Genomic DNA, 72,089 nt, shown 5'->3' on the forward strand with positions numbered 1-72,089 from the left:
CCTTTTGTACGTTATTTATGCAGATTATGACAATGGTAGAACGATTTTCTCAGAAAAAGAGAAATGAGAACTGTACTAAGAGGAAACTACTCATCATGGAGAGAAGTGACTAGTGGAGTACCACAGGGTTCAGTGCTGGCACCATTCATGTTTTTAGTGTATATAAATGATATAAACAGTAACACTGGAAATGAGAGCTATCTGAATATGTTTGCGGAGTACCACAGGGTTCAGTGCTGGCACCATTCATGTTTTTAGTGTATATAAATGATATAAACAGTAACACTGGAAATGAGAGCTATCTGAATATGTTTGCAGATGATGCAAAAATACAAAGGAGAATTACTAACACAGACTCTTGTAAAGAGCTACAAGAAGAATTAAATAAACTTCATGAATGGAGTAATACATGGCAAATGGAATTCAGTGTGGACAAGTGTCATGTAATCAAGTTTGGTAAAAGTGGAAAAAGACCTGATTGGGATTATAAGTTAGGAAATAAAACCCTATACACATCAGAAAGAGAGAAGGACCTAGGTGTGATTATCAATAACAGACTGTCTCCGGCTGACCACATCAGCGAGAAGGTACGGAACATGTATACACTGCTTGCAAATATGAGAATAGCATTCACATACATAAATGAAGACATGCTAAGAAGGATAATAACATCATTCATTAGACCAACCCTGGAATATGCATCAGTAGTCTGGAGTCCTCATCTCAAAAAACATATAGACAAGATTGACAAAGTTCAAAGGGCCGCTACAAGATGGATACCAAGCTTAAGGGACCTAAGCTACGAAGAAAGACTAAATAAACTGAATCTACCAACACTACAGGAGAGAAGGAAAAGAGGTGACATGATAATGCTATATAAGTGCATATCAGGGAAGGAGAAAATAGACAAATGATTACTTAACATCTGGAGAAGCATCAGCAAGAGGACACTGCAAAAAACTGCATAAGAAGAGAGGTGATAAAGACGTAAGGATATTCAGTTTCCCAAACAGAGCAATTGATCAATGGAATGCACTACCGAATGAAATAGTGTGTCCCAAAACAATTCACAAATTTAAGGATATGTACGATAAATATGGTTTAAGACACGGGACAGTACGAGCTTGACTCATTCCTGTAAAGATACAATTAGGTAAGAACACACACACACACACACACACACACACACAAAAGCAGCCGACCGACCAAGATCCCGAACCCATTTCAGCCTGCGTGATAGCCAAGTGCATGCAGATTAGAGGGTTGATTTGACTAGTAACCAAGGAGACTCATTCCTAACTCATAAATAAGGCTTCTCGAAATTCATGCAGCCACGACTCAAGCCCGATTTCACGTCGGGTAAGGACGCTTCCTATCACCTCTTCCTTAGCGATTTATTTTCAATATTGTTGGTTAATTTCCTGCTGTACGTTATTTATGCAGATTATGACAATGGTAGAACGATTTACATAACAGAATAGGAGAGTAAGGTGTAATAATAAGAAGAAATCGCTTAGGAAAAAGTGTTCGGGAGCTTCCTTACCCTACGAGAATACTAGCCTTATTATTCAGGTTGTAAAAGTGACCCAGTACTGTCGGATGAAAGCAAACTGGGTATAATAGACTAGCAGTACAGATGGAGGGAGGGAAAAGTGTTGGCGGCAAGCATAACAATAGAGACTCGTAAAATTTACAGAGCAAACACACAATAGGTCAGAGTGGAGCATTTGGTTGGGGAGGCCTTTGACGTGCAGTGGATTGATACTGTCCGATGATGATGATGCATGATGCTTAACTCCTTCACTTCGAGGACATTTATGAAGAAATTGGTCAAGCCATTGCATGAAAATAACAACAACAAGAAAAACATCAGTCCGCTTGGTTCATGTTGAGATGAGCCTGAGGTTGCAGTTACAGTACCACTGTTACGACCACAATCACCACCACCATTACTGCTAACAACTCAGTTTATCAAATACTGCAGCTGTTTTTGCTTGTCTGTTAAACAAACTTCTGTTTTGACTAGAATTTCGATAACTTAGTATTTCACATATCCTCAGAATCATTATTACAGCATTGCAGTGTTTTTCCGTCCTGTACATTACGTGAGCCACAATATCATTGACTTCACACCATTTAATCCAGTTATCTTGGCTTCACAGAGGAGTTCATTTATCAGTGTATCTATCTTTAGCCAGACACCTTAATCAGGGAAGGAGTGACCACAGACAAATCTCCTTAGCCATCGTTCTGTCCCCTCTCCAAATCCAGGACCCTCTCCCTCATATACCTCCTTCATCCCATCCCTCCATCTCATCCCTGGTGTCCCCTTCCTTCCCCCCTTTCCTCTCACGTATCTTTTATTAAATCTTTCATTTGTCATTTTTTCCTCATTTTATATCAGATTTATTTCTCGGTTCACATATTTATTACGTAATACCAATATCAGTGACACGTAGTTCCCTTCCAGCAATTTCTTCTCTGTGGGTGGCCATTTATTTAGAAACTGTAGGCTGCTGTCTTCATGCATCTCATTCAGTCTTCTTCCTTGCTTTGCTATCCTTATCTTCATCTCATAGAATTAGAGATAGTAGCGAGTCATTTCGGTAACAAACAGCCCCGAAAGGACTGTTAGGTCTGCTGTTGTTTGCTGTCCTTTGTAGTCATTTGTACTCCTTCCCTAATTTACTCAACTCTTTTCTCCCAGTCCCATGAAGTTAGAGACTTTGCTTATATTTCATTAGTTTTAAACAATCGCTGAACAGAACTTGGTGGGTAGCTGATTCCTTGACCATATCCATAAATTAACTGCAAACTTCAGTAGATATACAGTTGAGCATATGAATACTATAAATTGAATTGTTCATAATATTGGTTTTATTAGGTACCAAGTATGTGAATTGGCAGCTAATTTCTGTTTTGTCCCCAGGATGGCCAGCCCAGCAGGGATGGTATTGCTAGTGGCTGCTGTTGCTGCTGCTGCCACACCTCCCTCAGCTGCTCCTTCCACCAGACTAACACCTGCTTCCACCCTCCCTCCTACCTCTGCCACAATCCTTAAAGCCTTGGCAGCAGCACGGACCACCATCATCACATCACCTGTCCTACTAGCAGATGCTCGGACTGGCCACAGCAACAGTAGTGGGTGGACATGCCCCTACATCAGTGGCATTGCTGAGATCTCATGTACTTGCGATGTCCCTCACACAGTCAGGTGTCGGGGCCAGGCAAGCAAACCAGAGGACCTTACAGTGCTTACACAAACTCTTCAGGCCCAGGGCAGTGTATCATTACTTGACCTAGCAATACATGGCCTTGGACAGCTTACTAGTGGAGGGTTTGCTGGCATGCAGTTGCTGGGTTTGGTGATCACCAAAGGAGACCTGCAAACTCTGCCTGCTGATGCCTTCTCTGGGGTGGAGTCAACATTGACAGCCCTTGGTCTTCCCAACAACCAAATTACTTCAGTTCCTGTTGATTCACTTAGACCATTGTTGCAGCTGCAGCGTCTTGATCTGAGTGACAACAGACTTAAGGAGTTACCTCCACGAGCCTTTCCAGCACTCCTGCAGCTGCAGAACCTTGACCTTGCGGGAAATAACCTACGCCTGCTTCAGCCCGAAGTGTTTGTGCGATTGCCTCACCTTTTGTCTCTCAATTTAGCTCGCAACCAGTTGGATGCTGGCCAAATGAATGAGAGAACACTTCGTGGTCTGCATGCTCTCCAGCGACTTTCTCTGCAGTCTAACCTGTTGAAGGGTTCTGTGACATCCACCCTTGTAACAGGGGCAAAAGGCCTGATCTCACTGGATTTGTCAGACAATTCTTTAACCATGCTGACAAGACACTCACTTGCATCCTGCCCCAACTTGCAAGAGCTTGATTTATCTCACAACAAAATTGATGTGATTGAAGATCATGCATTTGCAAATCTTACTCAGTTACGTCGACTGAAGCTGTCTCACAACCGAGTCGTAGCAGTGTCTGGGTGGTCACTTGCCCACCTGCCTCGTCTGACACATCTAGCCATGGCAGACAACGCCCTTCGTGCCATCACTGCTGACCTCCTACATCAGTTGCCGGCATTACAGTCCCTTGATCTGGCAGCTAATGATATCAGCCTCATCCAGCCACATGTCTTCAACAGTACCCCAGCACTTCAGCACCTCACTCTTACAGGTAGGCAGCTTATTCTGCTAACCCCTCACCCTGAATCTATCTTGTTTGAGCTTATTCTTGCTACCTCCAGACAGTTATAGCCAACATAGACAAAACCTTTCATGATAAAGGGGTTAATGAAGGCTGTATCTATTTCTTCCACTTAGAAAAGTCTACCAAGTTGAGCAAAGTGTCAAGAGATAGCATGAATAAAGTACAAAAAGATGTGTGAAGGGTTGTGGTAGTTACAACTGAACGTTTATGATTAATGTTAGACTAAAATAGCATTATTTGAAAGATAGCATTTACTTTATTTTGTAGTTGTTTATTCATAATATAATATACAATAGACTGAGGATAAGTAGAGAGATATATGAAGAAGGGTGGTGTGAGTTATAAGAAGGACAACCTAGTAGTTGATGATAGGACAACTTGGAGGCAGTTTGCACATGGCCGCCACCTTTGAATTACAGTCTGGCTGGAGGCTGATAGATAGACAGATAGTGTCACTGCACATATGTTGAGACCCCAAGCCCCATCACTCATGTTACAGGCAGCCTCTTACCTCATATGAAGCAGGAAGGCTAAGATTTTACCTGGGGTTTGCTCTCTCCTCAGATTCATGTATCCAAGAGATATGAGAAATTTGCTGTACAATTCCCAACCCAGTGTGAATGCTTGATTTTGGGTTTGGTTAATTATGATGACAACAGTATAATGTTACTTCAACTGTTATTTCAATGTGGTTCTTATATATGATAAACATCTCTTGCATCATTATGTTAACCCATTTACTCTAATGATGTATACCTGGTATTTAATTTTAATTGGACTATCACCAGATGATTTTATTCATTTTCAGACAGGCATCTGGCATTGTAGGTTTTACTGGAGAGTGTAATGTATTTAACTGTTCCAGTTTGAAGCCCTCTGCTTACAAAAATTGTCTGGGAATAACAAGAACACTGGAATATGAAATGCATTATCGTGGGGAAGAGATTAAGATCAGTAGCTGTTTTCAAGAGAGGTTATTTATGGTACACAGTAATCATATGGCTTCTCTTGTATAGTACAAATGGTTTATTTCCACAGACAATCCTTTACACTGTGACTGCAAGCTGGAGTGGCTGGCTGAGTGGCTGACTCAACATCCGAGTCTGAGCACTGAAGAACGAGGCAGTGTTGTTTGTGCCACACCACCCCCTCTTGAGAATGCCCCTGTGGTGAGTCATAGTTTAAGTACAGAGCTGACATTAACTTAGCTACTGGATGATACTTGAAGTTGAGTATTTGACTCACTAGGCTGAGATTTGTCCCTCTTTACAAGTTTATGTTTGATTATCAGATTGTTGGTCCTTATATTCCTGGTGGGACATAAAGCAGTAAGTGATGGATAGATGCTGAAATATATACACTTACTGGCAGAATGTTCAGGGCTTTCAAAATATTCTACAAATATTCAAATAAGTAGACTATTTGTTCAACAGTATTGTTTAATATGATTCAGTCTTGAGGTGAATACTGCATTGGAAACTTTTACAGGTTCTTCATATAAATGCTCAGTACAAACCCACATGCTTACAGTTGTGTGCAAACTGCATTGGAAACTTTTACAGGTTCTTCATATAAATGCTCAGTACAAACCCACATGCTTACAGTTGTGTGCAAACTCCCTTGTCTGTAGGTATCATGTCAAGATGTAGCATGGTAGTATATGATTCCCATACATACTTAAAAATAATGCCATGTTCCCTCTGAAAGAATACATATACAGTACTGTATTGGGGTTGGCTTGGTGCAGCTGATGTTTTCTGTCAACTGGAAGCTAAAACACCTGCCCAAACAAACAGGTTGCTTCCATTTAGAGGAAAGAAAATCTGAGATATGTACAATATTTGTAACAGTGTGAGAGTCCCAGCTTGAACTTTTGACTTTATGTACATGTGACTGAATCTTTCCTGCTTCTGAGAGATGAGTGTGTGGCTGGTTACCAAGCTTGTAGCTACATTTCAATCCATTGTTAGTACCTCCCATCATTAATGGTAGCCACCCATCTAATGCTTTCCTCGAATAACTAAATGTTAAATTCCATAACAACCCTTTTCCACATACAGTTGACAATATGATATGTTTACTTATATCTCCCTACTTTGAATTTCAAGAAAACAGGACATTATTACGTTGTGAAATGTCTGCTTGTACTGGAGAGGGATATCTACACATGGTGGCAACCAGTAAAACCAGCTGGCTGTGCAGCCTGGTAATACAAATGTCCCTTGATACCCTTTGTGTCCTTGAATGGGCAATGGTAGACTGCAGGAGGGGGGCAGCTTCGGCCTGCAGTCCACCAAGTTTGCACCCAGATGAAATGTCAGCTGTTCTGCCAGCATGTGACTGAAATGTTGAACAGATTAGGAATTATTCTGGATCAAGGATAGTATTTAAATAGGTAAGCCAGTCATATAAAAACAAAGCATTCTGGTATTGCATAATTTAAGAACAGTAGTCTTTATTGCATCACGTCACTCTAGTTTTTAGATATTGTACAAAAACATGTCTCTGTGTTTGGGCTGTTTATAGTATTTAAAGTACTTTCTCTGTGTTCGGGTAACTTGCGGTTTTATGTCGTTGTTTTCTGAGTAAAGGGAGTTTTCTGGTGTACAGGAAACCATTTACTACGCCAGGTGGTAACCATATAACCAGATTTTGGCGCTTGGTGGTTTAGTGGGTAATTACGGCACTCCAATCGCACTGAGCCGGTGAAGGTTTATATCCAAGGGGTGGTTGGGGTTTATTGCTCATGTAATACCACTCAGGGATGAGTGAGGCTGGTCACTCTAATCTTAAATGTCAGGACCAACTTGAGTAGCCCCAGGCTCCTACGCTCCTCAAGGGACAATGTAGGATTGGATGATGGATGGATGGATGCTATTCTTGACATAAATTCTTGAGGTCCAGAAAACTCCCATTACTCAGAAAACAATGACATAAAACTGCAAGTTACCCGAACACAGAGAAATTACTTTACATGCTATAAACAGCCCAAACACAGAGACATGGTCAAATTTTTCTAGATCATAAGCTGTCAGCTGGGAGGTATTTAGTTGTATTTACATAGAGTAGCTTTCGATAGAAGTTGACATTTTTACTCTGTTTTGCTACAGTATTTAGTAACAGTAAATGACAGAAAATTACCTGGTAACATTCTTTTGCTACCAGTTACCTGCATACATTCCCAAGTTTGTAGAACCATTTGCATTGAAAAAGTGGTAATACTTTGGAACAAATACAGTATTATACAATGGGGACTGCCTCTACCATATTTCTTTTACCTTAACTTGGCCCAGATTTTTGTCATTTTACAGCTTATTTCACATAGCTCAGGGGCAGAATAGAAAAATGGTATAGCTCTACATCCTTTCCATAGCACTTCTTTGTGACCAGCATCATATTCTACTGTTAATCTGTGGTTACAATGGAGCATTCAGGATGGAAAGATGATTGTTGTGGACTCAGTTAAAGAGAATAGAGTTTGAATCTTAATATGTAGTGAATAAGGGAGAGACCATTATCAGCATGAAACTAAATTATAAATTTACCTCTTTTCAGGTTGAACTCAGCAAGTCTCAGTTAGTCTGCTCAGAGGAGACTTCATATCATGACTACTACCATGATTATTATCATGACTACTACCATGATGATGCATCCTCTGAGGATGGTCCAGAAATGAGACTGTCTGATGCCAAGATCACTTTACTGGTAGCTCATTGGATACTCAAGGATGAGTCAGAACAGAGAAGTAAAGGATCACTAGAGAAAGAATCCTACCTGGGTGTAGAACTCGTTTGGCGAGTGGATGAAAGAGCAATTCCATATTCCTGTGATGCTGTTTTTGTTTATGAAGTGGTAAAGGTAGGAAGTGACTCCCATGAAGTACTGGCAGAAAAGGTGTCTGTCAACTGTTCTTCAGCATTGTTGCGTGACCCACATCAGGTGGTGGTGACAGTGCCAGGGGAGGCCCTCATGCCGGGATCTACTTATCGCTACTGCCTCATGCTGCTTGAGCGAGGAACCAGTGACCAAGAGGCTTTCCTTCCCGGCTGCTCTGAACCACTGCTTTTGACAGCTGCTCCTCGTGGTTCTCCAACTCACCGAGGAGATGGAGGTTCACTTCATGTCACCAGTCTAACTGCCGGTGGAGTTGGAGAAGCATTGGTGGTACATACACGTGTAGATGGTGAAGGCCCCTGTACATACACATTGGCAGTAGTGGCAGGACACAGGATTGCAGCTACGCGTCAGCTCAACTGCTCCGAACCAAGACATGAGTTTCCTTCACTAAATGCAGGGCAGTATGTAGCTTGTGTTAATCCAGATGTTCCTGGGATTAATTTAGATTTAACACATCTAGAACGCCACCTAAAGAATGCAGAGAACGTCACAGTAGCACTGCACCATGATTTCTCTGCCTGTACCCCAGTCATTAATTTCACACCTTATAAATACCAAGATATTGGCATGGGACCACTGCTGGTACTCCTGTTTACACTCCCAGGTCTTGCATTGGTCATAACACTTTACGTAATTGCTAGGAGGGTGTGGCGTGGAGGTGGTGTTCCTTGGCGGTGGGACCCCAGAACACAGAAATCTGGGAAGTATTTTCTGTACACTGGAGAAATTGCCACACCATCCCTTAGCCTGGACCCTCTACCTGCAGACAGTCCAGAAAGCACCACCCCTGTATAGTTGTAGCCTCAGCCCCTCACTATACAGAAATATACCAATGTGGGTCGACAGACCTACACAATTCATTTCTAGTCCAGTAATAGTCAGGCATGTACTGCAGAGTACCGGGTTGCATGCTGACCAAAAATCAATAATCGTTTTTATTGAAGGTCCTTAAACTGCAGTGCCACTAAAGGGGGTTCATACAAAACACTGCACAGGTAAAGAAAGAGTGCAGTGTTTCTCATTCAAACCTAATAAGTGAGTTTGTGTGTAAATGTACAGTAATTTCTCATTGTAAGTTTTTTTTTTTTTTTTTTTTTTTTTTTTTTTACACTGGTCTTAAAATTCACGATAGGCTTATACCACTGAATAATTGCCTGTCAATCACATCACTTCAATAATGTCTTTCTGTTATTGCTACAGCCAGATGATTTTGTTTAGCTTTGGAGAGCCTTTTCAAGCTGTAGGAATTAGATATATCCTTCATCAAACTCTTAGCCTCTAAAGGTTTGTCACAAGTTGAATAAAATCATCTGGAGACAGCAAGAACACTATAAGATGGTGCATCACCAGACTGAAGTTGTTAACCAGATTTTTTTTTCCCCCTAGGAGTGCTGAACAAAAAAACTGGAATAAAACTCAGTATACCAATTCCACAAAGAGAGGGTTCTTGAGATATTTTTTGAAGCTTTTGAGTACTACAATTTTTCTTGGTTGAATACACTCCATTGGTTATCCTGAGTGAAGTACCCAGGGTTACTATCCACAGCAAAAGGGTTAAAATCCCATTGGTACCCATTAAGCAGATTTACCCATTTCCCTTAATATACAGTACAGTCCCAGTTGTATGGAAAAAACTGTACTATTGTGGAATACATCCTTGACTTACAGTGAGGAGTGACTGTAGCATATATATGTGTGTGTAAATGCGGTCATGAATGTTTTGTGATATGAAGTGTTGGTGCCATAAAGTTGTAGTCATGTGTGGAACTAGTGATGTATTATAATTCATTGAGCACAGTCCTCAACAAAGTGCAGACATACAGGCCCATATTCTTGTTAGCTGAGGAGGCTCCTGACATTCCTTCCTTATGTTTATTTTTGTATTTGGCAAATTAGTATTCCCTTGTATGCTATTTATACATTCTGTGTTAGTATTAAATACATAAAAATTGCTTAAAGAAGACTACAGAAATGCAGTATTCAAGATAAATTGCTGAGGAGGAGGTGTTCTGGAGTTTCCTTTGCTGATGAGAGTTACAGACATCATTACGACATTTCATTAATACATATCTATACTTTTTGAGACTGTAATTTTTGGATACATGAGTGAATGTTAGTACCATGCAGAAGCTTTAAACTGTTGCACAATTTATATCGGTAACTCACCATCATCATTTAATAATGTTTGCTTTAATATTAACCATCATCATTTAAAGTACTATAGAATGATACTGCTGTCACCAGTGATGAAACAGTCCTGATTATGCACATGTATGTTAATTTCCTGGTAACAGCACAGGTATTGCAATGTTGGAATACTGGTGCATGTTGTAAATAACACTTACAAGTAATTATTTTCATCACCTAGTATATTTTTATGAAATTTGCATTGGTGTGAATCACTGGTTTTTAAAATTAATGTTACCAGTAGGTTCTTTAATATAACCACTGATAGCACAAAATGCATAAAGCAGTGTTGAACATAAAAGTGGTTCAGTGAGATCTTGGAACTCGCTAAATACAGTAATGATCTTGCCTAATTAACCATTGATAATCGCAAGAGGTAGAGCCACTTTCACGAGTTTAGATCTAACATATGGAGGAGCTGTTGACTTCAGTTACTTATATTAGTTCCACAAACCTCAAATTATAGGTACTGTACTTGTATCATGGTTTGTACCAGTATTTCTCAGTGCTGCATGCGTTTATTAGTAAACTTCTAGACTGTATGTAATGTAGTTCAGTCCTGGTGAAGTGAATGATCATCTACCCTACGTACACTGGATTATGGTAGCCTAGTCATGGGCCGCTACACCTCGAGGGGAGATTGGCTGTTACCATATTTTTCATACCAATTCACATCATTAAGTTTCCAGACAAATAATATACTGCTTTCTCTTGTGTGACAAATTCTCATCACTGATGAAATATGCAGTAATCAAAACCCTATTTTCTCATCTACAATAAGCTTTAATATTTTGTTTTCCTTGATTATTTAAGTATGTAATAGTGTTCCTCATATTTGCATTTTTATGTAGTAATCTTAAGCTGTAGACTAGTGACAATAGCTTTATTTTTATCTCAAGTATGTAGACATTTGTTAATTGTAGTGTTGCGTTTATATGTACTGTCCTGTCCTGCTTCATTGTCATTGTCATCATCATCTGAACTGAAGAATAACTCACTGAACATACTGGTATAATGTACAGAAACTACCAGTATACAGTTTATTAACACTCAGGCTAATAATATCTCACTCAGATGAGTAAAATTGTCTGATGTCAGCTGGAATATTGGAGTTGTCCAAACCTTGAGAAGGTTAATGGTGCTAGTATTAACACTCAGGCTCCTACAACTCACTCAGCCGAATAAAATTGTCTAGCATTAGCTAAGACAGAATGTTAGAGTTGTCCCAACCATATGATAGTTAATAGCACCAGTATTAACACCCTCAAGCATTTGTGACTCAGTCTCAACTGGATAAAATCATATGGCATTAGCAAGTAGTTGGAACAGAAATACTAAAGTTGTCCCAACCCTGGGTGGAATCATGATACAATTACTAACACTTTCAGCCCCCTATACCCACCAGCATTGGAATAAAAGTATCTGGCACAGGCTGGAATAGAATACTAACATTCTCTCAGCCATGAAAGGTTTACCCTACTGAGCCCTGAGATGCCATTTGTTACTTTCATAACACCTCCTTAGGATACTTTTCATACTGGAGAGGTTAGATATAGCCTTAATTTACCCCTTCAGTATGAGAGGCCATTCTTAAGTTGAATAAAATTGTCTCATATGTCACCTAGATTTCAGGGGTTAACCATCAGACTGTACTTTTTTGCCATCAAAATCACATAATGAGCTTATTCAAAATCTCTGTATACTGTACTTAAAAATCAGTGTTGGGTGTACAGTCTCTCAAATCCTCATACATAACCATGATGAAAAGAACTTCATATGCCCATCTGCAGGTGGTCGTCAGTAAGATATACTGGGGGAAAGGATATGTAGGCTAGTGCTAGCATGGGTCTGAGCTTGCATTGGTCAAAAAAATATTCAGCTCAGGTATTGCATTGCTTTCAGTTACTGCAGGTTGAAATGTAATGTTCATTGGTTCCTTATTGCTTTTATATGTTACTACCAGTACTAAAGTAAAATCCTGGAGGTCACAGGGACATGCCTGTAATATCATAGAATTAAGTGTAGTTACTGTGGCTGTACTTAATGTGTCATTTGGCAAGTAAGGAAAAACAAAAGTTCTGAAGAGGTCACAAGTTTATGGACAATGCATCAGTCTTAAAATTACCTGGGAAGTCAAGGAAGTGTGAAAATATGTTTTTCATTCCTGGATTATACAGGCATCTAAGAAGGTGGGGCATAGCTTGCCATGCATTCATTGTGCACTGGATTATGGCAATGTCAATGCAGCCTGACGTTGAGGAAGGTGCTGTAACCTCAGTGTGCTTGTAAATGTACAGTATGTGCAAGACCCTTTTTAAGGCTATGTAGTTTTTATATTTGTAAAGGTTTTGCTGCTCTAGCACCAAACCCTCCCATTTGTTAAACATTTGCTCCAGCTACCCTTCATCCTCTGGCCTAGTACTATAGCGTCTGATATACTGTAAGCAAGTTGCTTTTATGTTTTTCCTCACCACCTCAACTCTGTGCCAGTGTATGTCAGATCATAATTATTACAGTACTTAGCTTTTCCCTTTCCTTTGTCTGCCCAGGCAAGCAACTTTCCAGGTCCTCATTATTTTATACTAGGTATTATTTTAGGACTGTATGCTTTGTTATCACTTGTCCTTTATGGTAGTTTGATTTGCTTGATTGGGGTTAGTCATGCAGTTGTGCATTTTGTGATCTTCCTTCCATAGAACGCAGTTTTACATCCCTCATTTTTCTATAGCAATTAATTGTCTTTTAGTTTGCACTCGATACAAAGCCTCCAGTGCTGGCCCTGGGACCTCAAAAGACTGACCAGGCCCTTTTTGGGTGTTTTGGTGTTTTTGTCAAGCATTCAACCTCTTGTTAGCCCCATTCTGCACATTTTTAGCCAGTCCATGAAAAAGGTGCACCCCCAACATAAGGTTACCATATGAGTGTTGGTGCTTCTTGCATAACCACAGTAGGCAGTTCCACCGTCATCAGTGGTCCCCCTTCTCCTACCCAGTCATCTGTATGATACTATATTAATTCACTTTTTTTTTGTGGAAGGGGGGGGGTATAATATAAACATTTCTTGCATGGAACACCTCCTGATGAAGCCACAGCAGGTGTTTTGCCCATGCCAGTCTGGGGTCCACACCTCTTCCCTCCAAATCCTAGGGAGGGGGTGTCATCAGGTACCTTACTTAATGGGGCCATACCAAGCGAGAAGTGGAGCAACATACTTGGCTCTCTGAGCCAACAGTTCCTTATATCCCTCTCTCAAATACACACACTTCCAGATACCCTCCCCCCTCTCTGGGCAGTGCATGACATTGCCATGCACTAGGTCATCACCACTCCACCTGTTAGACTGGCACCCATGTCTGCACCCACTGCTTACTCCCAATTTAACATTGCAACTAGGTCATCACCACCACCATCATCCGTCTGTAAATGCATGATGGTTGTGGTCTTCATTCTTATCACTGTACATGTTACTGACTAGGAGATGGCAAGAGTTCACCAGTGGGCTGCCAGAGTGGTATTGCCCACATCCCCCAGAAGTTGACAGTAGGTCCTGGATATTTACTGGGAGAACGGATCAGTTATGAACAACCCAGAAGAAGGTGTCTGTACTCAGGCTTTGCAGTAACTTAGGTGATCACAAACTTGCAATTGTGCTACACATGACATGGGACATGCTTTGAAACTGACTGCATGTTCTTTACTTGTGAAAATAGATGAGTCTAAAGCCCATAGACTTTCAAAGTTCTGAAACTCCAGAAAGACACACACACAAAAATTAGTCTTAAACTCTGACTTCAGAGCAAGACAGTCGAAGATAAACAGATAAGGATGGAAAAAAAATTTATCATCTCATGGATAGCCTCTCACTTCATGACAAGGTACAAGTGTGGAACCAAAATCAAATCCATAGGCAACATAGTTTCCACTGTACTACAAAGTGCTAGGCCATTAATAGAAAAGTGGACCAAGGAAAACGTGGGACAAGATGGTGTGTGCCGGCCTTAGATCTAGAGGTATTACTAGTGAGCTGGCACAGAACATAGCAAGGTGGAGAAGTGCTGTTAGGTGAACCATTTTGACCCATATTACATGGGAAAACAGACATAAAACCAAAAATGATGATGATGATTACAGCTGATTATGGGAAGGACTTTGTTGGCTTTGATAAACAAGACCAGGCATGGAATGCAAATATTTTGGGCCTGTCCCTTTAGCTGGATAAGTTGGTTCAGCGGAATGTATACAGGGTCTGGCAAAGTCGGGTAGAGAGTGCTGTGCTTCAGAGTATAATAGTGCATCCGAAGACAGTGATGCAGAACTCAAGCACCTCAGACTATGCCGTAACTACTGTAGTGTTCTGTAGAAAGCAAGATCCTCTTTTTCATCTTCGGAGCCCTTATAAAATTGAATCAGAGACTGATCGGAGAATCAATCAACCAGACCCCCTTTTCCTACAAATGTAAAGGAAGATGAGTGGGATAAGGTCCCACTACAGTATTTTTGCAGTGAAAAATCAAAGTTAACTCAGTCTTATGAAATGTGCTGTGTTCAGCACATGTAAAAGATGCATCCAAATGATGGATTGCAGAAGGAAACCTCCACTCCCCCTTCATGCTCCCCCAGCACCCACTGCTATCTGTACATATGTCTTGGACAACGACAGATGATACCACTTGTTTAGCCTGACAAATAAATTAGAGCAGCAAGGAACAGAGTGGGCACATTAACAAGAAGAAATAGACTTTAAAAATCAAGGACATCTTGGCAGTGGCCTGTGTGAATTGCAAAGGTTATTGGAATGCTTACACCTTCCAGAGTAAGGTCATCGGATATTTTTACCTTGCAGACAACAGACAAATTGTACTGCCAACTTCACACATCTGTGGATAAACAACCACTAGATTGGAGCACAGTGATGTAATAAGGAGATAAACAAACGGCTCTGGCCACCTTTCACTTCTACATCATGAAGAAACTACAGCGTAGCACTGATTGGATCCCTGTTGACAAGACCAGGGTCCTGAGGGATACCATGGTGCTGGAGCAGAAGAGCTGGGGGTTCACTAATTGTTCCTTCGCTGGCTCTTTTATACATAAGTGAGCAACACAGAATTCACATTCAAGGGAAAGACCCTGCTGCTTAACACCAAAATGGAGAGCCAAGACTTGGTGCTCACACATTCTGCTTAAGTTCTTGCATCCAAAGCTGTCTATGCATACACAATAGAACAAATCTACGCCCAGATTTCACTGAATCTTTGGATGTACTTGCTTGGCATTTCTAAGAGTGACCAGTCATGACATCCCAGGCAAACTTTAGAGCAGACATGTATATGAATGAGCATGTTCAGTGCCAGCTCACCAACATTCGCTCTACAACTGTGACAGATTACTGAAGGTTTCTAAAACAGGTGCATGAACAAAATGGAGTTCTAGCACCTCCTTCCTCAACTTCAGACCATATTGTGGCAAATCCTTCACATTCCCCACACTTTGATGAGAGTGCAAATGGCTGCCCAGCCTTAAAGGTCCCACCATGGCTTAACAGGAAAAAAGGAATTTGAGGTTTAACCTGTTCATTTAGACAGATGCATTGTGGTTTCTTTACACAAAGAAATATAAAGAAAGGAAAAATAGAATATTGAATGTGAAAATTACAATATTGTACACAACCCAGTTATGTACAGCCATCCATCATCAAAAGCTAATGCCTGGGGACTGCTGTTGTTTGGGACCCTCCAGTAGAGTGAATGTATATTACTGTGAAAGCCGTCAAAGCAAGTTGACAGTCTGTATTTTTACATTTTTCTACGCCAAATGGCATTTCAGTTTTCTACGCCAAATGGCATTTCAGCTGTACTTGAAGGGAAGCAGTGTATAACCATGTAAAAGTTATGCATAGCTGCCATAAGCATTTCCTTTTTTAAGATTGGTCCATGTTTTTATATAGGTAATTTATTTTGTCTTTTGTGTTATGCAGCTATATGCTTTTAAAAAATTTAAATGTACAGTAAACCCTCTGTATAAGGAAATAATTGGGGGGAACATTGGGTTGTTTCATATGATATTCAGTAGTCATCTTAACATATGAACCCAGTTTCAGTACCGTATATAACTACCCTGGTGTGTTAGATACTGTACATTATGGTACTGTAAGTGTTAGGTACGGTATTGTTTTAATTATCTGGGCTCAAATCAGTACTGTACAGCATAAGCCAAGCTGTTACATAGTCTAGTTATTTGGCCAAATCCATTGTATATAATAAACCAGTTTTTTGATATTTGAGATTGTTCAATTGGCTTTGAGAAAAAGTTTGTTAAAGTCTAAATTTTTTAAATCAGGGGTCATTATAAAGAGGGTTTACTGTACTCTGAAATGTGAAAGATCACTACTGAGAGGTTAGCCTTTGTCCATACATCTCAGAGTATTCTAAAATCTTCCATAATGTAATTTTTAGCATTGCATTAGTCATGTTTGTGCCATAAAGTGTATATATTTATATATATGTGAAATCTCAAATGTATATAGTGTGTAAAGTTTTTTAACAAGAGTAAAGCCTATTATGCACTGCTTTTTGTATTCCTCTTTTTCAGCAGGCCTTAATGCTTCTCTACGATGATGTATTTTACACTATTCTTGCTACCTTCAGATGATTTTATTCACCTTAGGAGACTTTTGGAACTGGTGAGGTTTAGTTTAGCCTTCAGAAACCCCTTCAGTATAAGAAGTTTGCCTAAGCCATGCAAAACATCTAAGATAGCATGAATTAAGCACAAAAGTCATCGGATTGAAAGAGTTGGCTATGATCGACCCAGAGGGACATACCATCATGAGTGTAATGTGGCTATAAGTTTTTCTAGCCAAACAATCGTCATTCAGCAGCAGGAAAGAATCAAAAGTAAATACAGTCGGCAACTCCAAGCCATGTTTCTCACACAATTTGACATCTTCATCCTTACCTTTTTCCCAAAAGCAAATACATGTGGTAGGTGGTGGCAACCATCATTCACTCACTTGATGTACTGCAGCCTACTTCTACCTTCGTCTTATCACTCTTTTTCTGTGTCTGCCCTCCTCTCTTTCTATTTCTCCCATCTTTCCTGTCACTTTTTAGTAGCCTTCTTTCCTTTATAGGTGGCTTTACATTGAGTGACAAGCCTAATGATTTCCTGAAAGCCAGGAAACCATTTACAACGCTGGGTGGTAACCTTATAACCAACCAATATGTGTCTCCTTCATGTCAACAAGTGGGTTGGTGGAGGGTTAGTGTCCCTCCCTGTAAAACAACCAGAGACAAACGGCCACCCTTTAAAGAATCATGGCATCTGGCTGTAGATATAGAGATAGAAACACAGGAAGGCATATGATAAGGACACCTATAGCATGTCCAGTGAATTCAGCCACACATGGTCATTCATTCACCATTCAGGCCCCTGGAATCATGGTTTCACCTCATAAACCCAACCTTGTGCACACATTATTTCTGGCATTTCTGTTCACAGATGCTCTTCACATGAACTTGTTAGATAAAGTCAGTCCATTTATTAAGTTATGGGGTGCCAAACAGTTGTCATTCTTCTTTCCCAAAGTCTCCAGCAACTGTTGGGAAGTTCCTTGCTAGTTTTAACACTTCATTAACCCCTTACCCACAGGGATGGCTGGACCACACTGTGCCCCTTCCGTGGGGATAGCAGGAAATCTAGACAGTACACGATAAAGTAGCTACTTCAAGGTCAATGGAAGTATCACTTTGCCTTTTCCCTTTTTTTTATATATATATTTTTTAGTATGAGAATAGGTCATAAGGGATATTTCAATGGGTAATGAAGAGGGAAAATTAGTGACCAAGTGTATGTGGGGTGTTGCCAGGTGATAAATTAGCTACTTCATAGCCAATGGCAGTATCAATTAGCCTTTTCCCTTTTTTTATATATTTTTTAGTATCAGAATAGGGCATAGGGCACATTTCAATGGAAAAAGTGAATGGAAAAAACCGGCCAGGAGTTGCATTGCACGGCCAGGCTGTAGCTGGGCGAGGGAGGGGGTAAGGGAGGGGAGGTGGGGAGGCAAGGCAGACACAGAAAAATTGCTAAATTGACAACACTGGATGCGATTACTAGCGGTATTAGCAGTGCTGCTTATAGCTACACTCTGACAATACTGATAGGTGATACAAGACCCCACTTGAAAGCCTGGGCAATTTAAAAAATCCCTGGATCACAGAAGTGACGCCCTGCAGTATTACTTATGTAACGAACGTCACGGTAGTGACAGCCCACGGGTAAGAGGTTAAGCTTCCAGTCCACAAAATTCATTAGCTGTACTGTGGCCAGTCCTAGTACAAGGGTTACTTAGGAGGAAGCATGGTGATCTTTGATAAAGACATTCTCAGTCTAAAAGGGTTAATGCTGATTGTTTCTTACATACTCAGCTTAATGGATTTCTACTACATCAAACAGCTTAGTATTAGCCACAACAAAATACAGTAAAAGATTTCCTCAGGTTGATGGTATTATGATTATTTATATTCCGTCAGAAGTATTTAAAAGAAAAAAAAAGTAGATTATCAGTTCACACAAAAAAGTAGATTATCAGTTCACACATATACAATTTCTGTAGCTCCCTAGGTTCCAGAGAGCTGTCAATCATTAAGAGTTAACAATCAGTCCACTATCAGGAAGCTTTATGCAAATGCACGTGGGAACATTAGAAGGTTGAGATAAATACAATGTAAAGTCATTGTTCATGTTCATCAAAGTACAGTTAATTGCGGAGTATATGTATTATCCTGTTGACTGGAATATATGTATTATAAGGTTGATTGTAAATTATTGTATATGTATTATAATGTTGATTGTAAATTACTGTATATGTATTATAATGCTGATATTGGAGTAACATGAATACATTATGAAAATATCACCAGTACATGACATAGGCATGACTATTAGCTATAGTAGTTCAAACAGCAAAGCGGTGTTATATATTTATGTACTGTGGGCTGTAATATGCCATAACTTAGTGCTTCCTAAGTTTAATATCCAAATCCATTACACAGGAGAATTGAATACCATAATACTCTTGTCTTCAGATACACTCACAATCCTACTGCTGTCTTGACTGTACTTGGCACACCAAACCTGAAATAAAATGTACCATTTTTTTTAGTGACAATGTGCAGGACTGAAGTGCACAAATTAACAAAGAAAAACATAAATGAAAGAATGAAATAACAACACTAATCATCTGCTTCGTTTTATACTATATCAACCAGGTGCCCAAATTTGTCTTAAGTGTCTGGACTGAATAGTCTAGCCCTGGACCCCTATGCTTCTGATGCTGCATTACTGGCTTGGATGATGGATTGAGGGATTAATTAGGTGTCAAAATTATAACACACAGTCTCCTTACAATCAACTGCAACTTCAATGCTCACATTATTTTCAAAATGCTAATCAACTGCGGTGACAAGAAAATAGTTAATTCAATTAACTGGATGACTAAACATCCAACCAACATACAGAGAGGTTTGTCACAGTTATCATAACCCAGCATCCTTTAGTTACATGAAGTGGAGAGATCTAAGGCATACTTTTGAGGGACAGGAGGAAAGAATCAAGAAGTCACAGTCACAACTTCCCTTTACTGTGACTTAACAGGTACAAGCCTACTTGCAACACAAATAACTGCGAAGCTGTTGAAGAGACAGAGATTTCCAGCCTTCCCTTCAGCTCCCATCCTTTCCATTGCCTTTTCAGCATGAATATACCGGTAATAATTTTCAGGCAATCTATCCATCTCTCAGTGAAACTCAACACACTTGATGCACCAAATTCTTGTACAGTATCATGAACTAGTCTTTACCTCAATCAGACAACCATGGCTCTGGGAGTATCCAGCTTACACTTTTTTTTCTTTTTTAATGAGTGGGTTAAGTTTACATAACTGGTCAATACCTGATCATGGTGGTCCTTGAAGGTGTGCACACAGTTGCGCTGAGCAAAGTCCCACACTTTGACGGTATGGTCAGAGGAGGATGAAACAAAGTGTAGCTGGTCAGGGGCAAAGTCTACACTGAGCACCCATGACCCATGACCTGACAATGTGCATGCCAGGTTGCTGCTTTTCCTGATTGGAGAAAGGACATATCATTAACAGGTTGAATTTCTAAAACAATATATACAATGAACATTTCATGTCAACATCCTGACCTAATTTTCCATTCTAAGGATGGAGTGAAGTACAATCCAGACATGAGAACATATGAGGGTAGATTACTAGCCTAAACACTACCAGCATTACATGAGGAAAATATACAGTATACTGTATATAAGTAGCCTACAGGTTGTGGCATTAACTGAATATTTTTTAGCAAAAATTTTCAATAAATGCAAGTTCAATGATCAGCACGACAAAGCTGTACTTGTAAGTACAGAAGTGGAGGTTATCCAAAACTATGGCTACTGCTGATATAATTCTGCTGGAAAACAGGGAAGGAAAGAACTGGTCAAGTCTGTGTCTTCGGTAGCTACATTACACAGAAGTTGAGATGGCTTTTATGAACAGCAGAGATACTGTAGGCACATAACTACTTACACATCATACATCTTCATATGCCCATCATCAGCAGCTGTGAGAAGGAGCTGAGAGTCGGGTGAGAAAGTAATGGATCGGATGGTCATGGCGTGCCCCTCCAGAGTGTGCACGAGCTTGCCACTCTCCACATCGAACACGTTGATAAACCCGTCTATTGCCCCACTAGCCACGTACTTCCCATCTTTACTCTGCAACCATGAATGAAAGATTGAAGAATTAATGAAAATATTACACACACCTTCCTGGACTTTGGCCTAAAGTTATAAAGTACCATTAAAAAGTAACAACAAATATATCTATTCACTCATCATCCAGTTCTGTATTGCCCCTGAATTCTGGAGTGTAGGGGCCTGGGGACAGCTTATTCAATCCAGGCAAGACAAGGATAACTAAATAAACATAGTAGAGTTGTCAGTCTATGTAAGAGAGCTAAGCATGCCCACCACTACATACATCTACTGAGAACATTAATTCACCATTATTCAAACTACTTAACATTAAAACTATCAAATAACTGCATAACACAGTCAATGTTTTCCTCATTGAAAACTATTTAACCTTCAATATTCACTTTGCCCATGTGTCTGTAAAACTGCCTTAACTAGTTAAACTGTAGTTCAGATGGTCAAAAATACATACCTGGTTTTCAGCATAATTACAAATAGGTACATTTATACTACAGTGTGAATTTTAAACACACAGTAATGTCCTGAACTTACATAGGCAATTGAATATGTAAATCTGCCTCTAGTGTCAAGTGTTGTCACATGACGGCCACCATCCACTGCATAAATGTTGATCTTGCCAGCATGGTTCCCTGACGCAACATGGTTACCCTCTGGGGAGAACACAACTGACCATGCTTCAACTGGACCACAGTCAATAGTTTGGAGCTGAAACATTGCAAAAAATGGTCAGCTTCATATTGACAGCATTTCAGTCTTCACAGTATTCTCTGGAAATATGGTTTACACATGAAAGGACAAGAAATACAATACAGCTGTACTGGTAAAACACTTGTGAAAGCTTGGTATCATACTGCATATATAATACAGTGTTACTGGTAACAGTGGAAGGATTGTATCCATTTTAAAAGCTCCAATATGCTTGCATGTGTTGGCCCTGGCTATTTAATATCACATCAGTTATAACTGAAAATAGAAAAATCTTGGAAAGTAAGATGAAGCAGTCTGAAAGAGGAAGAACAAATGTTGGTACACTAACATACTGTACCCCCAGCACCACCACCACTCTCATCATCATTCTGACCTGTTCACCGGTGTGCAAGTTCCACAAGCGAATGGTAGAATCCAGCGAGGATGATGCTGCAGTGGTGCCAGCCGCGTTAACATCAACCGATATCACCCCCAGAGAGTGTCCCTCCAGTGTGTGTAGTGCTGCCAACTCCTCCTCGCCTCGTTCACCTCTCCACCACCACACCTTCACCATATCATCCAGTCCTCCCGTCACAACATAATGCTGCTCTCTGTCAACATACAACAGTGTGCATAATATGTTCAGAATAAAGAATGAGAGGCTGATCAACTGGGGATTAGAAACAGCCTTCATAAACCATCTCAATATGTGAGGCTTTTCCTAAGCTAAACAAAATCGTATGGAAGAATTGCAACAAGATAAAAATAAATAAATACATTACAGTATCAGAAGGCCTAAGTACTTTACAACTACACAAAATTTCAGATGATATACTACCAAACTATTTACTCAATTTATGAGAGCCACCCAAGACAGGAGGAGTTAATGTAAGCCAGCCAATGCCCCAGCTCCTCAAGAGAAAAGTGCATGGGGTAAAACTGCATCACATCTAAACCTCTAGTTCAAAAAGTCTTTCCTAAGTTGAATAAGATCATCTGAAAATTGCAGTAAGTGTATAAAAAAGACATCAAGCAAATAAGCAACTGGGTTATCATAATGGTGGCAGTCTGTGTACTGGCCAATGGGGTCTGAATGGGCTGATTTTTTTTCTTTTAATGTTTTTATCACTTGACATACATTACCACTCCCATATTTTTTCTTTACACCAATGACAACATGTACTATCACTCCTATCAGCTACTGAAAAGAAAGACTTATTATTTGTTAACACATGACACAGTAAGAGAATCACATCATACTTACGAAGTAGGCAAATTTTCCTCATCATTTGGTGCATCTTCATTTTCTTTATTTTCCTCATTGTTCTCCTGTTCCTTGTCTTCTGCTGGGGTGTCTTTAGATTTTTCCTTTGGTACATAATGGCCCCATGCACAGGCCCAAATGCCTTCAGAATGGGCGTTTTCACGTTTTTTCAGCAGAGAAAACTGCAATAAAATTATGGTAAAATATATTTGGTACACAAGACATTATTAATAAAGTTATCAGTGAACCTGTAGGAGAGCTCCCATTAACATAACTGTAAACTCATTACACCCAGATGCTGTGGAAATATTAATTTTGTTGCTAAAGACTGTATAATTCATTTATGACACCCAAATTCCGTAAAAATAACATGTTCCTCAAGGGCATGAAGTAGGGTTTGTTGACGTTGGTGGTGGCATCCTACAGGGGGCAGTGGGTTGATTCAGGCCTGAAACTCTCGTCCCCATATCATTCTGGCTAGTTGGGTTAGGTTAGGTCATATTAGGTTACATTAGTAAAGGTGAACGATTCGTGACGGATTGACTTTGAAGCCAAATCAACCTAAAAGTCTTACATGGCAAGTCCTATTGTGTAAAACTGGTGGTTTTTATAGTTGATAGCTTTAAAATTATGCCTTTCTGTAACACTTTTAAAGTTATCACAATAATAAAGATGTTACAGTTTATTGAGAAAATACAGTTGTCAATTTTATGCATGGGAGCTTGCCAGGAAATTCATCAAATTATCGCTAAATGTACTGCTATACATACGAACACATACTGAGCATGAACTGGTAATATAATATTTTGTATACAGCTACAGTTAAAATGTATATCAAAAATATGCTGACCCTCACATATACCTTGTCCTGTTATTAAGCTAAAATTCTCTTCCCATCTACTCTGCTACTGCCCTCATTATATACATCTTTGTCATGGTTATACTGTAATACTCATGCTGGAATTATACTTGTAACAGACGGACTGCCAAGACCCTCCCACCTATTAGCTTAGGATATACAGTCACACTGGACTGTTTTATCATCTCGCTCACCTATCAAGGATGATCCCAGCTAATTAAAGCACAGTGGTAACCAAGTTCACTACTGTACATATATTTTAAGTAAATTATAACAACAGCAACATGCAACTCACCATCCCGTTTTGTTGTTGTTGATTCCGGGACGATTCTCCGTCAGGACGATTTCCCCGTCACAATAACAAAACGAGTGGACTATTCGCCGTGTGGACGATTTCCCGTCATATATTTACACATCATCTTGTTTAGTAAATATGTAGTTCTTGAGTTATATGAGTTATAAACGTGATGCCGGTTAATTGTTTTAAGTGTACGATGTGGCATTTAACGAATGGCTTTATCGGACGTGTGTACTGGCGTTTTGACAACTGTAAAATTTAAGTGGTTTATAGCTTTACTTCCAATTTCCAAATTTGCTCTAAGAATGCGGGATTAGAAGTATTCGGTGGGACTGCAAAGGAGTTCAGCAGATCATTATTTATGACAGTGGCAGACAAAATATACAGGGTTAAAGTGGAAGATGCTCCATGTGCGCTGCGTTGAAGCAAGTAGTAGTTGTGGGAAAAAAAAAAAAATAAAGTCCTTACATTTATGAAACAGGCACTTGTGATTTGAATGCATTGAAAATTATGGTATCAGAAGTCATATGTAAAAGTTACTTATGCTGAAAATCGGTAAAATAAGTTTGGCCCGAAGGCGAGATTCTCCATTCATCCGGTCACCGGATTCCGGTGTGTTGCAGCTCTTGGTTTGGTATCGCCGCTGAAATGTGAAGTGTTTTTTGTATGCTTATTTAGATATTTACGGATAAGCAACGATATATTATGCGTGTATTCACCACCTAGCCTGCCCTGGCATCTTCTTCGCCTACCAAAACACTGCAGGTGAGTATGTGATGGCAGGTGTAACTGAAGATGTGGGTGACTATGTGGGGGAAATGGTGAGTGAGAGGTATGTTTTCGTCTGATAGATGTGGGCCACCCCTACAGGAAGTTGGCAATTTATACAGCTTAAATTTAAAGTTCTGGTTGCATTTCATATTCTCTGCCTTAGTTTAGTGAATCTCCTTGGGTACTACAGTATTCATAACAACCCATCATTCTGAATAGGCTGTCCGTACACTTCCCTCAACTGGGGTAGCCTAAGCTGAAAAGGAATTAGGGTTCTTTGTCAGGATAAAATAGACCTAGAAAGTGTATGTGAGAGTTGGCAGGGGAGAGGAGGAAGATGAGACCAGGTTTTTTTTTTTTTTAAGGCCCACCCCCTCACCTTTTTTAAAAATAATTATGGATTTTTTTTTTTAATTACCTTATTCCATTACATATGTTTTGACCTTTTTCTGGTGATTTTTCATGTTTGAAATTTTTTGAGACTCGTCTTTGTTGAAACTGCTCTGTTTTGCCAATTTCTTCCATCATCACCACAGCAAAGGATTTCCAACAAAAATGTGGGTAATAGTTAACGTGACAGGACACTTGCTTTTTTTTTTTTTTTTTTTTTTTTTTTTTTTTTTTTATAAATACAAAAGCCCTTCAAGAAATTGTTTATGGTATTTTTTCACAGTATGGTATTTTGAATTTTGATATGAGGAAGGTAGAGTCCCGGAGGATTGGAAGTCAGGTATAATTATTCCCTTGTAAGCAACGTTGGGTCTGGTTAGTACTTGGATGGGTGACCACCGGGGAACACCAGATGCTGTTGGCATCCCTACGTGTCAAGTGGGGTTGGTGGAGAATTAGTGCCCCTCCCTGTAAAACAATTAACTCTAAGCCATTGGCCACCCCGTCTGGGATACATGGCGTCTGGCAATGAATGAATGAATGAACAAAGGAAAAGGGGAAAAAGAAGTGTGTGGTTATCATAGGGGCATTTGTCTTCTTAGTATAATAGGAAAAGTGTATGGTAGGATACTTATTGACAGAGTTAGAGAAAGAACAGAGATTAGTTGGAGAAGAACAGGGAGGCTTTAGGAAGGGAAGAGGTTGGTGTAGAAAAAATGGTGTTGTTATGTGTGTGTTGTGTTGAGAGATGAGGTACGGGTACTTAAACGGGCAACCAAAGCCACTCCCAGGTTCTCGGGCTCTGTGAGGGGCAAACACTAAACAGGAACAATTATCTCCAAACACTTGATCACAAAACAAACACCAGTAAACTCTACAAAACACTAAGTGTATTATAGTTTCAAATGCCGTAAAATAAGAGTACGATATCCAATCTTGCAAGACTAAGTGGGTTCAGAATCTCAACAACTTTGGCGAGAGTGGGAGGCAGACGTCACACACACGGTTCGTGTTGTTTATTTAAATAATATTTTGTTTGTTTATGGACAGATCATGTCCATACTAAAAAGTGCACTTATTCATGCATTCGTAAACCATCTGAATCAGTCAAAAGATGTGATAGTATTATTATTTTACTGTTACTGTATATTAGTATTATAGATGTAGATTATTATTATTACAGTATTATTAAGAAGAAAGTGGATGAAGAGTTTGGGAGGAATCTGAGTGTGAAATGGAGGGAGAGTAAGAAATTGTTTTGGAAAGAGGTAAAGAAAGTAAGGCAGTGTGAAAGGGGGAAATAATAGGGGAGTGAAAGATAGGAATAATAGATTGTTGGTGGAGAAGAGAGAGAAATTGAGGAGATGGAAGGAGCACTTTGAGGATTTGTTGAATGTAGAGAGTGAGAGCAGTGTGAGTATAAGTGGTTGGGGAATGGCTGGGAGAAGAAGAGATGAGAGGAGGGAGGAAGAGATCAGTAGGGCGGAAGTAGTGGAAGCGATGAAGAAGATTAAGCAGGGAAAGGCCCCAGGAATTGATGGAGTGTGTGGTGAAATGCTTAGGTATGGGGGTGAGATTGTTGTGGAGTGGATATGGAAGTTTTGTAGATTGGCTTGGGAAGAGGGAAGGGTTCCAGAGGACTGGAAATCAGGTATAATTGTTCCTCTGTACAAAGGAAAAGGGGAGAGAGAAGTATGTGGTAACCATAGGGGTATTTGCCTTCTTAGTGTGACTGGTAAAATATATGGTAGAATACTCATTGATAGGGTTAGGCATATGACAGAGGAGCTAGTTGGAGAAGAACAAGGGGGTTTAGGAAGGGAAAAGGGTGTGTAGATCAGATATTTGTTCCAAGATGTTTAGTGGAGAAGTATCTAGAGAAGGGAAGGAAAGTGTATGCTGCCTTCATGGACTTGGAGAAAGCTTATGACAGAATAGATAGGCATGGTATGTGGAAGGTATTAAGAATATATGGAGTGGATGGGAAATTGTTGAGTGCTGTGAAGAGTATGTACGAGGGAGCTGGGGCTACGGTGCGAGTGGATGGTGAGCTGAGTGAGTTCTTTGATCTCAATGTGGGACTGAAACAGGGGTGTGTGATGTCTCCATGGCTGTTTAATATATATATGGATGGGGTAGTAAAGGAGGTGCAAGGTAGGGCAGTGGATGTGGGGCTGGCCCTAATGAATGAGGGTGAGATTTGGAAGCTTCCGGTGTTACTGTTTGCTGATGATACAGTATTGTTGAGTGAAGATGAATGGGAGTTGCAAGGTTTGGTGAATGAATTTGGGACAGTGTGTAGGAGGAGGAAGCTGAAAGTTAATGTAAACAAAAGTAAAGTTATGGTGTTTGAGAGGATTGAAGTCACAGAGTGTGCAGTGAGGTTGGATGGTGAGGATATGGAGAATGTGAGTGCATTCAAGTACTTGGGTAGTGTGATGAGTAAGGATGGAACTTTGGGGGATGAAGTACGTGAAAGGGTACAGCAGGGAAGGAAGGTTGTTGGTACACTGAAAGCAGTGTTGAGAAATAGGGAGGTGAGTATGGAAGTTAAGAAGTCACTGCATGATGGTATTGTGATCCCTACCCTGACGTATGGAAGCGAGGCGTGGACCTTGCAAGAGGGGAACAAGTCAAGAGTGAGAGCAGTGGAAATGAGTTACTTGAGAGGAGCATGTGAAGTGACGTGGAGGGACAGGTTGACGAATGAAGAAGTGAAGGAACATTGTGGGGTAGATGTGGATGTGTTTGAGAAGATTAGGAGAAATACACTGAGGTGGTTTGGACATGTGGAGAGAATGGAGAATGAAAGACTGACTAAGAGGGTGTATGTAGGTGAGGTGGAGGGAGGGAGAGGGAGAGGTAGACCGAGGATGAGGTGGAGGGATGGAGTTGAGAGGTATATGAGGGAGGGGGGGGAGTTGGGGGGAGGGTAGTCAAATGGTGGGTGACAGAGTGACTTGGAGGCGTTTTGTCTGCAGCCACCCTTTGCGGGATTAGGGCGTCGGGCTATAGATAGATAGATAGATAGATTTAATATATATGAGAGGTCGCACAATGTAAGGTGTTCTCACGGCAAATCTAAAAATGCCAGAAAATGGGTTGAGTTCAGCAATATTCTTGCAACCATATCATTTTTAATTTTGTTGGTAGAACTTCATTTTTTTTATTTTTTTTTTTAAACTAGGAAAGTTTTTTGAGTGTACAGTAGAGTGTGCTTCTTATAATATTTTGGCCATATCTATAAAATGAACATTAATTAAGAATTATTTTTTATTTTTATCCTGCCAACTTTCAACCCATTTTCTGGCAAAACATGATTGCTTAAACAAAAAATAACATTGATTAGAATAAAGGTAAGTACCATTAAACAATTTGAACGTGCTATGGCCACCCAAGAAAGGTCATAAAGGGAGGCCATAAAAAAAAAAAAAATAAAATAAAATCCTGAGTGACCAGGAACACTTTCATCACTATCACTGGTAGATGGGACATTGTTACCCCAGTAATCACATGAAACTAATTAAAAGTTGCAAAAGATGCCTGTAAAACAACAAGAATAACTTTTTGCTTGCTACGAAAAGAGCATAATGTTAGGGACTGACGAATGGTGCTGCAAAAACATCGGCCAAACACGTCACGTACAGCCAGCCAGCCAATCAGTAAGCGAGGTTCATAACCCAGCTACGTTCTCATTGGCTGCAACCAACACACACACACACACACACACACACACACACACACACACACACACACACACACACACACACACACACACACACACACACACACACACACACACACACACACAGCCAGCCAAGATGTACTCGTGGCCAGTCCTGGGCAGATGGCAAGTAGCTAGCATAAGGACAATGAACAATTTTTTTTTTTTTTTTTTTTTTTTAAGGACTTTCAGCCATACTTCCAGTGGTGGAGGGTGTTCTCATCCAAAGCCACATGATAGAATATGGGTGAAAATAGTGTTATCCAACAAAAACGCATTTTTCAGTCGGTGATCTGTGAAACCCTTCTGTTGCGTGGCCCCTCATATGTACTCTGGAAGAGATGGTCAGTTGTCTCATTAACCTTTTCCCTTCTGTAAACTTCTATCTAACCTCAACTTTGTTTCCCTTTAGAATACTTGTTTTCTTATACTGCTGTGCCATTTTTGCCTCAGCACCCACACAAGTTAAAGTGGATGAGGTTAATTATTGATCTGCATGAAAAATGTATAAAGTTTCATCTTGGTTATTTGTGTATCAGTTGTAAAAAATTGTGAAATAAGTGAATGAAGGACTGTCCTAAAAATACATTGATTTATTTTATTTTTTTATTTATTCAGATATTTGTTTATTTATTATGAATATTTGAGAGGCAGTCACGTGTCGTGTTAACTGTTCAGTCCATGGGCTTTTTTTTTTTCCCCCAGATTGAGCAAAACTTTTCAAATTAGAGAGGTTAGGGGTTAGATATAGACTTAAGTAATCCCTTAACTACTACATATCATTTTTAAGGAGAATAAAATGAACATGTAGAAGCAGGAATAAACAGTATGAACACTTTAAGGAATTAAGGAATTGTTGAACGTGGAGGATGGAAGTAATGCGAGTATAAGTGGCTGGGGAATGGCTGGAAGAAGGAGGGAGGTGAGAAGACAGGAAGAAATCAGTAGGATAGAAGTTGTGGAAGCAATGAAGAAAGTTAAATCAGGGAAAGCCCCAGGGATTGATGGAGTGTGTGGTGAAATGCTGAAGCATGGGGGAGAGATAGTAGTAGAATGGATGTGGAAGATGTGCAGATTGGCCTGGGAGGAAGGTAGAGTCCCGGAGGATTGGAAGTCAGGTATAATTATTCCCTTGTACAAAGGAAAAGGGGAAAAAGAAGTGTGTGGTAATCATAGGGGCATTTGTCTTCTTAGTATAATAGGAAAAGTATATGGTAGGATACTTATTGACAGAGTTAGAGAAAGAACAGAGAAATTAGTTGGAGAAGAACAGGAGGCTTTAGAAAGGGAAGAGGTTGTGTAGATCAGATATTCATTCTCAGATCTTTAGTGGAAAAGTTTCTAGAGAAGGGAAAGAAGTTGTATGCGGCTTTCATGGATTTGGAGAAAGCATATGACAGGGTGGATAGACTAGGATTGTGGAAAGTGTTAAGAATATATGGAATAGATGGGAAGTTGTTGAATGCTGTGAAGAGTATGTACGATGGTGCGAAGGCTGCAGTGCGTGTGGATGGTGAACTAAGTGAATTTTTCTCTTTGAAAGTTGGGTTGAAACAGGGATGTGTCATGTCTCCATGGTTGTTCAATCTGTACATGGATGGGGTAATAAAAGAGGTACAAGGTAGGGTAGTTGATGTTGGAGTGGCCCTGGTGAGAGAGGATAGTGTTTGGAAACTCCCTGTACTGTTGTTTGCAGATGATACCGTGTTGTTGAGTGAAGACGAAGGGGAGCTGCAAGGCTTGGTGGATGAGTTTGGGAGAGTGTGTAAGAAACGGAATCTAAAGGTGAATGTAGGGAAGAGTAAAGTGATGGTCTTTGAAAGAGGTGAAGTCAGTGAATGTACAGCGAGGTTGGATGGTGAGGAATTGGAAAATGTGAGTACGTTTAAGTACTTGGGTAGTGTGATGAGTAAGGATGGAGGTTTGGAGGGTGAAGTGCTTGAAAGGGTACAGCAGGGAAGAAAGGTTGCTGGTTCTTTGAAAGCAGTGATAAGAAACAGGGAAGTGAGCATGGAAGTGAAAAAGTTACTACATGACAGTATTGTGATACCAACTCTAACGTACGGAAGTGAAGCTTGGACGTTGTTGGAAGGACACAAGTCAAGAGTGAGAGCCGTGGAAATGAGTTATTTAAGAGGAGCCTGTGGAGTCACATGGAGAGACAGGCTGACGAATGAGGATATAAAGGAGCGTTGTGGTGTTGATGTGGATGTGATAGGAAGCGTTATGAGGAACACACTGAGGTGGTTTGGCCATGTGGAGAGGATGGAGGGTCAAAGACTGACGAAGAGAGTGTATGTGAGTGAGGTGGAGGGGGAAAGAGGGAGGGAGAGGCCGAGGATGAGATGGAGAGATGGGGTGGAGAGGTATATGAGAGAGGGGGGTGTGAGTTGGGAGCAGGGGAGTGAAATGGCGGGGGACAGGGCGACTTGGAGGCGATTTGTTTGTGGCCACCCCAAACGGGATTGAGGCGTCTGGCAATAGATAGATAGATAGATTATTATCACCAATTGCTTTGTTATTTTACCTTCACAGATGGAGCTGACCTGACCTGCCTGCTATTACCCCAACCTTCCTAACATCAAAATGCAGCAGAAAATCAGCTTGGAGTCAGCAGGAAATCACCAACAAGTCAAAGGAAATCACCAAGGAGTCAGCAGGAGGTCGGCAGTATCAGCAGGGCAGGAAGTCAGCAGAGACATCAGGTATAGTTCTTTCACCTGAACTTGGCAGAGATTTCCGTTCTTTTGCTGTTTGTTTCCCTTAGCCCAATGGCAATTAAAGTTAATACAGGTATACCTCGAAATACGATACCCCTAGATGCGATACTCTGGCTTAATAATGGGGGAAGAAATTCCACTATACCCCACCTAACGATGGCCAAACCCTGGTTTAACAATGTGTTTTGAATTTTTTTTACCAATTTTGATGATAGATGAAAGTTGTGTATTTAGGCTGATTTATAAACTGTTCTTAGATTAATGTGTTTTAGCCATAGGTGTGGTGAACGTTGTCATTTTAGGGTAGAGGTTACTAAGCTTGATTTTTTCCAGTCGTATTTGATGATTTTCAGATTTTATTTGTTAGTTTTAGTGAGTTATTTACAGGTGTTACGCTTAGGTTAGCTGTTAGGCCATTTAGATTGGCTTTAAACTTGTTTTTGGACTCATTTGGGTGGGTTTATGACTTAGTTGGGGAAGGAACCCAAGGCTCAAAAATGCAACCCTATATTTTACATGTTAAATCTACCCTGAGATACTTCTGCCTACGGTTGACTTTACGCTTCCTCTTCTGTCTTTCCTTCCTTCTTTCTTTCCTCTTCCTTCTGCCTGTGGGTGACTCTACACTGAGTGACAAGCCAAATGGTTTCCTGTACACCAGGAAACCATTTACTACACTGGGTGGTAACCATATAACCACATTTTGGCGCCTGGTGGTTTAGTGGGTAATTATTGTGCTCCAGTCAGATTGAGCTGGTGAAGGTTTATATCCAAGGGGTGGTTGGGGTTGATTGCTTATGTAATGCCACTCAGGGATGAGTGAGGCTGGTCACTCTCATCTTAAATGTCGGGACCAACTGCTTAGCCCTGGGCTCCTACACTCCTCATGGTGCAATGTAGGACTGGATGATGGATGGATACGATACCCAGCCTAACAATGGGTTTTTACTTAACCAATTGCATTGTGTAATTTGGGGTATATCTGTGCTAGTGCTCCATATCCTTTCCATAGCACTTCTTTGTGGCCAGCATTGTATCCTTGCATTACTCTGTATTTTTACAACTCAGAATTTTAGTTGGAGAGATGATAATTTTGGCTGGAGAGATGGTTAATATTGGGCCAAGTTAGAATAAAAAGAGCATAGTGTGTCAGACTCCTGCAAGGTGTCAGTTAACTCATAAACAGTGACTTTTCTCAGTTAATTTTTATTTCTTTTTATTTACATTTTACCTTATGTTATTTTGCCTTTGCAGAGGGATGTGACTGGACCTTGCTGGTTTTACTTGAAGGAATTCTAATCTTGCCATCGTGAAGTCAAGAAAGTGTCAGCAGGAAGTCAAGAGTCATCAGGGAGAGCAGGAATCTTGCCATCATGAAGTCAAGAAAGTGTCAGCAGGAAGTCAAGAGTTGTCAGGGTGAGCAGGAGGACCTGGAAGTCTAGGGAGTCATCAGGGAGCAAGCAGGAGGTCAACAGGGAATCATCAAGGAGTCAGCAGTCAGCAAACCAGGGAGTCTGCAGAGTTAACGGGGAGTATCTACAGTACAATGGGGGACTTTCAGAGTGCTGAGTCATTCCAAACTTGGTCCAACACTAGTCTTTTGCTGGTTGCCATGCTTGTAATAGCCATGGATTATTTGTACTCCAGTGTCTAACTGTGAGATAAAGTAATAGCATATGAGGCGCTGAGTGGAATAACCTCTTGTCCACCACAGCGGCCATTTTGGAGTTAAGTACACCAACGTATTCCCCAAACCCTCTTCTACTAGTACAGTAAAAAATAATGTGAAAAAATACCCCCAGTAAGGGTGAAAATCCCATTTTATAGAGGGTACTGACTGACCATGCTGGACACGAAGATGTTTATACTCTGCTAGATGGACATTACGGTAGGTCCATTTTTGCATGAATAATCCAGTTAGAAAATCGTTGTGGCTTAGCATTGTCTTCCCCAAGTCCTGAACCTTGGAAACCAACATCAGGCTCAGTTATTCCACTGGTGTTAAGGTCGATTTTTCTTATGTATTCACATTCAGACACGCATCTGTTGTAAGCTCCATGTGGGGGAAGTCCCAGAATGCTAGTAATAACCACTAGAGTACCACAGGACACAACAGACAGATTTTCTAAGCTATATTTAATTTTTTTGTGCTGGTTTTGTGCTATATTAATGGATATTGTGAAAGTACATGCATACATCGTAAGGTTGGCTTGCATTAACACATTTTTGGGAAAATGAAGTTCATTGTTGTCAGAAAAGAGGAGGCAGATGCTGTTAATATATTGTTCTTTCAAATTGCCATTGATTTACATACTCTGACATGCAAGCAGATGTTTTCAGCTACATTTGAAAAAAAAAATTCACCAGAATATCTTTATCGGTTGAAAAGATATGGCAATTTGTAAGCAACGTTGGGTCTGGTTAGTACTTGGATGGGTGACCGCCTGGGAACACCAGATGCTGTTGGCGTAAGGTTGTCCCTACGTGTCAAGTGGGGTTGGTGGAGGATTAGTGCCCCTCCCTGTAAAACAGTTAACTCTAAGCCCTTGGCCACCCCGTTTGGGATACATGGCGTCTGGCAATGAATGAAAAAAAAAAATGAAAGTAAACAAACTTTAACAGAGTTTTTCTCCATTTTCTGTATTTGGCGCACAAGAGGTTATTTCACTCAGCGCCTCATGTGCCGTTGAAATTACTAACATATTATCCAGAAAAATCATTACCAATAAGAATGATGTCCTTTATTTTCAAATTATTATAATCTATGATCATAGACTCGATACCGAAGTGTCAGGCTGTCACAACTACACCTTTCATAAATTACAATTGATTTGCTGGGCAGTGTAGCTGGTCTCTTATATAAAGGCCTGCTTATTACACATTATTAACATCAACTTTCGTACTGACAGTCCTTGTATTATCTGAAATTTAATATTTTGTAAATTTAAGCATTTAACATCGCCACGAGACTCACGCATGCGCATTAAAGGGACAGTCCTGAATAGGAGAACAGCCCTTGCTTGGTGTTTACCGAAGATACTGCTTGTTTTGTCCGTCCAGTGTTAATGTTTGAAAATGAAGTACAGTATACTGAATTAAAGGGATTAAGTGCAATAACTCAAATTCAGAGACTGCCATATCAAATCAGGGACTGGTTATCAGCCATCATTATTATGAATATCCTATACTAGTAACATCAAGATTCAAAACTCGCTCACTGTAGAGAGAGATGCTTTTTCTATCAGTTGATGTACAAAGGGCATTAATGGCTTGCAGTGATGCACCAGAAAGGAAAAAAATGCCTAGTTATTTTTATTACTAGTGTCATTACTTTGCCGCTAGGCTACCCTTTGATTTGTGTTTATGACGAAATTACAATACATGGCCGAGGTTTAATTGTATAATACCTTGCATTTAATAGACATCTCAGCAGAAAGTTACCACCTTAATGTTTATATAAAATATGAAAACCAAAGAAACAAAGTGTATGTATATTTTAATATCGACAGTCTGCATCATTTGACGTACAAGAGGACATTAATGTGTAATATAGATAAAGTTGTTCCAAGTGTCCAGTGCCATTTAGAATCATGTATGTTCCTTCAATCTTTGGAAGATATGGTAAAATAAATCATAAAACATGGACCAGATGATGATCAGGTAAGCCTCTGAGCCTCTGAACGAGAAAGTGATGTCTGAAGCCTTTTTCGGTCCGATTATATATACTGTAGTTTTATTCTTGCTGCCAGACGATTTCACCATTTAGAATACTAACTCTGAAGGGAGTTAATGAAGCTGTATCATTATCCAGTTCAGTTTCCCTTGACTTAGGCTGAACAAAGTCGTCGGAATAAAGAATAAAATGATTTACGTCGTTAGAGTGAAGGAAGTACTGTAGTTTAATCACTCTCATGTAGCAGCACACACTCTGGGCAAACTTGTAATTGTCATTTTGTTTTTTCCTCATTGTATAAATCAAGATACATCATACGAATCATGCAAATATTGGACTTCAAAACCTTGATTAATCGCCACAATGGTCTAGTAGAGGACCCATATGCACGACCGCCTTCACCAACAGCTAGGGAAACGTGAGCTGTGTTTTATCCCAGCATGGGGACGATTGCCTATGAATTACGGAAACAGATGTCAAGTGGTGGTATTTGGTAAATATTAAATTTCAGAAAACTAGGGCTATGACAAGCTGCAAGAAAGCACTATTCTTACGCAGAAAGACAATACAAATGTAGATATGTAAGCCAATTGCACTGAACTCATCAGTAACACAACGAAGTGACTGTGTGTAAGGGATTGCCAGATGAAGGCCCAGTGTACGCATATGCAAAATAGTCAGTCAAAAGTATTCATTCATGGGTGTTTTTTTTTTTATCAACAAGTATTTTAGTGACTGTAATGGTCTATAGTGTTGCTAACTCTTGTAAGTTTATCGAGACATATAGAGTAGTGACAATAGTTAAGTTACTTTTTCAGGTTAGGACTGAGTTTTGGCTCACCAGCTAGGTAGCAGACGACACCTGAAAGTCCCTCGTTGTGACGCATTCCTCCTTTCTTTCACAGGTGCAATAAGTGTGTGTGTCCATGTGTTTATCAGTGTGTTGTTAGGCTTATATTTGGTCATTTTAAGGCCAGGTTTGGGGGAGTCATTGGGGTGGCTCTTCGTAGGATGCTGATATTATTTTTTAGCCCATTAGCTGTGTATCTTCCATAGCCTTTTTAGTGTTGTGGCTCTACCCTGGTCTGTGTGGCTAAGCAGACCCATCAGTCACAGGCAAGCAGCTGCATTTGTGTGTCAGAGAGCACCATGCTAGGGTGGAAACATTGTCCTTCCATGTGACGAGGTGGGGGGAAATGGAGGAAGCATAAACCCCAAGAGGATAATCTGCGTGTAGAATATATATAGGAATAGTAGTCTCAGCGTGGACTTTGACTACTTGACCCCAGCCACTTTCTAGTTTTGGAATTGCACTGTATTTTGAACTTCATGGTTTACAGCCTTAATAAACTGTACCCCTCCTGAGTTGAATAAAATTGATAGCAACAACCAGTAAGTAAAAATTTTCAGATGTCACCGTGATCTAAGATGTTAAATGCTTATGAGTTTATGCTGAAAGAGTTAAGAGGAAGGATGGGACTGGAGGGTATTGGTTTTGCGATGAGGAGGGGTAGGTTGAGATGGTTTGGGCATGTGCAGAGGATGAAGGAGAACAGTTGGGTGTGGAAGGTGAGACGTACGAATATCAGAGGTAGGGTTGTGAAGGGCAGTCAGAAAAAGACCTGGGATGAGGCCAAAGAGTGTGATGTCAGGGATAAGGGACTGAGTAGGGAGGCTACCAGAGGCTGAGTAGCATGGAGAGCTGCCATTACATGACCAAGGCCAATGCATGCAAGCAAGTTGGAGCCTTTATAAACAAGGAAAACATTAAAGAGAAAATTTAGGTGTACCGTAAAATATGCAAAATATGACGAGGTGGGGTATATATTTTTTTTCTTCTTCTTCTCCATTACTAATTTTTTCCCTTATTTCAGAACGTTGGCTGGAGAGAGTTGTTGAAGAGAGAGATGTGAGTGAAGATGAATGGAGGGTGCACAGCCTGATAGCAGAGAGAAAGTTGACACAGAAGAAGTGGTTAGAGAGTGGGCACCCTGATTGTGGAGGGAAGGGTGACGCAGAGGGAGTTTCATCGAGGCCACGTCCTCTGGGATTAAAGCATGTGGCCAAAGATGAATAGATACAGTGAGATAAAGTGAGTAGATAAAAGAAAAAGTGTTATAGTCTGTTTGTATATACTGTATATATATACGGTACCATATTAATTTGCTGCTTTTGGTAAATATATATTATTGGTAATGTGTAAAATGATAATTTGTTTTTTTTAGTGGTATTATTATTATAACTGTTATTATTATTATTATTATTCATCCTCATCTTCATCATCTTATCATTCTTTTTTCCTTCGCCACAGGTGAAGTGAAGTGAACTAAGGTCTAGAAAACAAGGAAAAAGAAAGACAAAAGTGAGAAGTGAGAAATAATCAAGAACATGCCTAGTGAAATGGGCAAGACACTCATCCACTTACCAATCCAGCCCCAGGAATCATGAACTTGCAAAAACATTACCTGCCCCCCTGTGTACATATATGCTTTGTACTACCTATCAGACTGCTGCTGTTAGCCTATTACTGTACTATTAGTGTGAAAGGTAGTGTGTTTAGTGCTATGAATTAGTTTATCTCAACAACTACCACTATTAATGAAGATGTGATTGGTGGTACTATTAGTGACTACTACTACTGCTACAGAAAGTGTGAGTATCCCCCTCGTGATGACAATTTTTTTAGTCAGTCCACTTTAACTTGGCCAGTTTTCATTCTCTTCTTGCCTATTTTACTTTCCTCTCTCCATCATCCAAGCCTGTGCCCCATGAGGAGCATAGGAGCCTGGGGCTAGGCAAGTTGGTCCTGACATTTAAGATGAGTGTGACCAGCCTCACTCATCCCTGAGTGGCATTACATGAGTAATAAACCCCAGCCACCCCTTGGATATAAACCTTCACCGGCTCAATCCGATTGGAGCGCAATAATTACCCACTAAACCACTAGGTGCCAAAATTTGGTTATATGGTTACCACCCAGCATAGTAAATGGTTTCCTGGTGTACAGGAAACCATTTCGCTTGTCATTCAGTGTAGAGTCACCCACAAGCAGAAGGAAGAGGAAAGAAAGACAGGAGAGGGAGTGTAAGGTCACCCGTAGGGAGAGGGACGAGGAAAGAATGAAGAAAAGAAAGAAGAACTCGGTATTCAAGATAGAAGGATGATAATGTTAGGCCAAGTTAATGTGAGCTTCATCTCATCGAACCTCCTTGATTGCTGGTTTGGTTATTGCATTATTTCTTGATCTTGGTTTGGAAAAAAATGCAGTACCATCAACATAGTTGTTAAATCATCGTAAGTGCAGTTAGGCCGTGAGATATATTGAGGAAGATCAAAGTTTTTTTTTTTTCCCCAGATGCCATAATCCCATAAGGGGTGGCCATTTGTCTTTGAGTTAGTTGTTTTATGGGGAGGGGCAGTAACCCTCTGCCAACCCACCTGCTGACACGTAGGGAACACGTTTGAGTTGGTTATATGTTACCACCCAGCATTGTAATTGGTTTCCTGGCTTAGAGGAAACCATTAGGCTTGTCTCTCAGTGTAAAGCCACCTGAAAAGGAAAGAAGAGTAATAAAAAGTGACAGGAAAGATGGGAGAAACAGGAAGAGAGGAGGACAGACAGAGAAATAGAATGATAAAGGTGTGGGAATAAGTAGGCAGCACTACATCAAGTGAGTGTTAGATTGGTTACGACCACCTACCACATTGATCTTGGTTCATTCATTCATTCATCATCCAATCCTACATTACCCCATGAGGAGTGTAGAAGAAATTCAGTACCTTCAATATAGTGGTAACATAATTGAAATTGTGGTTAGGCTATGATGAAAATCAAAGGAATTTTCAGGAATAATGTCCCTCTTTGTTGTGGGGGGGGGGAACACTTTCAGAATTACAAACAACATTCAGCAGTTGGTAAGTGGTTTGAAATACTGCATTTGATACACAAAAAGCAATTAATCTACTTTATTATGCTTTGTTTTGTATTGTATCATTTACAAAGGCCCCAACATACTTGTCTGTGTCTGCCTTGGTCATCTAATGGCAGCTTTTCATGCTACTGCTGCTTGACCTCTGGCAGCCTCCCTGTTCAGTCCCTTATCCCTGAGGTCACACTTTATGACCTTGTCCCAGGTCTTTTTCAGTCTGCCTTTTCCCCAACGCCAACCCCACCCTCAGTGTTCACACTTCTCACTTTTCCCCAGTTAACTTGAGGGTAGACAGTGCCTCACTAGGGTCAGACCAGAGGCTTTCCCACAGTGAGGTGCAGGGAGAGATGGGGTGGGCTGGCTTTCAGATAAACACAATTCAGTTCAATCAAGGGTGCACACTGCCATAATTGTAAGCTCCTCATTAGTGTCTTGTTGCTGTTGTTTAGTGGACCAGTTAACCGTGATCAAAGGGGTTAGGGCAATAGCTTACTGGACCAATTAACCATGATAAAAGATATGAACCAGTTAACGGTGGTCAAGGAGGTTTGGCTGTAGGTACTGTTTGGTTATTTTACCCCATGTGATAGGATATTTATGTTCTATTTTCATGTGTTCGAAAATTAGGTAGCTAGGGTGTGTTATCGAGATGTGGGACCACCTTTCTTGTATACTGTGTATCAGAAATATTATCTCTTGCCTTCAGACTAATTAAGAAACATTATAAAGATGTAATAAAGTATTTTTTTTAGTATGGAGTCAATAAAAATACAGTTAATGTAGTTGAAGTTCAGTTAATGCCTAGATGGAGTTCCAAGATAGTGCCATTGTGAATTTAAATACATAACAGTCTTCTAAAATATAAATAAAGGTCAGCTTCAGTAAATTTGAAATCTTTGAATCTGAGCAACACACTTCAGTAATTATATATATGAAATGTAAAAATAATCAAGTTGAGAATGCACACAAATAATTCAGACAAGTTCAAGTAAAAATGTTGAGAATAGATTTTAAAGAATTGTTTAATGAGATAATCCCCATTCTCGGTAATTGATGCCTTTAGACAGGATTTATTGACTTTGTGTGTCTGTGTTTATTTGGTCTTGAGGTAATCCCCATTCTTGGTAATTGATGCCTTTAGATAGGATTTATTGACTTTATTTGTGTGTCTATGTTTATTCGGTCTTTTTTTGTGAAGTTTAGGGCTTTGTTGTGCTGCTCTTTCATCCTTTTGTTGTCCTTCTTCTCCCTTTTTCCATCCTTTTCCTTCCCCACCTCCTTCACCTTTCCCTACCCTACTCCCCTTCACCGCCTTCTCCATACCGCAATCACCATACCAACATATCACCACCATACTGTCATACTATCACTACCATACCATCATACACCATCACACCACCACCACTCCAGTCATTCATGTGTGATGTGAGTTCTGTCCCCCATACATGTAGATGATGGGTTAGCCTACCTCGGGAGTGTTTTGAGTGTAGCGTTCCCTCATCTTGCTTGGGTTGTACATGTAAAGCTGATTAAGTCTTCCTGCCTGAAGGTTTTGAACTTTATTAAGGTAATGGCCCATACTAGATGTGGTGCTAACCTGTGTACCCTTCTGCTACCCCATCAAGCTTTGGTGTTGTCCAAGGTGGAGTTGTTGCTTTATTTCAGTCTGTCAGTCCGAGCACACCTGACAATCACAGGGAAACAACTATTTCTGTTGGGCCGTCCTACAGATACAGTGCTGTGTAGGGATCTGGGTCCCCCATGTGATAGGCAGCCCCTCACCAGGGTTGGTCCAAATTGTAATATGGTTATGAGGTGTATTCCACAGCCACCATTGCCCTGTCATGCACCTTGGACTTGTACTGTGCAAGCCTTTGTTTGGCCATAGGGGCAAATCACTCCTCCCAAGTCCCAAACCTGCTTGTGGATGTGAGGGTAATGAGGCTGATGCTATAGTGTCAGTCTCACATTATGAGCTGCTGGTGCCAGTATAGAATTCTGAAGCTTCATGGGACTCTTTAATAAATAACGAAACTTTGTTTTTAGTCTTGCCTGAGACCTATTTTATGACTGACTGATTTCCATACCCTTTTTGTTATAGGGCAAAAGAATTCTTGACTGACCTGTTTCCTGTATTGTTGTTGAGTAACCCCAGTTTGTCTGGTCAACCATACACATCAGCTATAGGCAAGCAGTCACCTCTGCTGGGCCATCCCATGCAGTGGCTAACAGCTGCATACCATAGGAAGGTGCAGGGAAAGTGTGGATGTTTGGTTCCTGGATGGATGCTGCATTAGTGTCTCCACCCATTCAGCTGGGGCACCATAGTAGGCTCTCCATCAACTATTTTGGTGTTATGGTTACCACCCAGCAGAGCAAATGGTTTCCTGGGGTACAGGAAACGGTTCACCACTTTGTGTAGAGCCACCTGAATTGGAAAGAAGAGTTATAAGTGACAAGGAGGAAAGGGAGAAATAGGAAGGGAGGAGGGCAGACACAGAAAAAGAATGATAAACATGAAGGAAGCAGTACGCAGCACTACATTAAGTGGATGATGGTCTCCACCGCTTACTGCAAGTTGTGTGTGTACTCCAGCCCTGTGCATGGGGGGACACTTGGCTCCACCTTGGGTGTTACCTGAGGTCAGGTATTGCCGATATGTCATGGCCTCTAATGCAGTAGCATCGGATGTGGTGATTCACATCCAGTTTCTAGCTCATGCTAGCCTACATACTGGGTCTGACTCAGTTTTTACCTATGATGTTGCGATTGGTTTTTGCTGATTTTAGCTGGAGTAGCTGCTAACCCTTCTTAGTTTCAGTTTTTACTACTGAGCTGTCAGTCAGTAATTCTGATGCCTCTCCACCTTATCCATACCCCTAAGGGTAAGAATTCCAGGAGAGTCATGCATGCCCATGAGCATTTCATTTCTCCCCACCCCTTGGTATGGGAAATTATATACCATAAAAGCTCCTCCTGCAGGGCCATCTAAATAGAGATGAATATCCGTCACCATACAACTGCCATACTACCACTGGCACCACAGTATACCACCATTGTAGTAGGCTATCATTGTGCTACCTTCACCATACCACCACCATTAGGGTATCACCACTTACACAATCATCAGCACCACCACCACCGTACCACAGACCTACAAACTTTTTTTTTTTTTTTTTTTTTTTTTTTAACATACCGGTACCGGTATTTTTTCACATTCATTGATATGATTGTACATATATAGATGAAACTAGTGATTTCAGAAAGTTAGTGTTTGTTATTTTTAAAATACACTCCTGTTAAAAGGTACAAAAGTTTATCAGAAAAGCCAATGACAGCCTGCTGTGAAGTGCTGCAATAGTCTGGTTGTGTTAACGTGACATCAACTCTTTGAGCTCAGTTGATGGCCATGTGGCTTTAGATTTGAGGATTGATTTGATTAATAATATAATTAATCAACCGTGGGGTTTCTGCTGGCAGAGCAGACACATGCAAGCAAACGTGTGTGCAGGGCCATCCTGTGCGGTAAACCAGTGTTCCCATGCAGTGGACAGCACCTTGCCTCTGTGAGGTGCAGGGAAGAGTGTGGAAGTTTTGTTCCTGGATGGACACCACATTTGTCTAGATCTCACCAGCCAGTTAACAGGGGCACCATAGTAGGCTCCACATCACCCTGTTATTTGGTTATATGGTTACCACCCAGCATTGTCAATGGTTTCCTTGGTTACATGCTTGTCAGTCAGCATAGAGTCAACCTAAGGTAGAAGTAGGCAGCACTACGCCAAGGGAGTGGATGACTTGATCAGTAACTAAGGAGACATGCCTTATAACTAAGGCTTATTCAGTGTCATGCAATCATGGCTTCATATTCAACTTGTATGAGTGGATCAGGTCTGTCAGATGAAAACAAACCGATTACACAATAACAAATGCGTGTCTTGCCATAGAGAAATAATGTAAAACGGAGAAGTAACGTAGGGATGTAACATTAATGATACAACCACCATAACACCACCACCACCACCACCACAACAACCACCACCACTACCGGTACCAATAACAGCACCATAATACTACTGTACCACCTCCATCACCATACCAACACGCCTTACCTGCCAACCCCCTTCACCCTGCCTCACCTGCCAACCCCCTTCACCCTGCCCCACCTGCCAGCCCCCCCTCACCCTGCCCCACCTGCCAGCCCCCCCTCACCCTGCCCCACCTGCCAACCCCCCTCACCCTGCCCCACCTGCCAACCCCCCTCACCCTGCCCCACCTGCCAACCCCCCTCACCCTGCCCCACCTGCCAACCCCCCTCACCCACCAACCCCCCTCACCCACCAACTCCCCTCACCCACCAACTCCCCTCACCCACCAACTCCCCTCACCCGCCAACCCCCCTCACCCTGCCTCACCTACCCTGCCCTATCTTCTCTTGTCCTATATTGTACATGGTACATCTTTGTACATCTCAGGGTTGCAAGTCAGCCACACTTACTGTACTGCTTTCCTTCCTTTGGTTTGAGTTGAGCTTCAGGGGTCAGTCTTGAGTCCCATGTTGTTTATCATGGTACTTGAAGCCCTTTCACGTGACTTTAGAAACGGACTCCCGTGGGAGTTGTTGTATGCTGATGATTTGGTGTTGATTGCAGAGAGTGAAAGGGAGGCGGAGGAAAGGTTTAGGAAGTGGAGAGATGGTATGGGGCAAAAGGGTTTAAGGGTAAATGCAGATAAAACAAAAGTGATGATATCTAGGGTTGGTGGCGGTACTGTCAAAGACGAGGGAGAGTGGCCATGTGCAGTTTGCCACAAGGGCGTGGGAAGTAATTCCATCTTGTGCGGTGTGTGTGATAAATGGGTGCATAAGAGATGTAGTGGTATCAGAGGTAGACTGCGAGATAATGCTGATTTTATGTGTACGGCGTGCCGGGGTGAGCAGGTGGAGATCGTCAGACGTGAAAGAATTGAACTTGCTGGTGAATCTCTTGAGTGTGTAGAAGAGTTTTGTTATTTAGGAGACATGTTGTGTGCTGGAGGTGGGGCTGGAGCTAGCTCTGTGGCTAGGGTGAGAAGTGGTTGGAAGAAGTTCAGGAGCTCTTGCCTCTCCTGACATTGAGGGGGCTCTCCCTACGTGCTAAGGGGTCTTTGTATGCAGCGTGTGTTAGGAGTGTAATGCTGTATGGCAGTGAGACCTGGGCAGTGAAGGAGGAAGACATTCGCCGGCTCAGACGTACAGACATGACAATGATTAGGTGGATGTGCAGTGCGTCCCTGCGTCCAAGGCCTGGAGGGGCTGGGTTTACAATGGAAGAGTTGAGAGGTAGGATGGGACTGGAGTGTATTGGTGTTGTGATGAGGAGAGGTAGATTGAGGTGGTTTGGACATGTGGAGAGGATGGGGGATGATAGTTGGGTGAGGAAGGTGAGAAGTGTTAATATTGGGGGTGGGGTTATGAGGGGTAGACCGAGAAAGACATGGGACGAGGTCATTAAGTGTGACCTTAGGGTTAAGGGACTGAACAGGGAGGCTGCAATGGATCGTGCAGCATGGAGAGCCGCCATTAGGTGACCAAGGCCGACACATGCAAGCATGTTGGAGCCTTTAAAAACGAAAACGAAACAAAGTTTCAGAGAAGCATCCTGTCATCTCACTTGATACTTTTTGCCATTTTTGGTTTGAATTGAGCTTCCAAAAACAAAGTTTTAGAGAAGCAGATTTTCATCTCATGTATGATGCTCTTTGCCCTGCTCATCTCGTTTATGATTCTCTTTGCCCTGCTCATCTCGTTTATGATGTTCTTTGCTTTGCTTGTCTCGTCTCATTCATGTTCTTTGCTTTGCTTGTCTCATCTCATTCATGTTCTTTGCTTTGCTTTGCTTTGCTTGTCTCGTCTCATTCATGTTCTTTGCTTTGCTTGTCTCGTCTCGTCTCATTCATGTTCTTTGCTTTGCTTGTCTCGTCTCGTCTCATTCATGTTCTTTGCTTTGCTTGTCTCGTCTCGTCTCATTCATGTTCTTTGCTTTGCTTGTCTCGTCTCGTCTCATTCATGTTCTTTGCTTTGCTTGTCTCGTCTCGTCTCATTCATGTTCTTTGCTTTGCTTGTCTCGTCTCGTCTCGTCTCATTCATGTTCTTTGCTTTGCTTGTCTCGTCTCATTCATGTTCTTTGCCTTGCTTGTCCCATTCATGTTCTTTGCCTTGCTTGTCTCCTATATGATATCCTTTGAGATTCAGAAAAAAAAATATTAAGTTTTAGAGAAGCATCAGTTCATCTCACTGATGATGCTCTTTGCCTTGTCTTGCTTGTCTCTCATATGATGTCCTTTCAGATTCAGAAAAAAATACTAAGTTTTAGAGAAGCATCAATTCATCTCGCTGATGATGCTGTCTTCCCGTTTTTTATGATGCCTGTCGTCTTCCCGTTTTTTATGCTGCCTGTCGTCTTCCCGTTTTTTATGATGCCTGTCGTCTTCCCGTTTTTTATGATGCCTTCTTGTCTTCCGATTTTTTGTGATGCCTGTCGTCTTCCCGTTTTTTATGATGCCTTCTTGTCTTCCGATTTTTTTGTGATGCCTGTCGTTTTCCCGTTTTTTACGATGCTCTACCTTCAGTGCTGTGAGCTTCCATGACTAAGTTTTAGAGAAGCATCCTTTCATCTCATGTATGATGCTCTTACCCTTGTAAATCTCCTCTGATGCGTTCCATTGTTGTCTCATGCTTTGCTTCTCTTCCTTTGTTTATGTAAGCATCCATTCTATATAAGTTCTTTTGTAATGGCCTTCCAAAGTGTCCTCTTAGTGCATGTCACTAAGAGGACACTTTGGAAGGCCAATTAATTGTAAGACATTTTGTAAAGACATCATGCATAGTAAAGGCAGTGTTCAATCAACTCTTTTATTATCACAAGCATCGTATACAGAGCTGAGGCCATAAGGGTGAATATGGCAAACCATCGAGATAGATTCGGCCCGGGCCCCACATACCTCTCGGCGGGGCCGGAGCCCGATCATCCATTATTCCCTGCCATGTCTTATAATACCCCTTACTGCTCAGAGACCAACTAACACTCGAGCAGTAATGAAGTACCTAGACACAGGCAGGAAATAGAGGAGGAACAGGGCTCCATACAAATTATGCATTGCTAATACAAACACCAGCAATGCATAACAAATACATTAATAAAATCAACCAAAAATGACTGCATTAAAAGACCTTCATTAGCAGGAACTCTTTGGTTATGTATCTGGTCTTTTAATGCAGTCATTTTTGCTCAGAACTATAAACGCCTAGATGAGACTACCTATGTTAACTCATGATAGCAAAACTGATGTCTGTACTAGATACTTTAACAAATATAATGGTAACATGGGGCAAGGCATTCTTTCAGCAAACTGATTAATATTCAACTGTCTTACTTCTAGTAAAAGTTTTTTGTATTAATCTATTTCAATCATTTATCTTAAAGTTCTCTTGCACTGTAATAAAACTTCCAATTCCAGAACTTTAACAGTGCAAACTCTATAATCCAATATTCTTATTTTCAAGTAACTCCTATTTTACTGTATTTTTTTCTTACAATACCATGATCTTATATCCATTGTCCTCAAACTTGTTATAAATTACTGTAAGCCTTTAAACTGCAGCATTAAAGTTTATATCATGAAATTACACAGCATATATGCCAATTTTTAGGTAGATCTACAATAATCAATAGGAGTCAAAGGGGACTGCACCAATAATTACATCACATGATCAGGTGGGGAGGGGGAAGAACTCAATAGGGAGTAGTAGTGGGAAAAAAAAAAAAAAACTAAATATTTGTCACTCAAAAACAAAGGAATGAAGACTGATCTTGTTTGTCTGTTCCCAGGTTAACTACTTACTATACACTTAGTTCACTTCAAAATTTTATTTTCCATTAATCCTTAATATCCAAGCATTTCGCATTTTGGATTAGGCAAGTATTAGACAAAAGTATGTGGCACCTGACTAATGGGCCTGCTTAATTATGGTGAGAAAAGAATGGTGTTCTTGGGGGGTAAATTAAAAAGCAAGGAGTACATGGCGACTACATGAGATCACTGCAGCCCGTAGGAGTACAGAGTGCTGACTGGCTGCTGCCTCAGTTGCCTGTGGGCTGTCAGAGTGGATGTGTGTTCCACCTTGCTCCTTAACTGCATTGATTTTTTCATGGTAACAGGCGATGTTTGTGGCTTTCATATGTTACTATGACACCTACCAAGGAGTTAAGCATTGAAACCATCTCATATCATTGCCTTCAAAGATGCAAGCCACCAAACAAGGGAAATAAGTGAGTTGGTGGGTGTGGCAATGTCAACGGTGTTGTAGTGTGCACGGTTCAGGGAGGAAAACAGTGGTGAGATGCCATCAGAAACCATGGTCTGGTCATCCTAGGAAGACCTCTCCAAGGTCTGTTAACGTTGTAAAGTGTGCTGTAACACGAGAGTTAGACTCCAATGCACGCTTTACAACATTAACAGACCTTGGAGAGGAGGTCTTGGGATAACCAGACGGTTTCTGCGATGGCATCTCACCAGTTTTCCTCCCTGAACTGCACACACTTCTAAACTGTTGACCTTGCCACACCCACCAACTCACTTATTTCCTTTGTTTGGTGGCCTGGATTCTTTAGAGAAATGATCTGAGCATTAGTATCACTGCTTAACTCCTTGGTAGGGGCCATAGTAAGGTATCAAAGCCACAAACACAACCTGTTTCTATGAGCAAATTGACCCAATTGAAAAGCAAGGTGCAACACATCCGCTCTGACAGCCCACAGGCAACTGAGGCAGCTGCCATTAAGCGCTGTACTCCCACGGGCTGAAGTGATGTCATGTAGTCATCACATACTTCTGGTTTTTTTTATTCACCCTCAAGAACACCATCCCTCTCCATAAGTATGCAATGCTATGAGTTATGCCAAATACTTTTTTCTAGTATTGCAGAATTTGCACTGTAGAAAGTAATTTATCGACAATTTACTAATGTGTGCATGTACTTATCGAGAGTTAACCAATGTACATTTGAATGCCTTTGTAAAAACTCCTTGCCTCATGCAATTAAATTCTTGAAAAAAGCTAATGGCCATACTGGTAAAACAGAAGGCAGAGATGGACAAGCACCAAATTCAATACAATCGGAGAAGCCATATGATGTATTACCATTGATTCATTGTTCTAACATGTACCAGTATCAAAATATCTTCAATTAAATGACCATCTTCGCTCAATCAGTTCTATTAATCCAGCCATGAGCAGGTTACAGGTACGAACATATTTCTCGCCTTCAAGACTTTCCATTAAACACTTGCAAGTCTTTGAAAATCATATAACAGAGCTGGGGTTGCCTCCAGCTCTTAAGAATTCCCTTGTACAAGATAATTTCCTTCAACAAATCCATTTATTCAATTTAAGCAATAAATATTATTTGCCAATGGCATTCCTTGGTTATTAAGAAAAAAAAAATAATGATATTAAACACTGACTAGTACTTATTTTCCAATCAGAGCTTTCTAGACAAACACTTAGAACTCAAGACAGTCTTTCCCAAACTGTGTTCTTTCCATAAAGCAGTTTTATTAATCATTTAAAAATGTGCATTATCAACAATCATTTAACTAATGTGCAGAGTATTTCTTCTAGGGATCTCTAACTTTACTGCCTTTTTAAAATCCAATTCTTCCTCAATATGCAATCTTATAGTCTAATGCCATGATACCTCAAAAATCAATTTCAGCAAGCTAATTGTTAAGATATAACTCAAGACAAGCCGACTTTCCAAATTTCAAGCATCTTCCACAATGCAGTCTTGTAAAGGCGAAAAATATAGTACCATTCTGCACCTAACCTAACCAATGCATTAAATACATTACTGCAATCAAAGTATTTACTGGAAACAGTTCTTAAGCTCAGCATATGCAGAAGATATTTGTGTATACAGAATATCCTCAGTTCTAAAAGCTATACTGTCGTACATCCTATGATAACCTATCATGAATAGCATCAAATTTCCTTAATCTTATTAGAGCTGAGCATTCAAGATTGAGATCTGGATATTTTACAGTCACTGAAAATGTGTATCACCAAATATTCTTGAGATGTAGCTTGTTCTCCAAACTTGATACATCACTCACCTGCATAAAAAGAAAAAAATATATTAGTCTCTGGGGAGGCAGGACAGTATAGTCTATGGGTGGAAGGGTTACAGACCTAGAAATTGTGGGAGGAGTTTACAGTTAAATGTATGCTTTGGGGTGGGGTGGTGACTAAATATGAACTCACTTGATTACCTAGAAATCTTGCTTATTCTTGCTGCCTCCATACTTATTTTATTCCGCTCTGGAAATTATGTAGTGGAAGGGTTTTATATATACAGTAAACTCATTACCTGGCACATAACAGCCAAAGGGGTGTTGGTTTGAAGGAGACATACTGATGGGTTATGTAGTACCCCACAAAAGGGTATCTAATCCCCTATAAAACCCCGTATCTGTACTGTTTAACTTATTTATATACTGTAATAAGCATTATCTTACTGTACAGCTGCCAGAAATTGTGTCTGGGTGGAGACAAATGATACAGATTAAAGCTTCTGGACTTCCCTGGAAAAATTAATCCCTTTCATGCCTGATAATTACATCACTTAGCCAGAAGATGCAGAGATAACCGAAGTTACTGTATCCTAAAACTTATTCCACACAAGTAGAATAAAACTGAAGGTAGCAAGAATGAAACCTGAGTCACTGGTCTTAAGGGATCTAAAGGGGTAATCTTCACTACAACAGACAGCAAGCAATGACTTCCAGAACCCAGTAATACATTCTGAATTAAACCTGGAGGTAGGGTTGGTAGAGCACTCCAGTCAGAACACTATGGCCTATGCACTACAGTTCAATAGTTTACAGGAAACTACATCAACACTACGAGGAGTAAACATCTCTACCCCCGCATGTTCTCTTCTAACCTTGGACCCTATACTCCAAAAGGGGACAAAATATACCATACTGATTTCCAATATGGCTATAGTACCAGGTATTTATGAAAATTTATGTATTCACCTATACCCAGACACTATCCTGCAAGGAGTGGCCACAAAACTGCAGAAATGAACACAAAGCATCCACTTTAACCAACACTTGCTCCATTTATAAGCTTTCCCTAAAAACCACTCAAAATTGTTGCAGCACTGCTAACATACACTCCTTTATGACAACCAGCAAAACAAAACCTTTTACAACAGACCAAAACTACATTTACAACGGGCAAAACACATTTTTGAAGGGCAGGGCAAAACACAATCACGAAAAACAGGGCGATGTTGCTCCTACTGACAGATGGCTCTCCCTTCCATGCTACTGGTAAGGGTTCTCTATGTGGCATGTGTTATGAGTGTACAGCTGTATGGCAGTGAGACCTGGGCAGTAAAGGAAGAGGATATTTGTAGGCTCAAGCATAAACGACAATGATTAGATGGATGTGTAGCGCATCCTCCAATGAGAGGCCTGGGGAGCCAAGGATTGCAAATGAAGAGTTGAGAGGATGGACGGGACTTTAAATGTATTGGTGTTGTGATGTGGTGGGGCATATTGAGATAGGGAATACTGAGAGGATGAAGAATTACAACTGGTTGTGGGTGAAAGGTGTAAACGTGGGACAGGACTGCAAAAGGCACACCAAAAGAACCTGGGACGAGGTCATAAGAGTGATCTCAGTGATATGGGACAATAGGGAAGCTGCCAGAGATTGAGCAACATGGAGAGGCGCCATTAGGTGCCTAAGGCCGATGCATGGAAGCACATTGGAGCAGTCATAAAGGATATGATACAGGGGCTGAAGTGACATTTACAATGAAGAGCTAAAATGAATTTGAGAAACAGCAAAACAGGCAAAAAACTTACAAGCAACAGGGTGAACCAAGAAACAGGGCAAAGCAGACCTTTACCACAGATCAAAGTTCATCTTTACAAACAGGAAAATGTGAAAAATATCTCCCTAGAATTTGACAAATTCAAGACAAAAAAATTTAACCATCTGAAACACATACAGTACTTGCAGGAATGGGGTTTTCAGTGAATTTTGCCAGTTGTTAATTTTCTTAAGACAGAACTTGACAATATATGCTTGACCACCACAAACAACCATAGCAAAACTTTGGAGAAGAATTTACCTTTCACAAACACCTTTAGGATGAAAAGCCTTCATGACACCAAAACTGGCCTTTACAGTAATATTTACCTCCCTGTGGGGAATGCAAGTCTTTAAGCCATAGTTACTTTAATGAACACAGCAAAACTATCCTCAAAACAGCAACACTGACCTTTACGAACAACAAAAATTACCTACAGGAACACTGCAATATTTACATCTTTACAAACATGGCAGAATTTACTTCACAATGAGCAAAATTTAACATCATGAACAGGCCAAAATTTCTATCTATCTACTGCAAGATGCCATAATCCCGTAAGGGGTGGCCATTTGACTTTGAGTTTACCTCTATGATTAAAGATATTTCCCGCAATTCAATAAAAAGCAGTTAACAGACCAAACCTAACACAGACAAGCCAAACATCCCCCATACATCACGACCAAAACCATAAATCACCCTACACCAGTTTAAAAAAATAAAAAATGAATAAATTAAAATACCAGAACATACCACACTCCCAAGCCTACACACACACACAAAATACCAGAAAATGCCCTACACCAGATTAAAAAAAAAAATACCAGGACGTACCACACCCCCAAACCTAGACAAAAATACCATGAAATACCCTACACTGGATTAAAATAAAAAAAAAAAAATTCAGGGACATACCACACCCTCAAACCTAAACAAAATACAGTGGGCTCGCATAGTGTGCGAGAGATTGGGCGGTGCACGAGCTTGCGCACTGGGAATTCGCGTACTAGGAATACATTATCTTATGGGAATAATTACATATGGGCGGTACCCCCTCATACCTGGACATTTTTTGGCCCTTAGAGACAATCAAGGTCATATGTTTCAGACACTGTACAAAAGCTATAGCTACAATAACAAAAATATGGGTAGTCACCTTAACAACAGTAGACAACAGGCCTGATGACCTTAAATAACAGGGGTTCCGAGGCACGGCAACACTTACAGCGCCGCACTCCCCACCACACCAACACTTCCCTCCGCAGACTCCTCTTGATCACCTTCCCCAGGAGCATCCAAGTCACTCACTTGGGCCATAAACCCTTCAAAGTCCAATGCTGACACTTCAGACATTGCATCCTCTTCATCCTCAACAGGATCAGGAGCAGAATGTCGATGGTTCCGCTATTTCACCAACTTGAGCCCCCCGCGTGTAGCTTGTTATGAGCGTCTGTCTTCTGTTTATTTCTTCCCTGTGCCTGTCCGTGTAGAAACAGAAGAGTTTGTCGATACCAACCAGAAGTTCCACCGTTCTTAGGTTGCTCACTTCCTGTGCCTTCACCTCTTCCTTGAACTTATCCACGGCAGCAAGGATCTTGCTAATGTTTGACATACACAGCTAAGTCCTGGCTTCCATCACACTAGGGTGCTCAACTTGACTCTGTCTGGCGTCGGGCTCTGCGTCAGCCTTGTCTATCCGTTGCAACACTTCCTCGGGAGGCTGTTCCTCAGTTGCAGTGTGCACTTCTTGTATGTCCTCCAATGTAACGTCCTCGAAACCTGGTACAGCTTGTGCTGCTGTCAATGTTGCTGCCTCAGCATCGGCCAGTGGTTGAATGGCCGTCTCCTGGGTGATGCACAGGTGAGGCACGAGCAATCGCCATGCATGGTTCACCGTTGCAGGTGTAATCTGGTGTCAGGCTTGAAGGAGAAATTCAACTGCGTCCTTCACCGTAAAGTTACGCCACAACGCCTCAACAGTCATGGCATCTGTGGTAGGTCGGGATAGAGGTGCTGGTGGAGATGGAACGGGAGCAGATGCCTCATCAAGGTATTCGTCGTGATCTTCTTGTAGGGCATGAAGCTCCTCTTGTGTGTCGGTCTTCCTGCGTAGGTAGTCGTACACTTCCTTATGGTAGAAATGCTTCACTGTGGCGATTAGTTCTTGATCGAGTGGCTGCATTAGTGACGTTGTGCGGGGCAGCACAGAAACTCAACATGACAATCCTTGTGAAGATCTTCCAGGTATGGAGGGTGACTTGGTGCGTTATCAAGCACAAGGAGCATCTTAAATGGAATGCCCAGTTCCCGACACTTGGCTCTCGCATCAGGGACACACCGCCTCGTTAACCAGTCTGCCATAATGTTCCTGGTCATCCAACCATTTATGGACTTATACCAATACACGCCACTTGCATCCATGTTCGTGAAGTATTTGTAGCACCGTGGATGTGAAGCTGTGTGTACAAGAACTGGCCCCATCTTGTGGCTCCCAAACAGGTTTACAGCGAACATTACCATCATCTTACACTTCTGGAGCTTGCGACCAGGGGCTTGTTTCTGTCTTTTAGCAATGCAAGTTGATTTTGGCATGGCCTTGTAATATAAGGACGTTTCATCGATGTTGTAGATCTGGTCCTTGGTGTACTGTCCCTCTTCAATAATCGTTTTAAATATTGCAGGATAGTCTCTCGCGGCCAGCTCATCGGCAGAGGCACGTTCACCAGACAATTTCACGTAACGGAGTTCCTTGCGCTTGAGAAAACGGTCCAGCCATCCAACTGACGCCCTGAACGGTTTTTTCCACTTTTAACCTTCGAGATGCAGCCTTGTAAAAGAGCTGGGCTTGGTTCTGAATAAATCTTCCGTTGAGTGGAACACCTTCCTTTTCTTTCCACATTATGAAGGTGGTAAGATTGCACTCCATTAATATCATAGCACGATTTTCCACCCGCGAATGGGCGTCTAGGTCAGAGGCACCATACGTCTTCACTACATCCTTTATGACTTCACGGTTCTTCCAGTCCCAGGGTTCTCCCGATAGCCGTGTTTCCTTGACCCTCCTCCTTCATCTTAATTATCTTTAACTTGGTGGCGTGCATCAGAAGTTTCTTTACTCTTGGGGTTGGAGCCATGGTGCAGCAAAGTACAGGCAACACAAAAAACACCACACGTTGTACACGACAGGTTAGCTGTAGAGAGCGGATCCGCACAGTGCACGAGCCGGGACTGTTATGGTGCGCCCGCTCCCTCGTACCCTAGGCTGCGCAGTAGAATGCCCAGGAATTTCTGCGCATCAACATGATGACACGTGATGCGCTCTGTGAGGAGTGGTCGCGCACTAATAGAAAATGGCATTTTTGAGCCACTCCTTGCCTCTGCCTCACGTTCTGTGCGGTAAACTCGCGCATTAAAGGGTTTTTGGTTACGATTTTTGGTCACTCATGCACAAGGCGAATCGCGCACTGCGGTGACGCGCACTGTGCGAGCCCACTGTACCATGAAATACCCTACACCAGATAGTAAAGTAAAATACCAGGACATACCACCCCCAAACCTACACTAAAATATCATGAAATACCCTACACCAGATAAAAAAAATAAATACCGGGACATATCACACCCCAAACCTACACAAAAATACCATGAAATACCCTACACCAGATAAAAAAAACTTAAAATACCAGGACATACCACACCTCCAAACATACACTAAAACACACCACAGCACCATACCTACACTAAAATGCCATGACATAACATTCCACACCACCTACAGTAACTAAAAAAAAACACCCTACATCACACCTGTACACACCCCCATACCATTTGAAATAATAGAACACTTGCAAAATGTTTTAAGTATTCTGGATCATTAGCCTTGCCTCTAACACCTACGCTTGTATTCTCGTCAGGTAATGAAGCTCCCTATCACCTCTTCCGTAGCGATTTTTGAATAGACTGGTTAATATCGTTCTGTAAGTTATCTGTGCTAAATATGGTGATATTTATGTAACAGACGGACAGTAAAGTTTAATAGGCAAAGTGTGTAATTTTAGTCTGTCATACAAGGTTATTTTGAAGTGGAGTGGGGGAAGTAGTGGACACAGGAGGCAGGTGGATGCTGGTTACATGCAGGAAGTCAGGTACAGGAAAGGATGGGTCAGAATGATTGCCGGGAGAGACTGGGTATAAAAAACTACAGTATTTTGGCAGGGTAGTGAGGATGGGTATGGTGGTGTGGGTGAGCTGGCTGAGCAAAAATGGGTGGAATGTTATGAATGTGTAAGTGAATGAAAGGATTATAGCCAAAATACTGTTCAGTAAACTGATTTCACATCGGCATGCTCGACAAGCAGGTGTGGATGAAAAAGATTCTGGGGCATGATACGTGTGGTAAGTAGGATGATACTGTATTTTTTGGGTGAAGCAGCTGAAGGATATGAAAGGTACGTGGGGGATGAGCACATGGAATGAGGAATGTGGAAGGGGAAATGGTACTCGAATTTGGTCTAACAATGAACGTGACTGTGCAACATGCATTTTAGGGAAAGACTAGGTTATTACATATGAGTCTGAAGCAACAGTAGCCAGATTGACTTTCATGGTCAGGAGGGCTGACAGGTTGGTGAGGGAAGTTACGGGAGTGATGATTGAGCAGAAACAATTTACCGATGTGACATGGTGCTTAAAGAGTGGTTGGTGAAGATGAGGACCTATGCACCTACAAGGAAAATATCGAAGCTGAAAAACCAAGCAGTTAGGGATGCCTTCTATTGCAAGATGAGTAACTGACTTAACAGAGCTGTTAAAGTGTTACTAAGCAGTAAAGAACCCAGCGACGATCTGAGAGTTACTGATTGTGGATGGACAAGGGGCCAACCAAGATATAACGTAACATTGTGGTGGTATAAAGGCGTAACATTGCAGTTAAGGAGAGGAAAAGGTTTTGGGAATGGAAAAGGGATGGTAACAGGGATATCTGGCTGCCAAACATAGGGCTAGAAAAGTCATAAACAGGACAAAATCTGTCACAGACTTTTATTGGATAAACTAAATAGCATTCAAAGGAAGAAAATATGGTATTTATAGTGGCAAATCAGATGAAGGGGGAAAACAAGGATATATATGAGCAGTGTGAAGAATGATTATGGAGGAAGTGGATGACTGATATTAAAGATGCCTGGAGAATATAACTGGTTGCTAAAAGAGCTTGGAACAGGGAAGGTTTGGAGTCAGCATATCCTGCATTTGGCCCTTGGCCTTTGATGCTACTACTATGCGCAGGGCAATATGCAAGATCTACTTGGGCTGACTGCTGAAATGCTGAAGGCCTCAGAAAATACAAAACTGGGTTTAGTTACTGATTTGATAAATACCATTCTATGTGTGTGTGTATTGTCCCAGACTGGCTGAAAACCGTGACTGTAAATGTGTACAAGGGGAATGGTGATGCCCTGAGGGAATGGAGGCATAAAACTTCTGTACCAGATAATGAAGTCAATTGAGTCCTAGAAGGTATATAGAGTGAATACTGATGCAGTTTGGGTTTAGGCCAGGCAAGGGGACCATTGATGCCATATTCATTGTCCAACAGCTTCAGGAAAAATGTACTGTACAGAAAAGAGGAGGGCTCTGTACTTTTTGTTGATTTGGAGAAGGCCTTTAACCAAGTCCCTACGAGGTGGCAAAGCGAGTAATAATATAGCCTGGGATCGAGGAGTAGCTGGTTAGAGTGGTTGTGGCTATGAATGGGTGCTCGCACCCTGGTGAGAATGGCGATTTAAGTGACGAGTTTTCCGCAAACGTCAGCATGCATAAGAGGTCAGTCTCAAGCCCCTTATTGTTTGCCATAATGCCTGAAGCTTCATGTGACTTCAGAAATTGACTCTCAGGGGATGGGAGATGTACGCCAATTTGACTGCAGAAAATTGAAAGGGAGATGGAAAAGCTTTACGAAGTGGAGATATGGAATGGGGCACAATGATTTAAAACTGAATGTGGATCATCCAGACCTTTCCCACCCTCGGGCAGGGTGGGTGAAACAAGTTATTTCATGTGCATGGTGTGTTGGGGTAAGCATGTAGAGATTTTAAGGTGTGAAAGGATAATCTTGCTGGCAAAGTCGGTTGTGTAAGTTCTATATGGGGGACATCATGTGCTGGAGGTGGGGGTGGAGTACGGAGTGGTTGGAGGTATGCTAGTCCAGATCATACAGAAATGATTAGATGGATGTGCAGCAAGTTCTTGAATGAGAGGCCTAAGGGGGTTAGGTTTATGACTGAAGAGTTGAGAGGAAGGATGGGACGGAGGTGTAATGTAAAGAGGAGGGGGTAGACTAAGGTGGTTTGGGCATGTTGAGGATGGAGGATAACAGCTGGGTGTGGTCAGTGAGAAGTGTGAACATCTAGGGTAGGGTTGAGAGAGGCAGACCAACAAATATTTGGGATAAGGTTAGTGTGACCTTACAACTAACTGACAAAGATGTTGCCAGAGATCGGGCAGTGTGAAAAGTCGCCATTAGGTGACCAAGGTAGATGCATATTAGCACTTTGGAGCCTCTATAAACACAATACAAGGAAAAGGTGTTAGGGAGCTTCCCTGATAGATGAGAATACAGTCCCTAGTTTTGAAGGGGGAAATATGGGTTGTGGTGGACTAAAGTACCCTAACCTTAAGCATTTAGTCTCAGAAGGGGAAGAAGGGGTTATGCCAAGCCATTTTTCAACAAGCTTCAAACATAATACTGGGTTTTAGAAGTCATGCTCACTTTATACCCTAAGGGGGTCGGCTTCAACACTGAAGTCTCAGCTTATCCTTTGTGAGGCTATTGCTTTTTCTCTGCAGTCAAAGATTTTCATCCTATTGCAGTTTATTTCAGACTATACAATGGTTCAACATCCTTTCCATAGCACTTGGCAAGGATACTCTAGTAATACTGGTACAGCTCAGCAATGAAGAATTTAAAGCCAAGTTACAGTGAAAGTATGATACAATAATCATGGCCACTGTAGGTGAAGCTACCCCTCACTGCCAAACTGACAAATTAATGGTTGTCTAAGGTTACTAACAAAATTCATGTAAGTAAACTTCAAGAAATTAAAAATACACTAAGATATCCCTCCAAAATCTCCAAAACACTAAATCATGACTTAGTAGAGAAACAAATCTAGGGAAATTATTTTGACTACATACTGTAGACCAATGGTATTCTAACATCACTGGAATTTCAAAACATCCCAATATTCAGAGTACCGGTACTTCATGAGAGGAAGCTGCAGTTACCAATTTTGCTACATTGGTTAAAGTCCATTTAACAATTTAAGACTAACTTCAGTTATTCATATAATTCTTTTTTTAAGCAGAATCTAATTTTATGGTTTGCTCAACACCGTTCAAGACAAGTTTTGGCAGCTAGTGGAGGAACTATCAGTGGCAAGATTAAGAAAACCTTAAGTGCCCTCACCTTTTTAGTAACGAGACGACATCCTCCCTGGAACAAAGACAGCGGCTATGGTAGTGGTCTTGACTGGTAGTTGTCGTCTTGCCTATTGTAGTCTTGGGAAGCTGGAATATAGTAATCACTTAGCCACCCATCTTTATGCCATCAAAAATACAAAATTTTAGTTTCTAAACCTTTAACCTTGCTATAAATATTAAACTAAACATATTTGGCCTAACTAGTAAATACAGTATTTCTAAATTCAAAATGAACAATTCTAATATTTAGTGCTGCCTACTTCCTTCTCCTTTAATTGTCTGCCTTCTACTTTTCCCCTATCCTTCCTGGTACATTACTCTTTCCACTTCAGGTGCCTTTACAGTGTAGAAGCCTAATGGTTTCCTGATCCCAGAAACCCTTGACAACTCCAGGTGGTAACCATATAACTGAATTACGAGGCTGTGTGTAGCCTCGTATGGTGCCTGTTAACTGGGCAGAGACCAATGTGGCATACATCCAGGAAGGAACACTTTTCCTAGTGCCTCTCATGAGGAGCTGTCAACCACAAAGAAACATTTCACTGCAGGTGACAGCCAAGCAGGGTTGTTAACCACAAAGAAACATTTCACTGCAGGTGACAGCCAAGCAGGGTTGTTAACCACAAAGAAACATTTCACTGCAGGTGACAGCCAAGCAGGGTTGTTTACCTGCCTGCAGCTGGTCTACTTGGCTTGACTGGTTAATCAAGTTGTTCTTGATCACTATTAAATTTGCCAAATGGAAACCTGATTGAGCTATAAAGTAATTCTGCCAACAAATGGTCTACTGGGCAGTATTCTGTAACTATATTCCTCTTACAGATGACATCTGGGCATGTTGTGAGGATGGATGATGAAAGTGAATGTCAAGGGTAGGGGGAAAAAAAAAAAAAAAAAAAACAAAAACAGACATCAAGGATCACAGACAACTGGGAGGTTGCCATAGCTTGAGCATCATGGACAGCCACCATTGGTGACCAAAGCCAATGCATGCAAAAATGGTGAATGCTTTATGAATGCTACGAATTGTACAGGAGTAAGGATGGTCAGTTGCTGTGGGGGAAACCTTACTCCCACTATAAATTCGTAGGTAACAGGGCTCTTGCTAACTGCCGATGGCTGCGAGCCATTTGGCTCCTAAGGTTTCAGATTTACGAGCCAAATAACTTTTTAGTAGCCAAACTGACAGCCGAAATATTTAACGAGCAATAAATATATTTCTTTATTTACACTGTCTATTTTTAAACATTCACAATGGCGACAACAAAAGACTTAGTAATTGATCTTTTGTTCATTGATGTGAGATTTACTTATTTTGTAGTTTACTGGGTTTTGAAGTGGATGTATTTTCTCCTCGCCAAAAGGCGACTTGCATATAAAATTTGTTCGCCAAAGGGAAAAACTACTCGCATTTGCAAGCTGTATAAAGGGCCCTGGGTATTAACAGGTAAGCCTATCAAAATAAATGTTTCCTATTATGCATTCCCTAACCTGTACCTGGATGATGTATTCTATAAAGGTACTGAAACCTATACAGCCAGGTAAACGAGATATCTGCCACACGACAAACCGACGATACAAGAACAGGCAAATCTGACCCAAATTCAGTGATGCCAGCAGGGTCAGTGAATCTGAACCTATTCTCCCCCCAAGTTATAGACTCCACTATACAAATTTCAGTTTCACCAAACTTTTTTTTTTTTTTTTGAGTTTCCCCTATCCAAGCAATCCATTACCATCCCTATATAGTAATTACTTATATTGTTGGTAGAACTTAGAAAATCCCTAAACATGTAATGATTTCTAAATGATATAGTCTATACCTCTATAATAATGTAACTTCCCCATTCAAGGTTGCAAATTAATGGTAACAGGTACTCTGCAGTTACGGAAGCTTCCCAACACCTTCCCCCTAGTAATTTTTTTATGTGACTGGTTAATATAATTTTGGTGTTATTTATGCGCACTATGGCAGTGCTGGAAGGATTTATAAAACAGGACAGTATAAAGCAAAGTTAGGTACTTAGGAAAAGGTGTTGGAGTTCTGATTTATATCCTTTTGGAAGCTATTTACGCAAAGTATGGCAATAACTTATACGACAAGGACAGTAACAAAACTCAGGAAAATACTGACTGACAATGTAATTCAAGTCTGGCGGTGCAACCGCCAGGGTCATATGTCGCCAGTACTTAGGAAAAGGTGTTAGGGAGATATTTAATACACGTCTGCACATTACTTATGCGGGGTATGGCAATACTGGAAGATTTATATGGCAAGGGCACTAAAAACAACACTACACAGGAACAGGTGTTAGGGAGCTTCAACTGCCAAAACAAGCCTTGCTACTATGATTATTTTACACAGCTATTTATTGAGGTGAAGGATTAAAACTAACCTATCTAGTTACTGTACCTAAGCCGAGTACAATACAATAGTTTAATTAAAGGCTCCTTATGTATCAAGTTGGGTGGCAGAGGGCTCGTGCCCCTCCTCGTAAAATTATTCAAATGGCCACCTCTTATGGGATTATGGCTTCTGGCAATAGTTTAAAAGTAGGAATTAAAAAAAAAAGCACGGGGAAGAAAAATCCATGGGGAAGGCATTAACACAAAATTAGACCTATAAGTAAAACCAATCTAACGTAGTAACTCTGTATTCCAAATTGGATTTAAATGACACTACAAAATACTGGACTTCATTCGGCTACACCGAACAATGACAAATGGGGTGTAATACGTGCGTTTTATGAAGCGCAACAACAAGGATGTGAAATAGACTGCAAAATGGCAAAATTCTGGCCCAAGTTTGTGTGAAGTGTGTATAGTTTTCATTGTTTGGGCTAGTATATGCTGTCAAATAGGGCACAATACCGTACATGTTTTTCAAGAAGTGCAATAGCTGGCAAGGATGTGAAATGACTGCAAAAGGGCAAAATTCTGGGCCAAGTTTGTGTGAAATGGGTATAGTTTTCATTTTTAGTACTAGCATATGCTGTCAAATGGGGCACAATACATGTTTTTCAAAAAGTGCTATGGCAAGGATGTGAAATTAACTGCAAAAGGGCAGAATTATGGGCCAAGTTTGTGTGAAATGGGTAGTTTTCATTTTTTGTGTTAGAATATGCTGTTAAATGAGGCACAGTACTGTACAGTACAGTGGGTACTTTTTAACTACAGTGGCAAGGATGTGAAACTGCAAAAGGGTAAAACTATGGGCAAAGTTTGTGTGAAATGGGTATAGTTTTCATTTTCAGGGCAAGAATATGCTGTTGTCCTCTAAACATGTGCTTGAAATCTGACCAAGTGGGACCACTGGATATACTAACTACTTTCGACCATTGGATGTATTTTTTTTTCCCCCCACTACTGGATTTAACATTTTTTAAGTGGATCGGGTTCGCCCCCATTTACTGTGACTAACTAAAATTCCCTGCTTCTTCCTTATTCGTGGATAACCTGAAAAACTTGTTAGCTACAGCACAGCATCTGAAAAACAGCTTTAAAACAATTCCTTTTCCATTTCAGAGAACCCAGTGGACGGCAGGCTGGCTTCCCTCCACTATCCTTTCAGGGGACAGGGAGCACAATAAAAACTATTCCATCACTAATTGTTTTTATCTATATCCATTTAGATATATCAAGAACCATGTTAATTTTTTTTTTTTTTTACTTATGGTTGTAAGAAACCAGCCTTGGTGGCAATGAGTCGTCTTCGTTATTATTATTACAATTTTTCATCTCATACTACCCATCCATTGCCAGACGCCATGTATCCCAAACGGGGTGGTCAAGGGCTTAGAGTTAATTGTTTTACAGGGAGGGGCACTAATCCTCCACCAACCCCACTCATACTACCATTAATACTAAAGCATGGTAACAGGAAATTCAAGTTTAAAAGGAAATATGTCATTTGTTACTAGTCAAAACCCTCCAGTCTGCAAATAATGGTTTGCAAATTTTATGTAAAAATGAATCCTTGGTTGCTAGTCAAAACCCTCCAGTCTGCAAATAACAGTTAGGAAATTTAATGTAAGAATGAGTCCTTGGCTGCTACTCAAAACCCTTGTCTGCATATAATGGTTACAGAAAACTGATTGTAGAAGTCTCCTTGGTTACTTGTCAAAATCGTCTCCAAATTGCCGTGAGCTGAAAGGCTTAAGAAAAAAATACTTAACTGAAAGGCTTTCGTCCAATGAATCCAAACCCCTCATCTTAGAGCTTGAAATCAAACCCCCGTCTTCTTGGTCGCTTGAATTCAAACCCCCGTCTTCTTGGTCGCTTGAATTCAAACCCCCGTCTTCTTGGTCGCTTGAATTCAAACCCCCGTCTTCTTGGTCGCTTGAATTCAAACCCCCGTCTTCTTGGTCGCTTGAATTCAAACCCCAGTCTTCTTGGTCGCTTGAATTCAGACCCCCGTCTTCTTGGTCGCTTGAATTCAGACCCCCGTCTTCTTGGTCGCTTGAATTCAGACCCCCGTCTTCTTGGTCGCTTGAATTCCAACCTTGTCTTCTTGGTCGCTTGAATTCAGACCCCCGTCTTCTTGGTCGCTTGAATTCAGACCCCCGTCTTCTTGGTCGCTTGAATTCAGACCCCCGTCTTCTTGGTCGCTTGAATTCAGACCCCCGTCTTCTTGGTCGCTTGAATTCAGATCCCCGTCTTCTTGGTCGCTTGAATTCAAACCCCCGTCTTCTTGGTCGCTCGAATTCAGACGCCCCCTCTTCTTCTATCTATCTATCTATAGCCCGACGCCCTAATCCCGCAAAGGGTGGCCGCAGACAAAACGCCTCCAAGTCACTCTGTCACCCACCATTTGACTACCCTCCCCCCAACTCACCCCCCCCTCCCTCATATACCTCTCAACTCCATCCCTCCACCTCATCCTCGGTCTACCCCTCCCTCTCCCTCCCTCCACCTCACCTACATACACCCTCTTAGTCAGTCTTTCATTCTCCATTCTCTCCACATGTCCAAACCACCTCAGTGTATTTCTCCTAATCTTCTCAACCACATCCACATCTACCCCACAACGTTCCTTCACTTCTTCATTCGTCAACCTGTCCCTCCACGTCACTCCATATGCTCCTCTCAAGTAACTCATTTCCACTGCTCTCACTCTTGACTTGTTCCCCTCTTGCAAGGTCCACGCCTCGCTTCCATACGTCAGGGTAGGGATCACAATACCATCATGCAGTGACTTCTTAACTTCCATACTCACCTCCCTATTTCTCATCACTGCTTTCAGTGTACCAACAACCTTCCTTCCCTGCTGTACCCTTTCACGTACTTCATCCCCCAAAGTTCCATCCTTACTCATCACACTACCCAAGTACTTGAATGCACTCACATTCTCCATATCCTCACCATCCAACCTCACTGCACACTCTGACTTCATTCCTCTCAAACACCATAACTTTACTTTTGTTTACATTAACTTTCACCTTCCTCCTCCTACACACTGTCCCAAATTCATTCACCAAACCTTGCAACTCCCATTCATCTTCACTCAACAATACTGTATCATCAGCAAACAGCAACACAGGAAGCTTCCAAATCTCACCCTCATTCATTAGGGCCAGCCCCACATCCACTGCCCTACCTTGCACTTCCTTTACAACCCCATCCATATATATATTAAACAGCCATGGAGACATCACACACCCCTGTTTCAGTCTCACATTGAGATCAAAGAACTCACTCAGCTCACCATCCACTCGCACCGTAGCCCTAGCTCCTTCGTACATACTCTTCACAGCACTCAACAATTTCCCCTCCACTCCATATATTCTTAATACCTTCCACACACCTTGCCTATCTATTCTGTCATAAGCTTTCTCCAAGTCCATGAAGGCAGCATACACTTTCCTTCCCTTCTCTAGATACTTCTCCACTAAACATCTTAGAACAAATATCTGATCTACACACCCTTTTCCCTTCCTAAATCCCCCTTGTTCTTCTCCAACTAGCTCCTCTGTCATATGCCTAACCCTATCAATGAGTATTCTACCATATATTTTACCAGTCACACTAAGAAGGCAAATACCCCTATGGTTACCACATACTTCTCTCTCCCCTTTTCCTTTGGACAGAGGAACAATTATACCTGATTTCCAGTCCTCTGGAACCCTTCCCTCTTCCCAAGCCAATCTACACAACTTCCATATCCACTCCACAACAATCTCACCCCCATACCTAAGCATTTCACCACACACTCCATCAATTCCTGGGGCCTTTCCCAGCTTAATCTTCTTCATCGCTTCCACTACTTCCGCCCTACTGATCTCTCCCTCCCTCCTCTCATCTCTTCTTCTCCCAACCATTCCCCAACCACTTATACTCACACTGCTCTCTCTCTCTACATTCAACAAATCCTCAAAGCGCTCCTTCCATCTCCTCAATTTCTCTCTCTTCTCCACCAACAATCTATTATTCCTATCTTTCACTCCCCTATTACTTCCCCTTTCACACTGCCTTACTTTCTTTACCTCCTTCCAAAACAATTTCTTACTCTCCCTCCATTTCACACTCAGATTCCTCCCAAACTCTTCATCCACTTTCTTCTTACTCTCCTTCACCAGTCTCAACCTCCCTTCTCCTGCTCACATATACCTCTCTCTTCTCTCTCTCATCTTCTCCCCTACCTCTACTCGCCAACCCTTCACCATATGCCTTCTTTTGTTCCATAGCTCGTTTCACCTCATCATTCCACCATGCTGTCCCTTGCACACCCTTGCATCTCCTCCTCACTCCACAAACCGCCTCACACGCTGCGCCTACCGGTATCTCTTCCGTGAATATCTTACATACGTCTTCCACCCCTTCCATCTGCTCTAGCTTATACCTTCCCAATCTTTCTTCCACTATGCTCTTATACTGTCATTTTCTCACTATCTTGCAATTTCTCCACTCTTCTCACAGGAGCTGCTTCCCTCTTCTTGGTTGCTTGAATTCAAACACCCGTCTTGATCTTGAATCCAAGCGCCGTTCTTCTTGGTCCCTTGAACCCAAACCCGTCTTGGCCTCAAACTTCGTCGGCTGAAATTAGCCACTGAAAAAAAAAAAAAAAAAAAGTTGGCTTAATCATTTGTACGTTAATCCATGAAAATCCAAATTAACATGCAAACCTAAAATCCTGAATCCCGTCCTTCAATTTTATACTAAGTTACCATACTACTAAATTTTTGGATTGCTTATTAACTCGAAGTTATGTTCTGGATATTAAAATTTGATGAAAAACATCAACTCACATCAAAACAGGCATAAGTTCAATAACTACCAAACTACGCTTCCCTAACTTTCCTGTTGCTGCCATCATCGCCATCTTGAATGCCCTGATTTAACACTACACGAAATATGCTGCTAGTCACGATGGAAAGTACGAAGGACAATGCTGCTATCCTATTCTGGTATTGAGGTATGAGATAAAACTGCAGAAGGCGAACAATCAAAGTGAAGCTACCATGTGGGATGAACGACTTCCAAACCACCAAATGACGCTGCCTATTTATTCCAAGAAAATTTCAGTTTTACATTTTTTCATTAACTTCACACAAGGTCAAAATTCTAAAAGGGTTCCATAGTATCAAATTATGCTAGATCACAGATTATGGAAGGAATTAGTCGAGCGAAAAAGGAAATTATGCTTACCCAAATAGGCAGACTGTCCCCGCCAAGCTCGGCCCAACTCCATACGATCGGCGCCAACGACTACAGGGAACTGACTGTCTGGTATCTCTCTCCACCCTCCCTCACCCCCAACTCCTTTTCTCTCCTTTCCTCCAGTCCCCCCCCCCCCCGTCCCATTCCTCTTCTGTCCTTCCACTCCATTATGCAGTTCCGTATTTTTCGTGTATATATATTATTTTATATGGATGTATGCACGGTATGTGTTCATGTACTTATATGAGGTGTCTGAGGAGTATGTGTGGAGTGACGCGTATGGATCGGGTGCGAAATGATGAAGTGCGAAGGAGAACTGGAGTTGTTCAGGAGATGGCTGGTAGAGTTGAGCAGAGGGTGTTGCGATGGTTTGGGCATATGGAGAGAATGGATAATGAGCGATTGGTGAAAAAGATAACTAGATCTGATGTGAGAGGTGTAAGGCTGAGAGGAAGACCACGAATAGGATGGATGGATAGTGTGAAGAGAGCGCTGGATGCGAGAGGGATGTCTGTCGAGCAAGGAAGAGTGGCTGTGCGTGACAGAAATAAATGGAGAGAAATTGTGAATAAATAAGTGATGACGCAGCCCTGAGGGGATATTCTCCCGCATTTGGTCTGATCAGCTAGTCAGGTCAGGTGCGGGTAAGGGGATGGGTATGTTATGATGTGGCAGGGGTAAACCAGCTCTGCTGTCGGGCCCTGCTGCGGATGTCACTGATTGCATTGCGCAGTTGACCCTTGTGCGGTGTGGTGCGGTGAGGATCTGTCCGTTCTCCCCTTTGGGGCTAAGATGTGAATGAATGTGTTTAAATGGATGAGTAAATGGAGAGTGTGTCGTCCTGTCTCGGCTACCTCCCTTTCCTTGGGGGAAGCAGCCTAGGTATATAGATAGATAGATAGATTTCTATTTCCCTTGCTTAGCGTCCAGTAGCGCACAGTCTTTCTTTTGAGATATATGAATATGTACATAGGCCTACATATTTACGAATATATGCATGTTAAAGATTATTTTAATTTGAATCTCAGTCTAATGGAAGTCAGTAGTTTCTTTCAGCCCCTTCCTTCTCTCTGTCCCCCACTTTCTTCCCATCTCCTCACCCTCTCCGTCCCCCATTTCCCTCCCTCTTCCTCCTCCTCCTCTCCGTCCCCCACTTCTCTCCCTCCTCCTCCTCCGTCTCTCCGACCCCCATCTTTCCTCTACCCTCTTCCTCATAGAGGTAGGAATAGGGTAGAGTCGGCGTGAGAAGGCTCCGGTGAAGCCAGAGAACTGTCAAACGGCCATATTGGTCAAGTCAAGAGGTCACGGCAACACCTACCTGACTTGAAGAAGACTGCTGTGCACTCCTACCTCTATGGCTGTGCCCATAGAGGTAAGAGTCCTAATCCTACCTCCGTGGGTGTGGCCATGAGATTATAAAGCCTTTAATACCTCCAGCTGTGTGTCCACCTGGTATTCCTCAGGGAGAATGCCAGAAACAAACTAGACTTCATTCTACCTCTGGTTTTAGTTGTAGTTCAGCTGTGGGTGTGAGACGTTCTGTCCTAAGTTTTATCTCACCATCAAATAACCTAAGTCTCCAAAAATGCCCACCACCTGTGCCGCATTTGGGTGTAATGAAAGAGGAGATAAGAAATCTGACCCATCCATTACATTTCACTGGTGAGTATCTTTGGAGTGAATTACAGTTTGTAGGTTAGTATGCAAAAATAGATAAATAAATAAATAAAGATAAAACATATTTTTTTCTGTTTGCAGCTAAGAAAACACTCCCGCCTGGTCAGCGGAACCAAGTCAGACAGCTGTCAAAGAGGTCGCCGCCATGTTGGTCGAGTCAGGTCTGTCGGCCTCACTCTGACCTACCCTTGGTTAATCCCATATGCAGCCTCTACCTACTCCTACCTCTATGCTCTTCCTCCTCGCCACCTTCCCCCACCTCTCCCCTCAACTCCATCCCTTAGTCCCTCCACCCCCCCTATCCCTCCTCCCTCCCTCCCTCCCTCCACAAAAAGCCGGCAGAAATTCCTTTATCCCCTTTCTTTCCTCCCTTCCTCCATCCCTCCTTCACCCCCACCATCTCTCCACTTCCTGCCATCTACGGGGTTGTAGATTAAGTACATTTGAAAACATTTTTTTTTTTTTTTTTTTTTTTTTTTTACCCCACCATTCCGGGTGACGTACACATGATCGCTCAAACTACACTAGAGGTTATGGTCATAAAATTGTTGGTAAACGATTTCAGTTGCATGAAGCTAAGCATTTTTTCCTTATTAGAGTTCTAAATATATGGAAAAAATTGCCCACAAATGTAGTAAACTGTTATACAGTACTGACCTTTAAAAATGGTCTGGATATGTACAGTATCTGTTTTCCGACTCCCAGCATAAGTATGTTCACTGCTGCGTAACACATTTCTGTGGAATAATCGCCACAAAATTATAGGAAAGCATTTCCAATTCCATGAAGCAAAATACTTCAACTTCAACAGAGTCGTTAATATCTGGAAGACTTTACTTTTACCAGCTACGAGAAAGTCCATTCCCCTCGTGTCTACCAAGGCCAATAAGGTACTCTTATTGTCCTTCGTGTCTAAAAGACACCACGTAAACTTAACTTACCCGAACATAGCGTCGCACTACATCATTAAATGCAGTCGTTAATTTAATGCATATAAAGAAGAATAAGCACAGACTAGGATCTGCATGTTAGCCCTGAGCTAACGATCAATGTACCAGGGGTCATTGCTTCAGGAGGTAACTTGCGTACTTATCCCACATGGGAAAGTTCCTTGTCACAGTGGAGTGAACGAAGCTGGGGTCTAATAACTGAGTAACTGACTCCTGCCTACTTTAAAAGCGCTAGGCAAGGCTGCCGCACCACCCCTGAACATCCACTCTGTGCAACTTCCACACTGCGTCTACAAACGCCCCATTAACTCAACGTACCTGTACATAATGTCATGCCTTATTTATTAATCTGATTACTCATTTTACTTTATTGCTTTCTCTTTCAGGTCATTCAAACTAGTAGCTTAAACAGTATTATAAAATGTAACTTCCTTTTCAGTCTTTCCTATGAATTTTTCAAGTCAGTTTTTCCATGTTGCATGGTGGTCCTTCTCACTTTTTCCTGGAGGGTTTGGAGGTGGGGGGAGCCTTCTTGCTTTAGCCTACTATCCGTGACCTTCAGCATATTGAATTAGATATCGTAGTCATAGTCTACTCTGTAACAAACAGCCTCGAAAGGACCATAGGGTCTGTTGCTGTGTACATTCCTTTGTACTTCTTTGTATTCTTCCTTCTACCAAACGATTATAATCAGGAAGGATTTATTTAGGGGATTTATTCAGGCTACAGCTATCCTTACATGTTCGAAAATTCAGTAAAATAAAATCGTATGGAGTTTCCGAAAATAAAACGGAAATTACGTAGTAGGTACTACTACTAATACTACCTCTACTACTACTACTACTACTACTACTACTACTTCTACTACTACTACTACTACTACTAGTAGTAGTAGTAGTAGTAGTAATACAACTTATCAGTAATAATAATAATTATAATTTTAGGTGGGATGCAATGGGGTAAGGCGGAGGTTGGATGGGGTGTAGTGAGATTGGGATGGGATGCAATGGGGAAATGGTGAGGTTGACCGGGGTGCACTGGGGAAATCGTGGGGTTGGATGGGGTGTAGTGGAATAATGGTGGGCATGGGTAGATTCCAGTGAGATTAGGGAAGGACTGAGTATGGTAGAGAGAGACAACGGTAGGTATAAGTGGAGTTGGCTAGGGTAGGGCGGGGTTGGGTGAGGTGGTTTGGGGTAAGAGGCGTCGTGGGTGGGGTGGGGTGGGGTGGGGTAATGGTGGGGTTAGGTAAAGTGCAGTGGGGTATGGGGGAGTTGGACACGTTGGATTGGGGAAATTTCTGGGATGGAGGGGTTAGTTTCGCCACAACCCCACTCCATCCCACCCCACCCAACCCCACCATTACCCCATTCCACCTCACCCAACCCCACCATTACCCCATTCCACCTCACCCAACCCCACCATTACACCACTGCACCCAACCCAACCCCACCATTATCCCACTACACCCCACCCAACCCCACCATTACCCCACTCCACCCCACCCAACCCCACTACACCCCACCCAACCCCACCATTACCCCACTCCACCTCACCCAACCCCACCATTACCCCACCCCACCCCACCCAACCCCACCATTACCTCACTGCACCTTACCCAACCCCACCATTACCTCACCACACCTCACCCAACCCCACCATTACCCCACTACACCCCACCCAACCCCACCATTACCCCACTAAACCCCACCCAACCCCACCATTACCCCACTACACCCCACCCAACCCCACCATTACCCCACTACACGCCACCCAACCCCACCATTACCCCACTACACCTCACCCAACCCCACCATTACCCCACTACACCTCACCCAACCCCACCATTACCCCACTGTACCCCACCCAACCCCACCATTACCCCACTCCACCCCACCCAACCCCATCATTACCCCACCTCACCTCACAGAACTCCACCATTACCCCACTGCACCCCACCCAACCCAGCCAGAGGGAGGGAGGGAGGAAAATGTAGGATGGAAGGAAGGAAGGAAAGAAATAAATGGAGGGTAATCAGTAGGGAAGGAAGGAAGGAACGATAAAGGTAAGTAAGCAAGCATATAAGAAAGGATGGAAGGAAGGTTTGGAAAGAAGGGAGAAGGAAAGCATGCAAGGAAAAGAGGGTAGGTTGAGAGAGGAGGAATGGAATGAAAGTATGGAAGTAAGGACGGAAGGAAATTTGGGAAAAAGAAGAATGTAAGGACGTAAGGAAGGAAATAAGGAAGGAAGGAAGGAAGGTAGGAAGAAAGGAAGGAAAGAAGCAAGGAAGGAAGGAAAGAAGCAAGGAAGGAAGGAAAGAAGCAAGGAAGGAAGGAAAGAAGCAAGGAAGGAAGGGAGGGAGGGAGGTCAAGGAAGAATCAATGAAGAAAGTCACGAATGAAAGAAGGAAGGAAGTTATTAAGGAAGAGGCAAGGAAGGTCAGGAACAGGAAGGAAGGAAAGACGGAAGGAAGCTTGGAATGAAGGAAGGAGGATCGGAAAAGAAGGAATCAAGAAAGGATGGAGGGAAGGAGGGAAGGAAGAAAGGTAGGATGGAGGTAAGGAAGGAAGGAAGGACGACAAGACTGAAAGAAACACGGAAGAAGGGAAGGGAGGGAAGTAGGAATGGAACGCAGAGGGGAAGGAAGGAAGGAAGATAAACGAACGAGGAGAGGGAAGAAGGAAAATGGAAAGAAGGTAAGAGAAGGAAGTAAGGAATGACGGCAAATATGAGGTCAAGAAGAAGGGAAGGAAAGAGGGAAGGAGAGAGAGACGGAAGGAAGGAAGGAAGAAGGGAAAGAAGAAAAAAGCAGGAGGGAAGAGGAAGAAACGAAGGAAGGTAAAGTTGTAAGGAGACAGTAAGGAAGGTAGGAGGGAATGGAAGGAAAGACAGAGAAGGAAGGAAGGATAGGAAGGAAAGTGGACAGGAAGGAAGGAAGGATAGGAAGGAAAGTGGACAGGAAGGAAGGATAGGAAGGAAAGTGGACAGGAAGGAAGGAAGGTAGGTGGGTA

The 72,089-nt window shown here is 41.6% G+C and overlaps 2 protein-coding genes across 2 annotated transcripts; one reads left to right on the forward strand and one right to left on the reverse strand.

The window, feature by feature from the left end:
• Positions 1-2,930: 2,930 nt before the first annotated feature.
• On the forward strand, positions 2,931-8,904 carry LOC145407448 (uncharacterized). The gene is made up of 3 exons (XM_080278378.1): positions 2,931-4,179; positions 5,251-5,381; positions 7,768-8,904. The coding sequence occupies exons 1-3, from the start codon at positions 2,931-2,933 to the stop codon at positions 8,902-8,904; spliced, it is 2,517 nt and encodes an 838-aa protein (XP_080134504.1).
• Positions 8,905-18,685: 9,781 nt separating this feature from the next.
• Positions 18,686-24,227, reverse strand: LOC145407557 (uncharacterized). Its single transcript, XM_080278483.1, has 7 exons — positions 24,184-24,227; positions 23,030-23,211; positions 22,160-22,376; positions 21,610-21,783; positions 20,891-21,078; positions 20,251-20,422; positions 18,686-19,434 (listed from the first exon to the last, which is right to left on the reverse strand). The coding sequence occupies exons 1-7, from the start codon at positions 24,184-24,186 to the stop codon at positions 19,345-19,347; spliced, it is 1,026 nt and encodes a 341-aa protein (XP_080134609.1). The 5' UTR covers positions 24,187-24,227; the 3' UTR covers positions 18,686-19,344.
• Between the last annotated feature and the right edge of the window lie 47,862 nt (positions 24,228-72,089).

This window comes from Coenobita brevimanus, chromosome 73 (assembly GCF_032717465.1).
Source record: "Coenobita brevimanus isolate Jiangsu-jjx chromosome 73, ASM3271746v2, whole genome shotgun sequence".
Classification (NCBI taxonomy): Eukaryota; Metazoa; Arthropoda; class Malacostraca; order Decapoda; family Coenobitidae; genus Coenobita; species Coenobita brevimanus.

Coding starts and splice junctions, on each gene's coding strand:
- LOC145407448 (XM_080278378.1), top strand. CDS start 2,931: ATGGCCAGCCCAGCAGGGATGGTATTGCTAGTGGCTGCTGTTGCTGCT. Junction 4,180..5,250: donor TCAGCACCTCACTCTTACAG/GTAGGCAGCTTA, acceptor TTATTTCCACAG/ACAATCCTTTACACTGTGAC. Junction 5,382..7,767: donor CTCTTGAGAATGCCCCTGTG/GTGAGTCATAGT, acceptor ACCTCTTTTCAG/GTTGAACTCAGCAAGTCTCA.
- LOC145407557 (XM_080278483.1), bottom strand. Junction 21,079..21,609: donor TTACATATTCAATTGCCTAT/GTAAGTTCAGGA, acceptor TCATGGTTGCAG/AGTAAAGATGGGAAGTACGT. Junction 19,435..20,250: donor TCAAGGACCACCATGATCAG/GTATTGACCAGT, acceptor ATTTTATTTCAG/GTTTGGTGTGCCAAGTACAG.